Source organism: Capsicum annuum, chromosome 12 (assembly GCF_002878395.1).
Source record: "Capsicum annuum cultivar UCD-10X-F1 chromosome 12, UCD10Xv1.1, whole genome shotgun sequence".
Taxonomy (NCBI): Eukaryota; Viridiplantae; Streptophyta; class Magnoliopsida; order Solanales; family Solanaceae; genus Capsicum; species Capsicum annuum.
Genome location: NC_061122.1, coordinates 230,360,524 through 230,421,509, shown reverse-complemented (window position 1 = coordinate 230,421,509; position 60,986 = coordinate 230,360,524). Strand labels below are relative to the sequence as shown.

The 60,986-nt window shown below is 34.0% G+C and overlaps 8 protein-coding genes and 1 non-coding gene across 12 annotated transcripts; 3 read left to right on the top strand and 6 right to left on the bottom strand.

Annotated features, from left to right (window-relative positions):
• Window positions 1-2,656: 2,656 nt before the first annotated feature.
• On the top strand, window positions 2,657-7,218 carry LOC124889776 (the record flags this gene model as incomplete). The annotated part of the gene is made up of 4 exons (XM_047401763.1): window positions 2,657-2,747; window positions 4,590-4,648; window positions 4,808-4,957; window positions 5,084-7,218. Coding segments are annotated over 4 exons (354 nt in total), but the record flags the coding sequence as incomplete, so codon positions are not given.
• LOC107850942 (F-box/kelch-repeat protein SKIP6) lies at window positions 6,555-10,515 on the bottom strand. Of its 2 annotated transcripts, XM_016695803.2 has the most exons (3): window positions 10,113-10,515; window positions 9,276-9,956; window positions 6,555-7,044 (listed from the first exon to the last, which is right to left on the bottom strand). In XM_016695803.2, the coding sequence occupies exons 1-2, from the start codon at window positions 10,340-10,342 to the stop codon at window positions 9,293-9,295; spliced, it is 894 nt and encodes a 297-aa protein (XP_016551289.2). In that variant the 5' UTR covers window positions 10,343-10,515; the 3' UTR covers window positions 6,555-7,044; window positions 9,276-9,292. The 2 variants fall into 2 exon arrangements, with proteins under 2 accessions (XP_016551289.2, XP_016551288.2); XM_016695802.2 differs by having other exon boundaries at window positions 9,276-10,515.
• Window positions 10,516-13,773: 3,258 nt separating this feature from the next.
• LOC107850771 (actin-related protein 2/3 complex subunit 4) lies at window positions 13,774-21,282 on the bottom strand. The gene is made up of 8 exons (XM_016695518.2): window positions 21,043-21,282; window positions 19,466-19,531; window positions 18,636-18,688; window positions 17,974-18,001; window positions 16,798-16,872; window positions 16,192-16,296; window positions 14,887-14,976; window positions 13,774-14,075 (listed from the first exon to the last, which is right to left on the bottom strand). The coding sequence occupies exons 1-8, from the start codon at window positions 21,043-21,045 to the stop codon at window positions 13,986-13,988; spliced, it is 510 nt and encodes a 169-aa protein (XP_016551004.1). The 5' UTR covers window positions 21,046-21,282; the 3' UTR covers window positions 13,774-13,985.
• On the bottom strand, window positions 21,183-21,266 carry TRNAY-GUA. The gene is given in 2 exon segments: window positions 21,183-21,218; window positions 21,230-21,266. It is a non-coding gene; the product is annotated as a tRNA-Tyr (tRNA).
• Window positions 21,283-23,693: 2,411 nt separating the features above from the next.
• LOC107850770 (UBX domain-containing protein 1) lies at window positions 23,694-33,464 on the bottom strand. Of its 2 annotated transcripts, none has more exons than XM_016695516.2 (11): window positions 33,064-33,464; window positions 28,704-28,860; window positions 28,181-28,276; window positions 27,623-27,699; window positions 26,786-26,929; window positions 26,532-26,599; window positions 26,382-26,463; window positions 25,277-25,363; window positions 25,106-25,186; window positions 24,624-24,743; window positions 23,694-24,018 (listed from the first exon to the last, which is right to left on the bottom strand). In XM_016695516.2, the coding sequence occupies exons 1-11, from the start codon at window positions 33,229-33,231 to the stop codon at window positions 23,842-23,844; spliced, it is 1,257 nt and encodes a 418-aa protein (XP_016551002.1). In that variant the 5' UTR covers window positions 33,232-33,464; the 3' UTR covers window positions 23,694-23,841. The 2 variants fall into 2 exon arrangements, with proteins under 2 accessions (XP_016551002.1, XP_016551003.1); XM_016695517.2 differs by lacking the exon at window positions 33,064-33,464 and adding an exon at window positions 32,529-32,692.
• Window positions 33,465-34,607: 1,143 nt separating this feature from the next.
• Window positions 34,608-38,156, bottom strand: LOC107851677 (histidine biosynthesis bifunctional protein hisIE, chloroplastic). Its single transcript, XM_016696758.2, has 6 exons — window positions 37,887-38,156; window positions 36,264-36,509; window positions 36,074-36,169; window positions 35,755-35,906; window positions 35,405-35,611; window positions 34,608-34,848 (listed from the first exon to the last, which is right to left on the bottom strand). Exons 1-5 carry the CDS (start codon window positions 38,037-38,039, stop codon window positions 35,413-35,415), a joined length of 846 nt encoding a protein of 281 aa, XP_016552244.2. The 5' UTR covers window positions 38,040-38,156; the 3' UTR covers window positions 34,608-34,848; window positions 35,405-35,412.
• A 1,367-nt stretch (window positions 38,157-39,523) lies between these two features.
• On the bottom strand, window positions 39,524-42,946 carry LOC107849716 (PLASMODESMATA CALLOSE-BINDING PROTEIN 3). The gene is made up of 3 exons (XM_016694279.2): window positions 42,410-42,946; window positions 40,982-41,015; window positions 39,524-39,922 (listed from the first exon to the last, which is right to left on the bottom strand). Exons 1-3 carry the CDS (start codon window positions 42,699-42,701, stop codon window positions 39,661-39,663), a joined length of 588 nt encoding a protein of 195 aa, XP_016549765.1. The 5' UTR covers window positions 42,702-42,946; the 3' UTR covers window positions 39,524-39,660.
• A 2,256-nt stretch (window positions 42,947-45,202) lies between these two features.
• Window positions 45,203-51,317, top strand: LOC107849806 (rho GDP-dissociation inhibitor 1-like). Of its 2 annotated transcripts, none has more exons than XM_016694362.2 (5): window positions 45,203-45,575; window positions 45,912-45,972; window positions 46,911-47,135; window positions 49,141-49,265; window positions 51,039-51,317. In XM_016694362.2, exons 1-5 carry the CDS (start codon window positions 45,480-45,482, stop codon window positions 51,120-51,122), a joined length of 591 nt encoding a protein of 196 aa, XP_016549848.2. In that variant the 5' UTR covers window positions 45,203-45,479; the 3' UTR covers window positions 51,123-51,317. The 2 variants fall into 2 exon arrangements, with proteins under 2 accessions (XP_016549848.2, XP_016549850.1); XM_016694364.2 differs by lacking the exon at window positions 51,039-51,317 and adding an exon at window positions 49,751-50,022.
• Window positions 51,318-53,659: 2,342 nt separating this feature from the next.
• LOC107851719 (uncharacterized hydrolase YugF) lies at window positions 53,660-59,393 on the top strand. Its single transcript, XM_016696802.2, has 8 exons — window positions 53,660-54,091; window positions 55,733-55,825; window positions 57,043-57,254; window positions 57,630-57,774; window positions 57,859-57,931; window positions 58,275-58,421; window positions 58,517-58,642; window positions 59,043-59,393. Exons 1-8 carry the CDS (start codon window positions 53,829-53,831, stop codon window positions 59,103-59,105), a joined length of 1,122 nt encoding a protein of 373 aa, XP_016552288.2. The 5' UTR covers window positions 53,660-53,828; the 3' UTR covers window positions 59,106-59,393.
• Window positions 59,394-60,986: the final 1,593 nt, after the last annotated feature.

Sequence of the window (60,986 nt, the reverse complement as noted above, 5' to 3'; positions counted from 1 at the left end):
TATTCACTAATTTAATTCACTCTTTAATTGTTAGTGTGATAATGAATTATCATTATATTAATTTGAGATTGTTGTAGGGACCTGCAGATTTCAAATTCTGCTCTCTATGTCTATACAAACATATCCATGTTTATATATTTTCTTTTCTCTTTTTTTGCGTGTGAAATTACTCTTGTTCTTTAGTCATTTAATTTATTGTGACATATTATAGAGGCATCAAATCTCAAAGTATAATGTTAATCGATGAAAAGACTTCACAAAGAAGGGACATAAAACGTTCCCCTTAAGGTAGACATAAATTCATCATAGTTAAGCATTCAAAAAATAATTCAACCTTTACCAATATAATAACATTCATTCTCATTATTTAAACAAATATAGAATTTCGTGTAATGTTAATAGCTTTTTCTAAATAAGATGTTGTTTTTATCATTTTATACTTCCTTCGTCTCAAATCATTCGTCCCAAATTTAAATAACACGTTGATTAATAAAAATAATTAATAACATACTTAGTTTATCATAGTATTCCTATTAAATAATGTTTATATTTTAATTTTATAAAAAAAGTAATTAATGCAAAGGATAAAACAAGAAATTTTTTTTATCTCTTTTTGATTAATGAAAAAGATAAGTAAAATAAAATAATAAATTAAAAAATTTAAATCAAATAATTTAGAATGGAGAAAATATTAATTAGCACAATATATACGTGCTTTTGCACGTACAGTAGACTAGTATTTGTCTAATTAGTATTTGTACAAATATTAAAAAGTGTCCTTTTTTTAGCATTAAATAACTGATAGGAGTTCAAATATGAGGTCTAATATATGGTGATAGCAATGATAACAGAAAAATTTTAATTTGTGTGAGATACAGTTTGATATGATTGGAAAATATTTTCTATGCAAAAATATTCCTAGAAAATAAGTTGGTTTTCTATTTATATTCTCATGTTTGGTTGGTGAGTAAAAAATATTTTATGGTATTTGATTGGTGGATAGAGATTATTTTTTAGAAAAATATTTTCTAGTGTTTGATTGGTGAGTGAAAAAATATTTTTTTTAGAAAATATTATTAATTGTTAACTAGTATATCAGTGTCTCTATCAACTCAATAATTTATAAGAAATAATTTAAGCATAAAAAATAATATCAATATTAAATATTAAAATATTATAATCACTAAATTTAAGTAATTATTAATTAACAAATATAACAGACACTTTTTAATATTTTATCACCACAATCTCAAGATACTACAATCAAAATTTCAACTACCAAAAAGAAGAGAGAGAACACACAATTTTGAGCAAAATTTAAAGTAAATTGTGGGACCCACTATATAATATCAATTCTCCAACTCACTTTTTTTTTTTCTCATTTTCTTCTTTCATCAACACTATAATCCTGTAATTTATTTAATAGTTTCACATTTCAATTTTTAATTTCCTTGTAATTTGATTAAAAATTAAACTGAACAAAAAGTTAATAAATGAAATAAATTGCTATATATTTAGTTTAATTTAATTTAATATTAATATTTTATGAAATAATAATATCTAAGTTCACTGATTTGGTAATTATTGTATGAATAGAAAATGTATCAATCATTATAAATTATTTTAAAATATTTTACATAATAGTTCATCAGAATTTTAGTACTTTCTCACGGACTAAGTTTATTAAAAAAAAAAACATGAATACATATATATACAGTGGGTCCCACAATTTAGAAAATATAGATATATATAATCATGAGATTTTTACCTTGATATCTTTATATATTTTTTTATAAACTTTATCCACCTAATGAAAGTTTATAGATCTTAAGACATTAATCATAATTCAAAAAAATTATAGTCATCATAATAAAAACAGACAGTCCATGATTATAAGTTAGCAACTAATGAAATTTCATTTCTAATGACAGGAGAAAAGAAGATAAATATCCGTAATAAAAAACTAAAAAAATAAATTAAAGTAACAATCCATCTGATAATGTATAAAATATTTTTTGATTTGATTTAAATAATTAAAATTGATTAAATTCATTTGATTTAAAAAAATATTTGATTTAAATAATTAAAATTGACTAAATTCATTTGATTTTAACGAAAATCAATTCAAACCAAAGCATAAATAATTCTATTTAACTTTTTTCGCAAAAAAGAATAATTGATACCGGTCACAAAAAAATCGATCAAAACTACCTGAACGAAAAAAAACCTTTAAATAATTAGGTTTGCTTACAAAAAATTTCAAAAAGCATTTTTCAAATTTAAACTTTTGAATCCAAAAATATTTTAAATTATGTCACAAAAATGATACATAAATACATTCTGTAAAATCTCTTTAAAAACATACAATAAAATAGAAAAATAAAATATCATGGAAGAGGATTGAAAAAAAAGGAAAAAAGGAGGTAAATGAGAATAGAAAAAAGAGATGACTTTTTGGGTGGTAAGTAGAACCCACTAGAGTCCATTTGTCAATTAGCTTGGACCCTTGAATGCTATGATCATGTAAAATCTGTGCTATTTAAGGATCCTTGAAGATTGGTGACATATAAAAGTTTCTTGTTCAACTCTCTTTCTACATTTTTTCTTGTGGTGTTGGTGGAGTAGAGACTATGGGGGTTAGATTTTCATTTATTAACCCCTTAATGAATATTCTGATTCCGTTACTAATTATGAATTTTCTGAGAGAGTACAGTCGAAAGTTTCTTGTTCTTCTCACAATGTGCAAGGTATTTTTTATTTACTCCCTTTCTATAAAAATGAATGATCTACTTTAACTTGACATAAAGTTTAAGAAAATAGAAAAGATTTTTGAACTTTGTGGTCTTAAATTAAAATTATGTCAAATGTATCAAAATGTCATTTAATTTTATGGTCCTAAATATACCATGTAGAAAGTTGAAATTAAAGTATTGACAAAAAAGAATAATCAGAGGTGGAGTCAGAATTTCAAGTAAAGAATTCAATATTCAAAGAAAATTAAGTTAAAAGTGATTCAACACGTATTATAACCACGCAAAAAATAATTTTAATCATATATGAATAAAAAAAAAATTCGGTTGAAGGGGCTTCGTTCGAAGCCTCTAATGAGGGCTGGCTCCGCCTCTGTGCATAATTTAATTCAGTATATGAAAATGTAGTTGTGCATAATTTTACCCGTGTGATGCGCGGTAAATATAAATAAATATATTGGGAAAATTTTTATATACCAAAGTATTAATCAAGGGTGTGTTTGGTATGATGAAAAATATTTTTCATAAAAAATGTTTTCCTGGAAAAAGTTTTTCTGGAAAATAAGTTGGTTTTCTACTTATTTTCTCATATTTGGTTGGTGACTAGAAAAATATTTTCTAGTGTTTAATTGGTAAGTGAAAAAATATTTTTTAGAAAATATTACTAACTGTTAACTAGTATATTAGTGCCTCTAACAACTCAACAATTTGTAAGAACTAATTTAAGTATATCAAATAATATCAGTATCGAATACTAAAATATTACAATCACTAAATTTAATTAACTACTAATTAGCAAATATAGGAAATATTTTTCAATATTTTGTTAGGACAATCTAGTGATACTACAATCAATAGAAATACAACGGAACGACAAGCTTATTCTGAAATAAGCTACATCGATGATAAAATAAAATATGCAATTAGCAAAAAACTTTCCATTAATTATAACCATTAATCTTTCCATTAATTCAGAAAGATTCCGAGTTCCATACATGAAAATTTTTTTTCATGATTTTTCGAGTTCCATTAAGAAGAAAGAATGAAAAAATAAATAAAAATATAAAACTTTAAATAATTATAAAATTAAGGGGTTGTTTGGTAAAAAAAAAAAGTTTTAAAACGTTTTTAACACTGTTCACGTGCTCAGTGAGCGTGAATCACACGCAGTGTGTCAAGTGGCAGATATATGCCATTAAAATATGAAAAAAAAGTCTGAGGAGGGAGTAATAGGACCCCCCACAAAGTTCAGTATGCTCAACTGGTAATCCGGTCAAACTTTAGGTATTTTCGTGGTTATTATCTCTAAAATCTAGCAATATTTAAATAATTATTATATTTTTATTATATATTGCAACAAATAATGAAGGTTTCATACTCTTTATTTTATAAAATTTAATTTCAGTTATCAAATTTTATTCTGTAACTATTACTTAAAAAAACACTTAAAAAGAGTTATACAAAAGTGTCGAAATATTATTGAATAAATTTTTCTGTGAAGAAAATTATTTTTCTCAAGTAAATGCTTTCTTTCTTTTTTGTTTGATAATCGATAAATGCTTTGTTTCTTTTATAATTGTCCTCCGAAAGATGTTATGTCTCTTGAATGTGTACATAATTATAAAGGTGTACAAACCATAAGGGTTGGTATGGTGGCATGGGCATTTTCTGGAAGCACCTAAAACTATATATATCCACCTAATAGCTGACAAGTGGACGTTATGATTCTGTAATATGGCCACAACATATACACATTTTTACTAACAATGTGCATGGTATGGTTAAATTTAATATGCTAATCCATTTCTTATTGAACTGTATGTGATGTTTGTTTTGTAGCTTCAGTTTTGGAGTCTGAATGTCTTTCTGCATCAATTGAAGAAATCGAGACATTGAAGGTATAGTAATAATTTGCCTCCTTACCTTTTCATTCAGCTAACCTAACACTGTATCTGTTCATGTATTTTTCATGTTGCCTATCTGTTCAGTATCCGTTTGTTCCATTGATGTGAGTAATAGACTGGCTTCTGATAGCTTCACTTTCCTTTTAATTCCAGAATAAAGCAGAGGAGGTTGAAGAATATCTAGATGGACAATGTGTATACCTTGTCGGTCAGTTTACTGATGTCTCTCATGCAAATCCTCGTTTTATCCACTTCTGGTATCCGAATTTTGGCAGAAACACTGGGATATTCCTTTTTCGACTGGTAACCTTAAATAACATATACTCCGTATATATCTTTTTGGATTCTGTTCTCTGTATATCTTATTCTAATAAGTGTGAGCCGTTGCTCTTTTTTTTTTCCATCCTTCTGTTGGTGGAACTACTGTAGCTGAAATCTTTGAGCTTCGTGGATAATGAGGTCAGGAGCTGCACAACTCTTTAAGTTTCTTTTGCTGCCACATATTGAAACGACGACAATTCGTCTGTGTTAGACCAAGTGCTTGAGCTTGACTAATGAAACGAGGTACTGCAAAATTGTGTTAGTAAGTTGGAGGGGGGGAGTCTTTTTATAGCCATTATCTGCAGTCTAGTTTTGAATAAGGAAGGAATTTGAAGTGAAAATTTAACCAGATTGAACTTTAGTTTCCATCTTTGACATGTCAGGTTGAATTAAACTTGCATATATAGTAGTAGCTAGCTTCTTGCCATTTGTTTGATTGTGTTTCTTTCCATTTAATTCTTGATATTAAATGATTTTTCGTTCTGTATGTTGTATTTAGACGGAGGTATTGCAGAAGCTATCTTTGATGCATCGGCTTATTGCACAAGGAACTAAATCTCGTCCCCTTTTACATGAAGAATCAGGAGGAGACGCGGTCGGCATTTCCTGTTTTGATTTGTATGTTCTTCCTGTTGATACGTCTTTTGTCTTTGAAGCGGCTAACTACTTTAATGGACAAGAGGGGTGAACATTATGCCAATGCATTGGCTTGTATTGTATGCTGGCTGAATTATATAGTATAATACCTGTTTCCTTTTTGTAGATATTGCAGTGAAAAGGGAGAAAGATGTCTGCAATATTACACCTACTGAAATTACCTTCCATCTTTTGGCTCTTGGCTTATTATACAAATCCATCTCAAGCGTCAGCCAAATTCAATAATACTTGTCGCTAAACTACATCCATTGTATGCATGCATGTGTGCAGGTTCTTATACAAATTGACAACTTGTTAAAGCACCACCAATCGTACCAATCGTGTGCAAGTGTAACTGGTAAAGTTGCTGCCACGTGACCAGGAGGTCACCGGTTCAAAACAGCCTCTGGCAGAAATGCAAGGTAAAGCTGCGTACGATACACCCTTGTGGTGGTACAGCCCCTTTATTTAGATCTGCAGATAGCTGTTTTAAAACTTTATTTCTTTTGTTTGAATTAGCAACATTACCGTTGACTGATGATGGGATACTATCCAAACAAATCGATTTCACCAACTAAAAATTGTGGTTTATTTTGTATTGTTCTAAATCTGAACTAAAATAGAATTGAGTTATGCTACTTAGTACTGCTTTAATATTATTATTTATCTGACGAAACAAGAATACTTGGAAGCTATTTCATTTCTAGACAACAATAAAAACCACATGATAAGAATATTGGGAAAGGGCAAGGTGTAATTGGCGTACCAAATTATAAAAGCTATGCATTTTTGAAAGATCCAACACACATTCAACCGTGGGTATTTTTTAAGTGTCCTAGAGATATAGCTGTTTAATGCCCTAGTTTAGGATGATAAAGCAAATAAGTAAAAGAGCAGTCCGATGTATCAAAGCTCTTTCCATGCATAGGATCCGGGAAAGGACTTGACCAAAGGAAAGGGTCTATTGCATGCGGCCTTGCATTGCATTTTTGCCAGAGATTGTTTCATTTATCTCACAAGAAAATATGCATGTAAGCAATGAAAAACTCCATGTCAGAATTACAATGTCAAAGTGAAACTACCAAAGCAAACCTGTGAAGTGTCTGCATTAATCCGAGGCAATCCTGCTTTTAAAAAGTTTTGTTCCTTGACATTATGATGCAGGAGATTTTGTACACTGAGATTCTGTAGTAGTATTTTCCCATTTTGAACACAAGAGACTATTTTTGGACAGTGAAGAATCATACAGCCAACGAGGTCTGCTAGTAGTTGTTCGAAGACAACTGAGTATTTCAAACATGTCTGACCGAATGCATTGTTTTGTCAGTAGGGAAATGAATGGATCTTGGTGCTAGGAAGTCCACAATATTCAACATATTGTCGTTACAAACTGTGAAGTTGAGAGAAATGCATTTGAGTCTCTGGCTGGAATCCTGACGAGCAGACAAGCTAGGTTTGTTTAAAACCTCAGCAGAATTGTTAAGATATTTGAAACTCAAAATCAAATCAATCAGCAACAGTAAATTCAAGAATCGCATTCCTCATCCATTATATTGTAAAAGCATTAGATGGGACATGGATCAATGAATTTTCTTAAAAGTTTATACATTACTCCCACCATTTCAATCTTTTGAATCTTGTGGTCTTAAACTAAAGATATAGATATATACAATGTAACAAAATGTCCTGCAATCTTGTAGTATTAAACATGTCATGTGGAAAGTATAAATTAAAGAGTTGCCTAAAAAAGGAAAGTGACATTCTTTTTAAAATAAACTAAAAAAGAACGTATGACAAACAAATTGAAACGGAAGTGAGTACTAAACTAAGCGTAAATTATAAATGAGCATTATGAAATAATATATTAAGATGAATAAATCCTGAAATTACTTTTGAAACGTATTGTTTAAACAAGCCATAAAACATTTTTTTCAGGACATACAAAAAAAAAGGTGACCACGTGAGAGGGGAGTAATACTTTATGAAGCCGTAAGTTATGATTTCTAACTTATGGCTTCTGGCTTATTTTTGTTATTTTGGCTTAAAAAGAAGTGGTTAAAAGCACCTTTAAATTTTACCCAAACACTACAAAAGTGCTTAAAAATTATTTTAGCTTAAAAACACCTAAATTAAGCCAATTCAAATGGACTCTAAGTCAACCCCATAAAAATACTTAACGCATACATCTAAACATTATACGTGTTCCTTAAAGCTAAAAACATAAAGCTAATACTTGTGAGAAAGCAATCAAGTGGAGCATATATAAGCGTTTTGAGTACCTAACTCTGAGATTATGTCTAGTAAAAACAGAAAAAAAAAAAAAGATCTTTGCTAATTATTTAATATTTATAAATTGTTATGGAATGCACCCAAGGGTGTGGCATAGTGGTTCAGTGAAGTTGAGTTGAGCACCATGAGGTCTCACGTTCAATTCCCAACAGAGACAAACACTAGGTGATTTTTTCCTATCTGTTCTTGCCTTGGTGGACAGAGTTACCTGATACTTGTTGATGGTGGGAGATGGCAGATATCTCGTGGAATTAGTCAAGCTGCACACAAGCTGGCGCGGACACCACAATTATAAATAAAAAAAAGTTGTTCCGGTGGACAGAGTTACCTGATACTTGTTGATGGTGGGAGATGGCAGATATCTCGTGGAATTAGTCAAGCTGCACACAAGCTGGCGTGGACACCACAATTATAAATAAAAAAAAGTTGTTCCGGAATCTCCTTCGAAGTTTGTTTTCCCGTTTAGTATGAGATTAACATCTATTTTAATGACTTCGACATTATTAGTAGATAAGTAACGTATTTTAATATAAACCTAAACAATACTAAGTTTTTGACGAAATGAGTGAATAAAGGCAGGCAAGGACAAAATGAAGTTTAAAGCCAAAAGTAGTGGATTGAAAATAGAAAGGCAGAGTGAATAAAAAGACGAAACGAGTGAGTGTCAAACAAAAATTTGCACTATGGAGAATCACCTTAGAGTGGTGTAAGGATTTTAGAATAAGTAGAACTAGAAGTAGGACTCAATACATGCACTGCAATTTTAGTCTGTATGAGAAGACTGAAGTTGAGGTGAGATGTCAAATGCAAACAATTCAAATTTTAGACTTGTTGTTTCAAGAGATTGGAATGATATGAAGATGTTATACATAGGATTGAAATAGAGAAGTTCTCGGGATGTTATGTGATACAAGGATGCCTACCAAAGTGAAAAGTAAGCCCTATAAAACAACTACAGAAGTGTTGTGGATTTCTAGGGGAAGGATCGATTCACAAATCCAGTTATTTTCAATCCACTATCCATTCAAGAAATTCCCCCTACTTTTGCTACCAACACCATAACCACATCTAACACATTAGACAGCCACAGTCCACATACTACATATAGTAAATGAATTGTGGACGCCATCAAATATATATTATTTTCAAACTGAATACACGTATAGAAAATGCCACAGGATAAACAATACACCCAATTATTCACAACATTGTGAATTAACAATGACAAGTATACCTGGCCCAAGTCAAATTCAAGCAATAACTTTAAAAAGCACCAAATACTGAAAAAGCTAAAGGAAATAATGAAGCGACAACAACAAACAGTCAGATTATTAATTCAATAAAATGCTTAACGAAAGCTTGACAATAACCGCACCTTATTTATAGTAATCATCACAAATCAACTGCCAAGCATTGCACAATTGAGGCACCATTAGGAACAACAAGAATCATATCCGACCACAAAATGTTCCCACTCAACCCTCCATCCTCATCCCTCTGCACTTGAATCTCCGCACACATAATATCAACTTCCTTGCCGCTCCCTTTTCCTTCCCACACAACACATAACCTATCATCGAAATTCACCATCGTAGCACCACAAAAAAACTTTGGCAACCCCTTATCCACCCCTCTCAACTCTTTCCATACATCTTCCTTCACATCATACCCTATAATCTTACCCAAATAATCGTAACAATACAGCACCCCTCCCACCACCACAGCCCGTCCTCTCCAACCCAAATCAAGCCTTTTCGACACAGTCCCCCATTGACACCCTTCAACATCATACACCACTACTCCCCTATCCGTCATCGCATAAACCCTGGCCCCCACAACCGCAGTAGCATGCATCCACTTATCCCTAACTTCAATCGGACTCGGTAACGCAGTCCATAACCCCGTTGCGGGATCAAAAACCTCAGCCCAATTCATCGACTTCGCCCAATTATCAACCACACACCCACCCATCACATAAATCTTCCCATTCACAACACCAGCCGCAGCAAACTCTCTACCAATCCTCATCCTCGGTCCCATTTCCCAACAATTAAACCTACAATCAAAAACCCACACATTATTCGACGGTATTTCACCAATAGATCCACCAATCACATATATCTTGGATCCCAATACAGCAAAAGCCGGTCCAATCGGCTTAACGGGCATTGAACAAACTGGAAACAACAATTTGTGGGAGACGAGAGTGTACCAGTGGAAAGTGGAGTTAATACGGAGGCTTAAGTAGAGGAAAGTTTCGGTAGTACGGATGAGTGATCGGGTGTTGTAGAGTGTAGGGGAAGAAGTTAAGGTGGACCGCCAAGATTTGGAGACGAGAGACAGTGTAGGGTGATGGGAACGGGGGATTCTTGCTAGACACTGTAAGGCTATGTCGTCTGGGAGATTAGGGATCAGCTGAGATTGTGCACCAACATCCGCCATTTGTATCAAACAAAACGAAATGGTCCAGTTGTGGATTTAGGATTCTTGTATGGAGGTAAATCTCAATTTGGAAAGCCTTTTGTTCATGAGGATGGAGGAGGAGAAATGTACAAGCACCCAACCAAAGATACAACAATACTCTACTATTCCCTCGTTAAGGTAGTAAGCCATGATACCTCTCAATAAAATTAATAATATATAGATATACGTACAAAAATATTATTTGATATAATATTTTTAAATGATATATAACCTTTAATTTCACATATTAATATGTATGTTTATTAATAAAAGTAAATATTAATTTTAGTTAATAAGATGTTATGTTGTTGTTAAAATTTTATTTATTAATATAAAGTTTTAGTTGTTTGGTTTAAAGTTTTAAAATATTTTTTGTAAAAATGAGAACTTTTTTCTCTTTCTTTTTTTTTTTTTTAAATTAGTTTTAGATAATTTTTAAAAATGTATTTCATAATTTCATTATTATTTCAAGTGAAGTTGAAATCACAGAGTTTATTATTAAAATTTTTGAGGCTCCCAAACTTTGGGGGTCTAAAGCAATTGCTTTACTAGCTTTATCTTTGAGTCACCCCTGATATGTTATGTCTTTTTAATCATATTAATGAAAATAATTACGTACTATAGTTTATAATATTCTTTGTATGTTTTTTTTAAAAAATATTTTTAATTTTACTATTAAATCAAACTAATCTAATGTAATTTAACTTGAAAATTATTTAAATTGATTATCAAAAAAGCGAAAAATGACGATCATTTTACAACAAAGAGAGTGCTAATAACCCTTGTTGTAATTTTTCTTTTTCTTTGCATTTAGATTATTTTGTCCCATTTCCATAATTGTTTTATGTCTGCAGGTGTGGGACATGATTTTCAGGTGACTGGATGAGAATTAAGCAATTTTTTTTTTATTTTTAAAGACTTGAAATCCAATGTGATTGACCAAAGTCAGTATTTAGTGATATCAAGGTTGAAATGAAAATTTTAAAGTTTCGTTGGCTTTGAAATATGATTTTTGTGTTCATAGGATATTTGGTTCTAGTCCTGAAGCGTTTCGATAGATTTTGATTAGTCGATTTAAAAGTAGAAAGTTTAAGATCAACAGAGAGAGAGAATGTTCACAAGCTGTAGTATTCCCGATTAGATTGTTTAATTGATTATCGATCAACTTTTATCATGAAGAGAAAAAAGTATATGATACTCATCACTTTATGTAATAAAAAGTCTTATGAGAAGTAATTTTTTTTAAAAGTTGCTCCATTAGCTAAATTATAGTATTTTTAAGAAAACGGTGATTTATTCTGGAAGCATGATGTTGGACATTCAATTACTTTATCTGCCTACGTTTGATGAACACTTGTTGTTGGCATGTATTGATTCTTCTGTTTCTAAGGTGATTTAATGCATATTAATCATGCCATGAATTATTTCGATTTTTATGGATATATAGTAAGTCAATAAGAAACTTAATCCATGTGTGTAATGTCTTTGTCAGGTCGGTCATGTATATTTTTAAAAAAATTGAATGAAATTCTTTTGAAAGCAATATCTGAACACAGCAAAAGTCGTATATAATAAAAGAACAATTAACATTTTGATGTATAATTACCTTAAGAAGCAATTAGGATTACGGTTGGAAAATATAAAAGTAAAGTTAATCAAAATAAAGATATTTTTATTATGAAAATTGTAATATTATTTAGATATAATTTAATTTTTTTAATAACCGTGCAAAGTACGGACATATTCACTAGTTGATTATAATCTGAAAGGATAATGACGTGGTTCAAGACTTCACCACTCGTGTATACCTAGACTAATTCAATGGTGCACTTGCTACCTCCTCACAACACGAGTATCGAGTAACTCTAACTATCGATACTTGAGCAAATAAAAAAAAATTGTCTCACTTCGTTTGACTATCAAGTATCAGGTCGTCTGATTCTATCTGTTTATGTAGTTTCTTGTAGTCTCTTGTTCGTGATGGTTTGGTGATGTCTATGACTTTGAATAACTAGTTTATAATATTACTTTGCGGGTGTCATGTTTCCTTTATTATCTAGCTTTGTGATATTCCTTTTTGTTGTTGCTTTTATGTTTTTTTTGGTTTTTTATATTGTTATTTATCCCGAGCTAAGAGTCTATCGGAAACAACTTCTCTACTTCATCTGACGTAGTGGTATGGCTGATACGGAAAAAAGAAGAGAAACACAAAACATCTCCAAAACAGTCCACTAATCTTAAGGATTTGAGGACCCTTTTGAAGATCACTCTCGGATTCGCTATCAACAACACAATAACAAGATAAAGAGGTGTGTTTTTCAACACCAAAACAGCCACAATATAAGATGAGCAAGATGAACACAATGGTTACAAAATTCGGATTCAAAAAGACACAAAAACAGTCCACTATGAATCTACAAAGTGCAATAAGATAAAGATAGGTAGATAGACCAAATGAAGGAATAATATTAACAATTCAAGACTTGTTACATTCTTGAACCTTTAATACTACACACAACACAAACCTATCTCTTACGTTGGTACAAGAGTGACCTCGATCTCCCAAGCATCCAACATTTCCAAGCTTGAATCCAACACGAGTGATTCCACACTCAAGTTGATTTCCCTAGTTACAAGTTTCAGATTTTTGGTCTTCTCTCCTTAGAGAGGAAATGTTTCTAAGTGTTACACAACATCCATATTCAGCAAAAGTCTCCTAACAAATGACTTAAAAGGTTCCTTATATAGTAGTTTACAAACAAGGTGTGAAATGTCCAAAATAACCCCTTAGTCTCAAGTCTTCAAGTGGGTGCCCTTGGAGAGCATTATATGGACGGTTTTGGATCCTTTTTAAGTCCTCATTTGCACTTCACTTTCACACTCCAAGTCTCGGGTTCAATACATCTCACAAACATGCATCCTTGTGGTCGTACCCGTATCAATGGCTTGCGTACACTTTATCCTCCCCAGACCCCACTTTTTGGGAATACGCAGGGTATGTTGTTGTATGATAGTTTCTCAACCAACTCGCGTACACCTGAACTAATTCAATGGTCCACTATAGTTTCTCGACCAACTCGCGTACGCCTGAACTAATTCAATGGTCCACTTGCTACCTCCTCTCAACACGAGTATCGAGTAACTCCATCCACCGGGACTTGAACAAATAATAAGAACTTTTTCGTCTCACTTCGTTGACTATTAGGCCACATTATGCAAACCTAATGCTGAAATAACAACATATCAGAGACTTGGTACTTTGGTATCATACAAAAGAAAAAAAAGACAGTCCGATGCACTAAAGCTCCCGATATGCGCAGGGTCCGGGGAGGGGCCCCCACCACAAGGGTGTATTGTACGCAGTCTTGCCTTGCATTTCTACCGGAGACTGTTTCCAAGAAATCAACAAATTCAAATATCAACTGAAAGTCTTTATACATCATAACCAAAGGTTAACCTTAGGACTACAAGGTCTTAATATAATGTAATTGAAAAACTTACATAAGTGAAGAAAACGGGAGATCTCATTGATGCAATAACAATAAGAAAATTTCTGTAATATATAGCTTCAAGCAGAGGAATAAAAATGAATATATATTCTAGTTACGACGAAAAGGAAGCATCAGATGAATTGCTTTAGAAACTCTGTAGCGACAAGCCTCCCTCGCGTATTCACTGACAGTTTCAGTTCGCTGATCTCCTTATCGATGTCCTGCAATTTCATAAAAGAAGCGGAATGGTTCAGATTTTCAAGCTAGATTGTCGATTGAAGTATATGAAGTACATCGATCCATCTTTACTGGATTTTGTGCTATCGACTACTGCACATCACTTATGTGATACTCAGCTCATTGGTTTAATTACTCAAACACGACGTACAGCAAATTTGTTTTTTTTAAACCTTTTCCACGTTCTTATGCCATATTTTCATCATTCCAAATCGGAAACAACCTCTCTACCTCATAAACGTAGGGCTAAGGTCTGCATACACCTCACCCTCCGCAGACCCCATTTGTGGACTATATTAAGTAAGTTGTTGTTTGTTTTCATCGTTCCAATGACAGACCACTAACCACCACACCTGCTCTCCACCCAACCCCCCGAGTTAAGCAAAAACGAATAGACAAACGGAAGCCCCGTGCACAAAGCATTTGTGTTCACGTAGAGTTCGGGAAAGGGCCAAACACCCCAGGGGGTGTAATCTAGGCAGCCTACCCTAACGCAAGCATTAGTGGTTGAATCCACTGCTCAAACCCGTGACCTATAGGTCATACGAAAGACACTCCCTATCAACTAATAATAGAGGTAGATTACCTTTAGCAAAGCATTTTTACTAACTTTCACCAATCCTTTTCATCTGAAGAAAAGCTTTGGTCCAATTTCATTTTCTTTTTTCATGGCATCTAGAGACTCATACAACTCGTTGAAATTTCAAACAGTTTCATAAGCGACGGATCCAGACGTTTCACTGTTACGTCGTCCTTGGTCCTAAAGGGGTGGGGATGGGGGGTTAATAATTGTACCTCCATGAATTGCACGATGAAATCAATAAGCTTCTGCTTCTGCATGTCTTCACAATGATAATTTGTGATGAGAAAACTAATGTCGTAGCCCTGAAATATAACGCACAGCAAAATTCAGATGATTAAAAGCAAGTTATTCAACAAGTAATTTACATTTACAAACAAATCATTTACCTAAGACCGGGTGATCAACCATTAAGCATGTCAAATATTCTCAATTTACGTCTTAATTCACACATGTGATTCAGTGTCAGCTAATAAACTCACAGGCGAAAAACTTGGTAGACTCCAAACATTGCTACACTCCATCTAGGGCTAATACATAACTACACATCAATAGTAAACAATTTTTTATGTTCTCAACCAAGCTGCGGAAGCAATCACATGGAGGTTGGAAGCAAATAAAGCTCGGAAGCATCCACACAGCTGAATGTGTCAACATCTCTTACAAGTGTAATCAAAAGCAAAATGCGCACAAAAGTTCATAAGGTAAGTTGGGCCTTTAAGCGCAATAAAATGTGGTTTAATAAAAAAAGGTGCAACGGGTTGCTTCAGGGCTTAAGTGCGCTTTAAGCGTGCCTTTGACTACGCTGATCTCAGTATAGTACTTAACGAACATCTTCCACCTTTTTTTTGCGGGTAGAGCAACTGAAACTTTTCAAATGGTTCCATAAAGCTTCACCTTAGGTCCCCATAAGAAGATGACAAAATAAGGGTATTAGCCATCTTTGTCGAGCGGACCCCCCCCCCCCCACCCCCCCCCCCCCCAACCACACACAAAAAAAAAAAAAAAAAAAAAAAAAAAAAAGAGGTCCCTGTCAACTTGCAAAGAATAAGAGATAAAAATCAAAACTGTTTTACATAATCCCAAATCATATCACTTGACGCAAGTCCAAAAGCTCAACTATGATTTCAGACATTACAAGAGCCACCTTTTTTATTTAGTAAAAATAAATCAATAGTTTTTACACATAAAATTGGTTTAACTAGAGGTATTCCGATTACGAAAAAATGGTAAGTAGAAGCAGAAAGAGAGAGAGAGAGATAAGCAAAAAGGGATGGGAAGTAAATTGGTCATTCAAGTTCTGTCAAACATGACTGCATAATTTAGTACACAGAATTATAGAACATGCCAACCAAGTTGCTTGGACTCTCCAAAAATGTTGCTCCACCTGTGTCGGATCCTTCAAAAATACACTATTTTTGGAGGATCCGACATGCATCTGTCGACATTTTTGAAGAGTCCGAGCAACATAGCATGCCAAAGCATGGAATCAGTTATAAGGAGTTGAAAGAAATACAAACCTCAACAGGCTTTCTCCTCAACACCTGAAATGCTTCTGCTCTCATCGACAAAAATCTAAGAAACTTCTTCGTTAGTATATTTTCAAGTTCATCTGTCTGTTTCACCTGCACAGCCACAATCGCACGTGAGGAGCTTAAGCTTTCTTTTTTCTTTTTTTTTTTTCCGGTGATTTTCAAAATCCAGAATCTTATAGTTCATTGCAAATTCTATTTTTCTGGGACTAATATTAGTTTCTAACTGATCTGAGTTTCTACATGATCTAGCAATTAACTTATTGGCAAATCCCAAGTTTTGTTTTACCATGCTAAATACAACACATTAGTGTTACTACAATTTGATGCATCTACCAGTCGGTAGCATATGGTACTACAATGTGACTGCTATTGAACACCTAGCCAATGGCATTTAGCATAGAGAAGAAGATATATAACTAGAGAAATATAGTTTTAAGGTACCGTAATCTACTCTACCCTATAAGAAGGAAAGCAGAAACGGCAAAAAATTATGCGCATATTTTTTGCCAACATGCACCATCATTTGTAGCTGAGTAACTCGTTACATAGGAATATGAGAATCAATGTATGTGAAGAGCTAAGCAAACCTACCTTTAGACTTATTCTTAGGGAATTTATAGATGTCTCAATCAAACACTTTTCAGCCTCATTTCTACAAATCGTAACCTGTGGATTGGCACATGGGAAAGATTGAATAGATCGACGTAAGACATACAACTAATAAAAATTTTGGCATGTGAATTCCAAGATAAAGTACCAGTAAGAACATTAGAAGTTTAATTCAGAAGTTTTACTTCTAAGATTGGAAGCAAATGAATAACAATTAATCAGAAACTTACAAGTTACACTAAATCTAAAATTATCATGGTAGAAACTGGTAATATATTATAAGGAAGTTTACAGACTAACCATTGAGGGTGTGCAAGCAGAAAAAAAAATAAAAATTCATCTCTATACACCTAAAGCAGGCAGATAACTATATTCTTTGGCACCTTGCATTATTGAATATTTCATCCTACGTAGCTATTGAGAACATGCTCACCATCAAGATCAAAAAAGAAACTTGACTTTTTCTAATGGCAAATATCATGAAGTAAAGCTGCATCAGAAGGGGCGGAGCCAGCCCTTTAGCAGGGGGTTCATCCGAACCCCTTTTGACGGAAAAATATACCATTTATATTTGATTACAATTATTTTTTATGTATCTATAGTAGGCGTTGCACCCCCTTCGACTAGGTTTTCTTCAGATATTGAACCCCCTGAATTGAAATCCTGGCTCCACCTCTCGGCATCAGTGACGCTAGATGGCCAAATGTAAGACTAGCTATAGTTCCCAACCAACTAGAACAACTTGTTACGTCATTCAAGAAACTCATAGCTAGCGTCCCCAAACAGTTTGGACAACTTGTTACATAATTAAAGTAACTCATCGACAATTTGTTGGCCGCTAAAAGAAACAACTCGTGAGCAGGTTTTTAACAAATAGTTAATCGGGAGAGAGAAAAATTATATTATTGTAAAAGCAAGAACTCTCTAAACACTTCAAACATATTATGAACAGGGTAAAAGCAAGAACTCTCTAAACACTTCAAACATATTATGAACAGAATAACACCCAATCACTAATTTAAATGCATCTATTAGCGATTCATAGTAACATGTAATTTAGTCCGCCCAGCGGAGCTCTTCAAAATAAAGATCAAAGTTAAGAATATAAAAAAGTAGTTTCAAAAAAAAAAAAAGTTTAGAATATAAAAAAGTTCTTACAGGATTGAGAAGAAGTTCTGGGCTTGTCCTGAAGAACATACAAAATAAGAAAAACATTACTATTCTGATATACACGCTTTGCAGGTAACAAATAACATTTAAAAGAGACAAGTAACGTCACATTCTCTTAGAAGTTCATTACGAAACAGCAGTTCAGAAAATATGAGTTGCTACCAAGAGTATGAACACATCCGCTATTAATTATATTTGCCTCAAATTTAGCAGCTTCAAATATATATTTTCGCAATGACATCCAAAAGTTAAATCATTAACAGCCCATTTCGCCTTGTGATGAGGTAGACTGCATTTGATATGAAAAACAAGTTATTGAATCCAACAGAACTTGTCTCAAAAAATTGTTTTAAAAGCGTAGTTAGGAAGCGTATAAGTTTCTCCCTAAAGACCTGAGAACTCAGCAACAGCATTTTAGTAAAATATCAAATTCTGCTGTCCAAGTGATTTGTTCATGCAAGTCGAAGTTTTTGTTTCAGAATCCAACTATACTATATTTGATAAGAATACACATGAAATTTTTCTGGATTAAAGGAATTCGCATGCTGTAAAGTGTAAAGCCATTTGATAAACTACAGAAGAGATAATTATGGAATATTAACCGGCATCATTAACTTTGAGTAAAATGAGACTGCAGCATGAAGTCATACTTTAGTTCAACCTCCGGTTTGTTATGCCTCTCTACTTCTTGGCATGGGAAATTCTGCAACCAGCGAACCACCATGACAAAACGAGAGATTAAGATGGGTATAGAGTAACTAAGTCATCATATTTACTGAATAAATTGTTGAAGGAGCTTAAAAGTAAAACCTGATACCTCATCGCACGACTAGCAACTTCGCAATTTTATATTCAAACCATGACAATAAACCAGATTATTTTTTCAGAAATATCAAGATATGTCAAATGCAACAAATTAATTTGCAGAACATATAACATATGTTGGCAGAAATAACATACAACAATAACTAATACTACTCAATTCCGAGCTAGTTGGCTGAACAAATAACACATGTTTAAAGAACCATAACAATATGTAGCGAAGGTGATGAAGAAAATAATTATAATAATAGTACAAAGCAGATGCAGAATTCAGATTTTTTTTTGTTGGGGGTGGAGTGGGTGGGAAGGAGTGTTTGGTAGCATGCAGCATATGGACTCCCTCATACAAGCATATATGACTACCGAGAAACTAAAACTCCTACATGTAAATGGAATGGGAACTCAACTCGGCTCAAATCACCCAAAACGTCATAGCATTATGCTAGGAAATGTCTCAAACTACCAACTTTCATTTATGTCTCGGCATATAAACCTCAAACTTTATATCTCAGGCCAACGACAATGCAAGTCAAACACAACAATTAAAAGGACTCATCTAAGTATTTAGTGTTCTTACATTGGAACTTTTTGAAAAAAAAATTCCATTACATAACCGCAAAAATTTCTAATGATGTTTAACAGGTGGAATGTTACATACCTGAAGACACATTGCTGCTTCGAGCGTGTTTCTTATGCATGTCAGATACAATCGCAATGGATTTGCCTAGAAATTTATCAAAACAATAACTGCTCAGCATTTTTCAGCATGTAACCCCACCCCACCCCACCCAAACACACACACACTCAAGAAAAACAACAACATACTCGGCATAGACAGTGGCGGAGCCAGAATTTTCACAAAAGGAGTTCAAAATATGAAGAAGTAAACATACGAAGTAGTCGAAGGAGGTTCAACATCTACTACATACGTAAAAAATAATTTTAACCATACATAAACAATGTAATTTCTGCCAAAGAGGAATCCCCAGCCCTACTTGCTCTGCCCCTGAGTGTAGTACCATAAAGTGGAGTTTGAGGAGGTCAAAGTGTACGCAGACCTTACACACACGTAAGAAAGATTACATTTTTAAATAACCAAACCCCTACAGAAATCACTCCATCTAAAATTTCACTTCATAGCTCTTAAGACGCTCCACTATCCAGACTTTTAAGACGCTCCACTATCCAGACTTGAACCACATACATAGTAATAAGTGCACTAATATATTCTACAACAATACCCAATGTAATCCCATAAGTGGGGTCTAGGAAAGGTAGTATGTACGCGAATCTTACCCCTACCTTGGGAAGTTAAGAGGTTGTTTCCGATAGACCCTCAGCTCAAGAATGCACTAATGTATTCTACAACATACCTAGTGTAATCCCACAAAGCGGGGTCTAAGGAGGCTAATGTGTACGCAGACCTTACCTCTATGAGGTACAGAGGTTATCTCTGATAGACTCTCAGCTCAAGAATGCACTAATATATCTGATCTTATCAAAACAGCAACTGCTCAGCATTTTGCAGTATGTAACCCCCCCACCCCCACCCCACCCACCTCCCAACACACACACATTTAAAAAAACAGCATATCTAGTGTAGTCTGACAAAGTGGGGTCTAGGGAGTGTAAAGTGTACATAGACCTTACACACACATAAAAAAGATCACATTTTTAAACAACTAAACCCACATAATGCCTTACTCCTACCTCGTACGGATAAAGAGGAGGTTTCCGACAGACCCTCAAATCAAGAAAGAACTAATACATTCTAAAACAACCAAATTTAAAATCTGATCTTATCAAAACAACAACTGCTCAGCATTTTGCCGTATGTAACCCCCCCTACCTCCCAACACACACACACACATTAGGAAAAACTGTCTAGTGTAGTCCGACAAAGTGGGGTCTAGGGAATGTAAAGTGTACACAGACCTTACACACACATAAAAAAGATTACATTTTTAAACAACTAAACCCACATAATGCTACCTTACCCCTACCTCGTTCAGATAAAAAGATTGTTTTCGATAGACCCTCAAATCAAGAATGCACTAAATACATTCTAAAACTACTAAATTCAAAATCTTGGATCTTGATCCATTAAGCTCATAAATAACATGAATAAATTCAAACACAGCTCAACTCTATATACAATTACAATCAAATCCCTTTAAATTAAACACAAGAAAAAAAGAACTCTTTTTACTCAAAATTAAATTGATAAATACTTACCATTAAGCAAATTTTCGCTTGGAATTGAATACAGTAGCTGAATTTTGGTAAGTCTTATAGTTAATTTTTTTCCGGTACACGTTAAGCTAAGGAATGCTAAAATGCGCTGAGGTGAAGGATAACAAAATTGAAAAAAGTACTCCGACCTGCCGGATTCGAACCAGCGACCTAAGGATTTCAGCAACAACTACAGTCCTCCGCTCTACCAACTGAGCTAAGGTCGGTTTGTTAGACAACTCTGTATTGTTTCGATGAATACAACGTTTGATTAGATTGTATTGTTTTTTGTTATTACATTTTATGTGTCGTCTTTTGATTGGACACGGAGTTAAGAAATAGACGATGGATTTGTGAAGTTTACGACTTTTTAGTTGTCTTTTCTTATTAAGTGGAATTCAGTAAAGGATAAAATAGGGATGATGTCATTGAATAACTGCTGAATAAGGAAACATGACGTTCTTTTGGGAACGGACGAAAAAGAAAAGTATGTCACATAAATTGAGACGGGAGAGTAAAAGATTTATAAGAATCATAGGTTATAGAACAGGGTTGTATTTACATTGCGAAGGTTAAATGATCGAAAATTTGTTTATTATTTGATTGAACACGATGTAACCTTCTAATTGAGAGTTGGATTCGAAATAACATTGTGTTTTTGTTTGAAGGTTTCATCTAATCGGGCTCTTCGGAGTGACCACCTATCGATTTTAATTTCCCTCCTCGATCGAAGGTATATATAATAGGTCATTTACATTAATGTCCCCCCTTGAAATCAGTTTAAATAATAAAAAAGTGGTTGAAAATTTTTCGAAATTGAAAATCAAAATTTAAAGTTATTAGGCAAAGTTTATATTTACTTATCATAATATAATATAAGTTACGGTACTAACATTACTCGTATGTTAAAACACACCTCAAAGCTGATTAGACCAATTGTTAGTCGTTCATTTGCCCTATTTGAATTGTTGTCATCATCTCAAGGAAGTGTTTTTCGATACTTAGATGATGATAGTTCAACTAGAATAGTTGAGTAGATGGTGATCAAGGGCAGAGCTAGCCTTTGACAAGCAGCTCCGAACAGTGGCGGACCTACACTATGGTTAGGGGGTTCATCCGAACCTCCTTCGACAGAAAATTATTTTATATATACATAGTTAAAATTATTTTTTATGTATACATATTAGATGTTGAACCCCCTTTGATTATTTTTTATATTCACTTATGAAACCCTTAACGAAAATCTTGGCTCCGCCACTGGCTCCGAACCACCCTTCAACTGAAATTTATACTATTTATGCATGACTAAAATTACTTTCGATGTATATATATTAGATGTTGAACCCCGTCGGTTAGTTTTTCTTCAAACTTTAGATCCCCTAATTGAAATCCTGACTCGCCTCTGATGGTGATAGGTCAAATATGTAAAGGAAACATGTGATAGTTAAAAGGATAGAACCGACGAAAAAATAATAGTTTAGATGTGTTTTGACCATTTATCTCATTACGAACACAAAATTTATAATCGACCAATATTGCCCATCACTACTTAGCTATTGCATTTAGAGTTTTCCCCTTTAAAGGGCCTTCCATGGCGCAACTCCATATTAGCTGGGTTCTAATCCGTGTGGGAAACAACATACACGGGATACCATGGGTGGCATCCGGAAATAGTAGAATGCACGCGACTTTACCCGTACCTTTGTGAAGTAGAGAGGTTGTTTCTAGTAGAGCATTTCAAAAGCTTTACACGGGGCAACTCCATATTAGCCGGGAACAACATACACGGGATATACCACAGGTGGCGTCTGGAAAGAGTAGAATGCATTCGGCCTTACCCCTACCTTTGTGAAGTTGAGAGGTTGTCTCCAGTAGTGCGTTTCCCCCTTTAAAAAGCCTTACACGGCACAACTCCATATTAGCTGGGTTCTAATCCATGTGGGAAACTACAACATACACGGGATACCACAGGTGGAGTCTACAAAGAGTAGAATGCACGCGACCTTACCCCTACCTTTGTGAAGTAGAGAGGTTGTTTCTAGTAGAGCGTTTCCCCCTTTACAAAGCCTTACACGACGCAACTCCATATTAGCCAGGTTCTAATCCGTGTGGGAAACAACATACACAGGATACCATGTGTGGCATCCAGAAAGAGTAGAATGCACGCGACCTTACCCCTACCTTTGTGAAGTAGAGAGGTTTGTCTCCAGTAGAGCGTTGCCCCCTTTAAAAAGCCTTACACGACACAACTCCACATTAGCCGGGTTCTAATCCATGTGGGAAACAACAACATAAACAAGATACCACAGGTGGCGTTTGCAAAGAGTAGAATGCACGCGACCTTATCCCTACCTTTGTGAAGTAGAGAGGTTGTTTCCAGTAGAGCGTTTCCCCCTTTACAAAGCCTTACACGGCGCAACTCCATATTAGCCGGGTTCTAATCCGTGTGGGAAACAACATACACAGGATACCATGGGTGGCATCCGGAAAGAGTAGAATGCACGCGCCGGGTTCTAATCCGTGGGAAACAACATACACAGGGATACCACGGGTGGTGTCTGCAAAGAGTAGAATACACGCGACCTTACCCCTACCTTAGTGAAGTAGAGAGGCTGTTTCCGGTAAACCCGGAGTGGGAAAGTGAAAAAGATAAGTTTCAACATCAACTTAATCCCTTCAACTAGTAATAAAAAATGGTTCAAAAGGAACATGAGTCCATCAAAACCTTAATAGCTTTTACAGTTTCAGTTTATATTAACTCAAGTAACCTTCAATCAAGTTGTCTGAAGCAATGTATAAGATTTAGAGGACTCCAAAGAAGGGATTTTTAATGGCATTGTTCAACTCAGTTCCAGCAGTATTAAGTACTGCCATGTCCACTTTTTCTCTTGGCAGGTACAAGAATTCACCCCCTTCAATTTTCTCGAATCCACAGTGCTCAAGAAACTCGATGCCTCCTTGCAGTTTGCCAATTCTATCCTGTAAAATAATTGTCAAAAGAGGCGGGCGTGTTAGTTCTCTGAGTCTATGAATCTACTTGGTCAAGCTGATCAAGAATTCTGAATATTTTGTTACAAGAATCATAAGCTTAATATGAATCAACTTGGCTGAGACAATCTAACACACCCAACGTCACAAGTTTACAGGCGTGTTTAGTTCACAAGTTTAGTATCTGACTAAAAAAATTTGAATATTGGCTATTGCTGCAACGGTCAACAGCTTTACGAGCGCTAGACCACCTTCTTCAGCCGGGGACCAAGAACTAGGTGGGGTGGCAAAAGGTATACGACCTTACCACCCACCGCAAACCAGAAACTAAACAATGAAAGAAATATGGGAGAGGGTCCTAAATTATCCAGCAGTTTGGCATGCCAAAGTAATCGACTAAGCAAATAATCAAGTACATAAACCTCACCCCACTCCCTATTTTTCAGAAATTGAATGACGGTAACCAACTAACAAGGTTATAAAAGCAAGGATTAAATGAGGTTTCTCTTATAGAATTTCGAAGAGTGAAGGAGTCGTTTCAGAAGTGTAACTAAAGAACAAAATAGAGGCACAGCTATTTCTTGATGACATCTCACCTGAAAAGCAGCATTACTAAGTCTAATCTTGCGAAATTTCTCCTCATTGGGATTTGTAGCGACATTCTTTGCATAAGTTAGCAGCGTGTTGAAAGCAGTCTTGACTTTGGCATCATCATCCTGGATCGCAAGAGGAAAATGAAGTTAGAATGACATCTCGTTCATATCAAAAAGCCACCGAAGGAATGTAGAATGTCATTCATAGGTTACTCAGTTCCTTGGGAGTATTTATTGATTACTTTTCAAAAGAAAAAGCTTCCTAATGCAATACACTAATCCATTCTATCCTTGTATTTAAAATTCATTATATTTTGTATCGATGAACTCTTTTGAGTTTGGAAACCGAGGGTGGACGAGCAAGTAAGCTTCACTTTGTTATTAAAAATAAAGATAAGCTGGTGCACCTTGAACCACCTCTCACTTCCAAAGCTCAAACCTGCAAGAAAGTACTCTAGGTATCCGAAAAACAACTGAATGATTACCTTGTGGGCCTGCTTAAGAGTTCGCAGGCACTCTCTCATCCGCTCTGCCTTTGTAGCTGGTCTGACAGGCAAAAACGAGCTCTAACAAAAATACATACAAAAAGTTTGAGTCGGAGGATATATGTTTATATGGGACAAAACTATAAACACAGTTTTTGAATAAATACACACCTTTTTTTCCTCCACAACAGGTGCAGTAGACGGTTTGGGGGAAGCGGGATCTTCTGGTGGCAAACCGAGCTTCCTTCTTCTTTCTGCCTGTGAAAGTACACACAATTGTTTCAACATGACAGAAGTGACAGAGTTTGTTACTTTTAGCGGTTGACTTCTCTTAAATATCACTAATTAAAATGATCTTTAAAGTGCAATCCTCACAACAATGCAGCAAAAGAGATAACAAGAAATAATTCATTTTCTTATTGTAAGGCAACAGACTCGATACTACGATGCAGCAACCTCCACAGAGATAATCTATTTTCCTATGTAAAAGTCACATCAGGAAAACCTCAATAGCCCAAACCCACACCATTTAGAGGTAAAAAGGAATTGATAATGCTTTCAGAAAAGAGATAACTTCTTGCCTAATAGATGATAATTCAAAACCACCAAGTCAGTAAAGGTTGTAGATTTGGTTAGACGTGTATCTTGTCTGTAGAAATGCCAGGACCTTATGATTTCAGATTATATTTCAATAGCACTTAACCTGGTCAAACCATAATCACAGGTTGCAGTAGTATTATTAAGAGGCAACATGATGCACGTCTCTTACAGAGTACACAATAAGAAACTGACATCAAATTATTAACACAAGCTTTTTTGTTTTTTATTGTTAAACAGGCAAATAAATTGTCCCCTGGAGAATCAAACGCGGGCATCGTCTAAGGTGCAAATTATCAACATAAGTTACACGTTCACCTTCCTGAATGCATGCTAGTCGAATAAATGGGATACTTGGTTGGTGGCAGAAAAAGCTCTCTACAGTGAAGAATGTTCATAGAAATATCAACAGGAGGAGAACAGACAAGCCCATCCCCTAGAATCACCACCACTAGGAGTTTAGTCAAACCATATGACTCTAATCAGTCTAACTTCTAAACGCTCTAGGCTGCCCAGCAAAGAGCAGGTGACAAGATGGCTGGTAACAAATACTGTTTTTAAGTGAAAACAAATATATTTACAAAGACACATTTTAGACATTAGTAAATTGACAAGTTCCATCAAGCAAGCTAGATATAGAAGGGATGAAGAAATTTCATGATAGACTGGAGTTTCTGACCTTATCTTCTTCCAGCTTCTGACGAATCTTCTCCCTAGCTCGTTGTTCTTCCGCTTTTTCGGCCTTGCGCAATGCTATTATACTATACAGAAAAGCGGAAAATATCGCTGAGAGTGAAAACAGAAAAGAGTAGCAGAGCTCAAGGCTTACCGTTTTCTTTCATTATCTTCCTCAATCCGTTTTGCTTCCAGGAGTTCCTTACCAATTCTAATTCTTTCCTGAAGCAGAAGGCAGAACGATTTTACTAACATATTCAACTAAATTGATTACAAATCAAAACATAAAATGTAGTTAACTAATAATGCATCCGATCAACCACCACCAGTTTCAGAATGTAATTCAATAAATAATATTCAACTGACTTCCATTAAAGCATACTAACTCAAAATCTAAATCAAGACTACCTTTTCTCTCTCTCTTTCTCTTTGTCTGTCTTCCTCTTCTTTCTTTTTACGAGCACGCTCCTTCAACTCTTGTTGTTTCATCTTTATTTCCTCTGGAGTAAGAGAAGGCTTTGAAGCCTCAGCTTTCTTGGCACTGGCAGGTACCTAGCAAAGTTCAATAATCATTGCATTATCTAAGCAGGGTGAGTTGGAAGTTACTGGATAAAACATATGGTCCACCATTACATATGAAAAAAAAAATCTAAATGACTTCATTGACGAACTTAATATATTCCTCTGTAGAAATGCTTACAGGTTCGTGCAAAGATGCAACAACATTTCTTCACTGGACCACTGAGAAAAGAATTGCCTTCTCATAATAAGGTGCATCTTATTGCACCAAACAGTGTGGCCTAATGGTCAATGAAGTGGTTGCGCAACCTTGAGGTTTCATGTTCAATTCTCAACGGAGGCAAAAACACTAGGTGATTTCCTCCCATTTGTCAAACCCTGGTAAACATAGTTACCTAACAATCAGCAAAGTGCAAACTACTCTTTTAATTTTTCCTAGACCTGGTTGAGCATGTATTGGACGTCTCCAATCATCCTTCAATCTGTAGTGTCCTAGCTGGTCTCATACCCTTATAATGCTAAGAACTAAGTTCTCTTCTAAACAGGTTAAACGATGCATTCAACCACAGCATTCACATAAATGAGTACAACTTTCTTCTAATATAGATCATAAATAATGACACAAAAAGGAACGTCTTTATGAATCTCATAAGGAAGCAGTAACCACAACATATAAATTAGTTAGTGAACTAAGCAATTAAACGTAGAAATCTGAAATTTCCATACCATCGGTGTTTCATCAATGTCTGGGTCACTTTCATGCTCTACAACCCAATTTACAGCAGCCTCCAAGCTGGCATTGCCTGCATCCAAATTCACAGGCATGAACAATCAGATGCCTTGACTTTTATAGATGAAACAAAGAGGAACCTCATACAGACAACAAGGAGGTCAAGAGAAAACATACGAATTTGGGAGATCGACATCCTATTAGATTGATCAAAGTAACGAGGAAATGCTGAAAAAGTTAGCTGCTGGAGGGCATTCAGATTCCTCCCTCCCCCTTTCCCCCCGGTCTTGGGTACTAACAGGCTAAGATTCTCAACTCAGTCCAGTACCACAAAACAGTAGTTGGGTTTGGCTGAGAATGGACCGCTTCGGAGCTGTATCTCTATTTGTATTCAAGAGTCTCGACTTAAAAAAACGCATTACATAAGTGCACCTGAATGCGTCAATCGTCATACATGGATTTCCTTTTTTTTTTTTGGATATGTGATGTTTTCAAGTCTCCAATAGATGTTGACAATGATAACAATGAAAATTCTCATCTACAGAAGTACTCACCAGAAAAGTGGAGTGCCCGGATAGCCCTAGCTTTCGGAAATCCCATTGTCTCGAGTTCCGAGAGCAGGTTTTGGTCAACTTCAGGAACAACCATTTCTAGCAAGAAAAGGTATATTAGTACCAATATATTCATGTATAAACAACAAAAATAAAGGACTTCTCAGATGCTTATGCCTCATATGACCACCTATTTAGCTGCCATTTTGGGTCTCATAGTTCTTATTAGGGTTGGATGATAAGCACCTTACATTTGCAAATTCTAGATCTACAGGAAGAGCTTGCTCGATGAATAAAAGCGTTAAACAAATGAAAACATCCCTCCATCCTGACTTGTTTAGATGTTGTAACTTCTCTCAAATGTTCATCGTACTATTTGAAGCACATTATCTAAGTCCTACTACAAATAGCTTTCAGAAAGAAAAATTAAAGAGGGAAAGAAACATCTTTCCTGTGCTCATAGCACTAAATGACAACTATATTGTCACTTAAAAGGCCAAAATCTGCAACACTAATGAATTACTACCTTCATGCTGGCCAGTACCACCATCACCACCCTCTGCCATGTCTTCATCATCGTTGGGCTTTGGCTTTGGCACCTCCAAGCTGATTGGCTTCACTGCCTCTGCTGTCTTGTCAGTAAATTCCGTGTGCCCAGTTCTCTTGGTGTGTAAATCACTCTCCTTCATATATCAAATACAACCGAAATTCACAAAAAGCTACATTGTCAAGCTACATCAACAGTTTAATCATCATTACAGCGGAAATAAAAGTTCACATAACGATCAGAAGAGTTTACTGTATTAGTGTAAGCATTTTGATTTACGACAAACTATCTCCACCCAAATTCACATGAATAGCAATATAATATACTACACCAAGAAACTGGGCAGATCCAACCTTTTATTCTTTTCTTTTTATATATATAAATGGGAATTCCACTATTTTCAGCTTCAAAACTTGATGGATAATGAATCTGCCACTCTACCTTTCACATTTAACTACCAGACTTGGTTCGACGATGTGGTACTACCCAGAGGAGGACGTAGTTCTTTAGTCAACTACAGGGTCAACCAAATCTGGTTACCTTCACTCAGACCCTCTATATGTGTTAAAAGTTAAAAAGGGCAGCCCGGTGCACTAAAGCTACCGCTATGCACGGTGTCCGGGGAAGGTCCCCACCACAAAGGTGTATTGTACGCAGCCTTACCTTGCATTTCTACCAGAGGCTGTTAGGCTGTTTCCAAGGCAGCAACCCGTGACCTCCTGGTCATATGTGTTAAAGTTATGCTAAATAATTACATATAATTAACAGATTTTGAACTAGGTAAATCAAATGGGCTGTGATAGAATGCCGAAGTTGAACCCATAATATTCAATTCCTGAATCCACCTCTACGACCTTTATCGTTGAATCAAAGCCTAGGGTGCCATGCGGGGATCCAATCTTACCACAGCTACGAGTCAATAGCTTCTGACTAGAACTGTATACAAATAAATTATTTGAGAAGTATATAAAGTATATTAAGCATGCATCCATGTCACAGTGGAGGAGTGGTACTTCTAGAGGCAGATTTAACAAAGTAAGGTATGATCTCGGCCCAATTCAATAGCTTCAGTTCAAACCCGTGCTGAAAATCTATTCACAAGCATCAAATTTCAAGCCCAGTTACTCAAACAATCAGTAGTTTCCTAGAACCCATAAAGTTCAAATCTTAAATCCGCCTCAGGTTCTTTTTCATTGGGGGGAGGGGAAGGGGAAATAGGTAAGGAAATTACAAAGCAGGGAAATCAAACCCTCACTGACAAGATGAAAGTTCAGGTAACCAGCCAACCAACTAAGCTACTTAGATTGCCTATCTCGGGTTACTTCAGACCTATAACAACTACTCCTCAATGAAACTAGATAGGATCCAGCGATTGGCTATATAAATCATCAAAGTCCTATAACTCAAATCGTCAGCGGTTTCAGTGACATTCCAAAACCATAAAGTTCAAATTTTAGATCGACCTCTGGGTACTTCACACCAACAAAAACTACTACTCAATCTCAAAACTAGATAGGATCCAGCAATTGTCTAAACAAATCATTAAAACCCTGTTCATCCCAATTCAGTAGCTTTGGTTCAAACCCGTGCTGAAAATCTATTCACAAACACCAAATTTCAAACCCAATTAGTCAAATAATCAGTAGTTCCTCAACTCATATAAAGTTTAAATCTTGAACCTGCCGCTGGGTACTTCAAACCTACAACAACTACTTCTCAATCTCAAACTACATACAATCCAACAATTGACTTTACACATCATTAAAACCCTATTCTTAGCTACCAACAATCGTTAAAGCAAATTATCAGCAGTTTCATGACACCCCAAATTCATAAAGTTCAAATCTTGAATTTGCCTCCGCATACTTCACACCTACAATAACTACTCCTCCATCTCAAACTACATAGAATTCATCAATTGTCTATCTAAATCATTAAAAGGGTATTCTTAGCAACAGATAATCAATAAAAGGGGCAAAATCCATGTTAAAAATCTATTCACAAACACCAAATTTTGAACCCAATTTCCTAAAACTCATATGAAGTTCAAATCTTGAATCCGTCTCCGTGTACTTTACACCTACAACAACTACTCCTCAATCTCAAACTAGATAACTAAAACTCTTTTCTTAGCTACATTTAATCATTAAAACGAACCCAATCACTCAAATACATGATCACTAGCTTCCTAAAAGCTATAAAGTTCAAATCTTAAATCCGCCTCGGGATACTTCACACCTACAGCAACTACTCCTCAATCTCAAACTAGATAATTAAAACCCTATTGTTAGCTACATATAATCATTAAAACATCATATATCAAACCCAATCACTCAAACACATAACCAATAGTTCCCTAAAACTCATAAAGTTCAAATCTTGAATCCGTCAACGCGCACATCACACATACAACAACTAGATAGAATCCAACAATTCTAACAACAAATCATTGGAACGATATTCATACCTACACATAATCAACAAAAGGGACAAATTATCAGTGGTTTCAATGACACCCCAAACCCATAAAGTTCAAATCTTGAATCCGCCTAGAGGTACTTCACACCTACAACAACTACTACTCCATCTCAAATTGGAACAACTAATCATTAAAACCTTATCCGTAGACACATAAAATCAATAAAAGGGGCTTCACAAACATCAAATTTCAAACCCAATTTCCTAAAACTCATATAAAGTTCAAATCTTGAATCCACCTCAAGGTACTTCACATCTACAACAACTACTCCTCCAACTCAAACTAGAACAACAACAACAAATCATTAAACCCCTTTTCATAGCTAAACATAATCAATAGAAGGGGCTTCAAAACATCAAATTTCAAACCCAATTTCCTAAAACTCATATAAAGTTCAAATCTTGAATCCACCTCGAGGTACTTCACATCTACAACAACTACTCCTCCAACTCAAACTAGACCAACAACAACAAATCATTAAACCCCTTTTCATAGCTAAAAATAATCAATAAAAGGAGCAAAAGGGGCAAATTATCATTGGTTTCAATGACACCCCAAACCCACAAAGTTCAAATCTTGAATCCGTCTCGAGGTACTTAACACCTACAACCACTACCCCTCAATCTCAAACTACATAAAATCCAACAATTTTCTATATAATCATTAAACCCCTTTTCATAGCTACATATAATCAATAAATGGGGCTTCAAGACATCAAATTTCAAACCCAATTTCCTAAAACTCATATAAAGTTCAAATCTTGAATCCGCCTCGAGGTACTTCACACCTACAACAACTACTCCTCCATCTCAAATTGGAAATACTAATCAATAAAACCCTATCCATAGCTACATATAATCAATAAAAGGGGCATCACAAACATCGAATTTCAAACCCACTTTGCAAAAACTCATATAAAGTTCAATACAAAAGTTACTCTTCAATCTCAAACTAGATAAAAGTCCAACAATCTCTATACAAATCATTAAAAACCCATTCACAAACATCAAACTTCAAACCCAATTTGTTAAAACTCATATAAAGTTCAAATCTTGAATCCACCTCGGGGTACTTCACACCTACAACTACTCCAACATTTTTTTTATACAAATCATTACAAACCTATTCACAAACATCAAGTTTCAAACCCAATGTCCCAAAACTCGTATAAAGTTCAAATCTTGAATCCGCCTCGAGGTACTTCACATCTACAACAACTACTCCTCCAACTCAAACTAGAACAACAACAGCAACAAATCATTAAACCCCTTTACATAACTAAACATAATCAATAAAAGAAGCAAAAGGGGTCAATTTTTTTTTACCGTTTTGGAACAACAAGGCTTGCCACAAGAAGTACAAACAAGATTTAGAACAGCTTCAGTTGATTCAGAAAAATTAGCATGTGACGTAAGTTCAGCATGTTCTTGTGCTTCTTCTACAGATTTAAAAAGTGTTCCACAATCACCACACTTCAATGATACACCCAATTACTCAATAGTCTCTTGAAACCCATAGAGTTCAAATCTTGAATCCGCCTCGAGGTACTTAAACATCTACAAAAACTACACTTCAATCTCAAACTACATAAAATCCAACAATTTTCTATACAAATAATTAAAATCCTCTTCATAACTACACACAATCAACAAAAGGGACAAATTATCAATGGTTTCAATGACACCCCAAACCCATAAAGTTCAAATCTTGAATCCTCCTCGAGGTACTTCACACCTACAACAACTACCCCTCAATCTCAAACTACATAAAATCCAACAAGTTTCTATACAAATCATTAAAACCCTTTTCATAGCTAAACATAATCAATAAAAGAAGCAAAAGGGGTCAATTTTTTTTTACCGTTTTGGAACGACAAGGCTTGCCACAAGAAGTACAAACAAGATTAAGAACAGCTTCAGTTGATTCAGAGAAATTAGCATGTGAAGTAAGTTCAGCATGTTCTTGTGCTTCTTCCACAGATTTAAAAAGTGTTCCACAATCACCACACTTCAATGATACACCTGACATTCCTACTCAATAATTCAACTGCAATTTGATTAAAACACACGAAAAAAAAAAGAGTAGAGAGATCTCTTGTGTGTATGTATATATATATCAATTTCGTTTTGTCAATGGGGATTTTGGTTCATTATATTTTTGTTGTTATTGGATTTTTGTTAGGAGATGAAAAGGTTTTTACTATTTATATATATATTAAAAAAATTATAGATTTTGGTAATAAAGTAAATTTGTGTTGTGATGGGAGAGAGTAGAAATCATCGTAACATTTATATTTGTTACTCCCTTCCTTCCAAAATTACCGTCCCAAATTTTCTAATTTGATTTTTCATTTTACTTATTCTTTTTCATTAATCAAGAAGAGATAATTTTTTTTTCATGTTTTACCCTTTGTATTAATTACTTTTTTTTTTTCAAAGTAATAAGTAAACATTATTTAATAAATGTATTATGATAAAGTAGCCATATTATTAATTATTTTTTCTTAATCAATGTGTCATTTCAATTTGGGACGGAGAGAGTATGTTTTTGTTTATAATAATTTTGTACTATCGTTTTAATTGTATTTTTTATCATATTAATATTATGAATTTACTTGCTAATAATAATTCAATTGTTTTTAAAAATAAAAATAAAAATAAAAAAAAGATTAGATCTATATATATTTTTCTGATGTTTGGTTCCTTGGATTGTCATTGGGGATTTTGGTTCATTGTTTTTGTTTGTTTGTTTTTAAAATTATTTTGGTTGGATTTTGTTTAGGAGAGGAAAACGTTTTTACTTGTATTTATTATTGGTTTTATTATGTAGGGTGAAGAAAAGGATTTGGAGTAAATTTGCATTGTTATGGGAGAAAGTAGGAAGGTAAAAAGCTTACACGCACTTGATGTATATGTTAAATTAATATTTTTAATCATGACTGTAGATTTAAAATGTTAAAATTAATTTATTTTTTAATAAAAAAGTTGACAAGCTATTTTTCCATTTAAATTATTTTAATATTTAGAAAAGATTATCAAAATCTATAAATTTTAAAATATTTTTCTTAAAAGAAAAAGAGGAGAAATATTGGAGATGGAAGTAACAACTTGTATTCCAAGAAAGGTATTTTATAAAGTAGGAATGATCAAACTGTTTTTTTGACTCATAGCCAATAATATCATGACAGTGGAGTTGATTGGAGAACCATTAAAGTTATTTCCACCAAAATTTCATTATTTAAATGTTTGTTACTTTTCAAAAATAGATCACCAATAGTTAAGCAGGGTCTCAAGCAAATTGAAATCGACTATATGATACCGCACTGATCGTGCTACTCATATTACGAGGAATCATCATGAAATTAGCTAGTTTTACGATGACTCACAAGCCTACAACAACCCTCATTACAAAAATAAAGAGAATTTTAACAATAGGAAAACCATTCATCTCACATCAAACTACAAAAATGATGAGAATCAAAAATACATATATGTTACCATAGTTTAGCAAAATTACATCAATATAATCTATATTGACATAGGGAGGAGCTTTCAATGCTTTTGCATGCTCCCTCTCTCTCAAACTCTTTTGTAGAAAGCAAAGAACAATCGTCGATAATAATGAGGCCTTCTTCAACTGTATACCCTGCACGAACGTGTTGAAAAACAAGTTATTAGTCGTGAATAAGGATGGCGTGAATGCAAAAGTTGCACCAAGTCAGTGATCAAACGAAACACTCTCCTACTCCAGGCACAGTTGAGGCAAAATCTCCGATATAGAAAGAACATGAGAGATCATCGTAGGCACCCCATACGAAGGAAAGGAAGGAGGACGGTCATTGTATCAAAGGAAGTCATGGAACTGAGCTCAATAACTGCTATAGCATACGAGATCGGATAGAGAAGTTGAAAGGAAACAGTAATCACATACGAGAGCTAACAAGCTATAACATTTGCAGAAAGGGAGTTTGAAGGCATGACAAAGAAAGGAAAGAGGTAGCTAGTTACCTAAGATTGTAAATTAACTATACCTAACCAAAGTCACATGTTACAGAAGTGGGACATTGGCATCATTGCTTTACACTAGAGTTTCGCATGATGTTAAAGCCAGATGAACCTATTTTGGCATTCCTCGTAAAGACAAATTCATTTGTATTGAGGTGAATTCAATCAGGTCATAGAGGAAAAGGTTTTTACTATACCATATGTTTTAGGATTTCCGGCTATTTTTTTCTTCAATGCCTGACTTTGAAAACCTTTGTCTTAGGACTTGCATAACTTCCTCGAGTTTTACTCCTCTAAGAGAAAGCAAAACCATGGCATGATACAAGACATCTGCCATCTCTGAGGCAGTCCGTCCATTATCCTCGTTTTGCTCCAAAGTTCGGCATAACTCGTCAGCCTCCTCTCTGCAAGATGTGAAGAAAAAATTTCAGAAGAAAATTGTAAAATACCCATCAAGCCCAATTTAATATCCAAATAAGTATGTGAGTAGGGAACTACTTTTCTGAATATCAATCAATGATAAGATCAAGTATGTCAAGCAAGATACCGAATTTTGGAGCAAAGCAACTTGTCATCAAGCAACAATCGCTTTGTCCACGAGGGTTTTCCATTTGAAGAGCTGGACGTTTCTGCCTTCCTTTGGTTGATTGTAGATTCTAATGCGTATAGAGTTGTCAAAGCCAGCTCGTTTTTCTCAACCTAGCGCAGCTACAACATATTAGACAGGTTCATATAGACCATTTTCCAATAGAAATGACAAGCAAATTATCATTGAATTCATGTGATGATTAAAAACTTATTTTTAGAAAGGTAATATTAAGATGATGAAAAAAAAAACTTAAAACACATGACAGAATGCGACTAACCTCTGGATTTTTCAGAAGTTCATCAACTGGTGTGTAATAACATGTCTCTGACCCCGTGTGGCATGTTGGGCCATCAGGCTTCCCCAGATATATAATCTGATAAGTAGTTTTGATATCTTTTTCAGTAAAAAAGCACATGAAATCAAAGGCAACCCAATTTCACTGTCAAAAGGGGATTCTAAAAACTTACAGAATCACGATCACAATCAAGAAAGACATCAAAAACATTGATAAAATTATTGGAGGTCTCTCCTTTTGTCCATAAAGATGACCGTGACCGGCTATAAAATGTTGCTTTACGTGATGAGATTGTTGTTGACAGAGCCTCTCTGTTTGCAAATCCTTGCATTAAGACCGCTCCTGTATCAACATTTTGGGCTATTGCAACTGCCAGTCCTTTGTCATCCCATTTGACACGATCTAGTAAGAAATCAACCTGAAGTACTGTTATCAGATAAGAGAAAACAAAAGGCAAAGGAAAGGCGATACAATATGTTCATCCTTCCAGGACAGTAAACAGAAGATGTTTCAACTAGCCTTTTCAGAGAAGGTGTTGTTGCATAGTCTAAAGAGCAAGGCACCGCACGTCACCCGAAGTGTAGCAATAATTCATCAGTTGCAAAGTGAAACAGAGAAAAACAACACACTTCAAGAGAAATCAAAATGACAGATGAGAAGCCCTTCGATCTTTTCAACTTGCTAGCTTTTCTTTTCCAGACATGTAACATAAAGGCATAATGCACCACTTCACATAGTAGAAACCTAACTGTGTTGATATCTAATAACTTGTCATGCCCTATAAAGAAGAATTTATTGTCTAATGTTCTAGCTAAATAAAACAACAACAACATACCCAGTATAATCCCACAAGTGGTTTGGGGAGGGTAGAGTGTACGCAGACCTTATTCCTACCTTGGGAGGTAGAAAGGTTGTTTCCGATAGACTCTCGGCTCAAAAAAAAAAAAAAAGATTAACGAGAGTAAAGAAGTCATGTCATAATAAGCATGCTGAAAAAAGAAAGGTAACTACAACAAAATAACACGATAATCAAAGTGCAAGAAAAAACAAGTAATAACAGACATCAAAGGACAAGAAAGGGAATACAGAGTAATTTGAACCATCAAGTCTTGAGTTTTCATATTCTAAATTTGGGAATTTAGTCCTAAGGTTTTAAAAAAAAGGGAAAATTGAGCAATTGAACTAAATATATACATCAAAATTGGATCTTGATTATTGATTTGGATTCCTTACCTAAAGTGTTCTATCGGAAACAATCTCTCTACCTCCCACAGTAGAGGTAAGTTCTTTATACACTCCCCCGACCTCACTTGTGGATTACAGTGGGTATGTTATTGTTGATCTTGTTGTCCTTAGCTAATGTGAAACCGATTATGATGATGCTAAGTTGCGCGGACTTTTCACTTTCAATGTCGCACCTGTGTCAGATTCTCCAAAATTACACTACATTTGGAGAATCCAACACGCACCCATTGACATTTTTGAAGAGTCCAAGCAACATAGTGATGATATACAAGGAACTCAGCTATCATTTTTACTACCTTACCCTTACATGGACGTAGCACACACATGGACATGTAACAAATATCCACCATAATGGGCACATTACGCACCTGATTACATCTCTGATGTATTAATAAGCTACAAATTCATTCACAGACAAGCTAAATACATAACAGCAAACTCCAAAGCCAAAAGAAAAAAAAAATGGATTTTATATCAATTGAATATATCAAAATAAATGCGAAAAAAGGAACTTTGATGAACAACATTTAAGGCGCTATTGAGGCGATACCTTTGCTTCGAGTGAGCAATCTTCACGTGGTTTTTTCATACATCCAATTAAAGTACATCGTTTCAACGTTGAATTGCCGATTTTTGAATGAATATGACTGTTTTTAGGGAAAACTTTGAGTGGCTGGAAACAAGGAGAGTAAGAAATTGACATTTTAGGGTAATCGGAAGACGGCGGCGGCAGGTGGCGGCGCAGGGTAGTGGAGTTTAGTGGAGAGATTAGGAAACGAATATGGATTAGGATACTTAGTATTTGGGCTTGGGCTTGTGGGTCACATATTTGGGCCTGTAACATTATTTGGATAATTGGGCTTGTATCTAGTGCAACCAACATAAATCCCGATAGTTTGGAACTTAATTACATAAAATCTCGATTTTAGATCAGTCGAGATACATAATTAACTCTTGATACATCCAACGAACTAATTCGACTCTTGTTTTCGATCCTCTTGATTTGGTGTTTGGTTTAAGGGTCGTGGTTCTTCGATGTTCGGTGCACATTTTTTCATTTCATAACTGAAGTTTGGCAAAATCGAAATGAACGTCCATCCGTAGAGGAGATAGATATTTGAGTGTTGTCTCTTCAGCTTGGTGGCAGTTTAGAGCACCATATTGGTCATGGTAGTAGCTTATTCATGTAGTCTTTGACTTTTGGTATCTGATGAATTATCCAACTCAATTAGATAGGAGGATGTGGAGGTTGCAGATAAGGGTATAAAGTTATGAGGCGATTGAGCATTGTCTCGCGATTAGGCTATTTATGCAGTCTTCAAGTTGGTAGTAGTTTAGAGCAATGTGTCGGTTATGGTAGTTGTCTGCCTATTCATATTTGGTTTTTAGTATCTGATATCATCTGTCATTTACTATGTTTAGGTGCTTGTATTGTTGTTATATTTCTTTGCATACGCGCTTAGTACTGCTTTGCTATTAGTTGTCATGTTTTTCTTCATACTATCACTTCTTTTTTTCTTATAGTTACTCATTTGCTTTGCTTTGCTCGAGCTGAGAGTCACTTTCAAAAACTATCTCTGTATCTCTGTTTGGTAGAGTGTATATGAATAATGCAAAATGTGGGTTATTATGTCTAGATTTTTCATTCTCCAAATTTTCGACATCAATATTGAGCGTTTTGTCATTTTTTTCACTAATGTCAACACTCTATTATGATCACCACACCAATTATTGCTATATTACATAATTACTATTTCATTCATTTCAATTTGTTTGACCTATTTTGACTTAACATAGAGTTTAAGAAAGTAAAAGAAGATTGTTGAATTTTACGGTCGTAAATTAAGTATATGTCAAATATACCAAAATTTCCTTTAATCTTATAATATTAAATATGTCATGTAAAAAATTAGTAGAAAAGAGTTGCTAAAAAAGAAAAAGGTAACTCACTTCCGACGCAGACCTTACGATTGCCTCATGAAGGTAAAGAGACTATTTTTGAAAGACTCTCGGCTTAAGACTTAAGTGCAACAAATCAAGGTGCAAAGGAGAAGGAAACAGTAAAGAAAATATAGCGACTATCAAGGAAACAGCGTGAAGACTACAAGACAAAAATAAGAATAACAAAATAGTGTGATAATCGAAACACAATCCACAACAGACTATAACAAATATCACAAACAGGGATTACAATACTACGGCAAAGCTTCATTGATCTTCAGTTCTTCACAATAGCAAAATAAAGTTTACATTTGTTACAAAATTGCACTTAATCAAGTTTTCGTATACTAACACAAACATTTTGTATACTCTTTCAACAATACCTACAAAAGTTGAAAATCATGAATCATGTGGAGAGACATCAAACATGTTGGAACTAAGGTTGCCATTGTCCAAAACTTAGGACAAGTTGCTTTAGAATCTTGAGAGTCGGGATCAGTTGATTCTGTAATTGGTGTCGTTCTGTTCGCATATACAGGGTTTATAATCGCTCGTGGTGGTGAATATAGTATTGGGGTGGTCGTGATCCCTCCACTCGTGTTGTTGTGGCCTCCAATTCCCGGAGGAATCGGCCCTCCAGCAGCTCTAGTCAAAATTCAAAATTCAAAATTCAAAATTCAAAACATTGAACTTGAAAATTTATTTGTTTATATACAAATCTAAATATAAATGTCAACTTTACAATATCAATAATATACATACTTAATTCAACTTCTTTACACTAAAAATTGATGTCTAACTATATGTAATAATTACTTGTCACGTTTTCCTTTTCCAAGAAAATCAAACTACAAAAATTTTGACCACGTTTTAATATGTACTTTTTATTAAATTGATATGAAAAAATCACACCTTTTGTATTTCTCGTCTAATTTTCGATACCTAAATTTTAATCTTAAAATATCAAATTAACTTTCAAAAAATAAAACATATAAAATATTTTAAAACGCATGAAACAATAATTATCTAACACATCCTACGTAATAAAGCACTATGGACATATATACACAAAAGCAATACTCTCGAACCCCAAAAAAACATTATCTCCACATACCCAAAAAAAGAAAAAAAAAAAAAAACTTTTATGATAAGTGTGTTTCCACTTTACAGCTAAATATGTTCTTTTTCAAGAAAATAAAAAAAAAGGGTACTATCATTATTTTGGATAGCTAATAAAGTTGAAGAAAGAACATTATTATCAAGAAGAAAAGCTATAGAAAATGATCTAAAAATGAGAAAAAAAAAACAAGAGTAAGGTATCTAGAACCTCTAAACTATGCTAAAATTTGTTACGACACACTTCAATTTCATCGGAGTTCTAGTATCCTTTCGAACTAAATTTTAGCGTATTTTTGTCATTTTTTTTAATTGACGTGGCATCTTTTGTCGGTCGTTTTAGCTGACATGACACCTTTGATGTGAGTGTCATTTTATGTAATAAAGGTATCATATCAGCACAAAAGGATGATAAAAATACGTTAAAATTTAGTTCAGAGGTAATAGAACTTCGGTGAAGTTGTAGTGCATGTAACAAATTTGATCATAGTTCGAGAATACTGAATGCTTATTTAAAAAAAAAAAAACATAGAATAAGAATGGGAAACAAATAAGTAATTGAACAAGTTGAAGTTTAAAAGAATATACCTTGGGGAAGCCGGGTAGACACAAGATCCATAACCTAAGACAATACAAAAAATAATTTAAAAAAAGAAGGTAAAATTAAATAAGGTAAATAATTAATCAGCTATTACATGTCAAACTACACTAGAAGTTCAAAATATTATTGATTTTGTGTGTGTCAGTGTATGTAAATTAAACAGTTTAAATGTGTAAATTAAAGAGTTTAAATTATATACGTCGTCACTGTTCTAAATATATTTTTACACTATTAGTAGATTTTACATGTTGTAGCAGGTATGTAGCTTGTTTTATTTTTAACACTTCAAATTTTAATCTTTAGATATCTTTTGAGTGAACTGATAGTGTAAAAATCATTTACATTGATCTTGACCGTATATATAACATATTGCATAATATATATATATATATATATATATATATATATTTATATATATGGAACAAGATTGTGGTGAAACAGTAAGTATTCCTTCTCCCTTAACTAGAAAGGTTCCGAATTCGAACGGTGAATCGAATTGAAAGTGAAAGCTGTCAAAATATGACGAAATGCTCTCAAAATCAATTCACTTGAGTGAGACAGAGGAGAGTAAAATTTCGTGTGTAGGGTGAAATCTGACTACGAAATGACACTTAGGTACAAAGTCATCTTTGTTATTTACAGCGTCGTACCTAGGTTCAAATTGGTGGTATCCCAGCACCCATTAAACTCGACGCAGAATAAATATAATTATATAAAAAAATATATAAGAATTTGTATAGGATGAAAAAAGCACCCTCGAAGGCAAAAAGATAACTAAGTGCTTCGGTTTCCATGCATAATTAGCTTTAGGTGTCAACACATGTCTTCCAACCTCCTCAACACCCAGACACCTAAATCCTGGATCCGCTACTAATTATTCAGAAAGCCCTTTATCTCCTAATATGAGATTTTTCGAACAAATCTGAATTTAATCAGTTTTAAAACGATACCGAACAACGAGTGAGAAAACAAGCAGTAAAAAATAGATGAGTGCTTTGGTTTCCATGAGAATTAGCTTTGGGTGTCAAATATGTCTTCCAACCTCCCGAACACCCACGGCGCCTAAATTTTGAATCCGCTACTGGTTATTCAGGAAGCCCTTTATCTCCTAATATGAGATTTTTCGACGCAAATCTGAATTTAATCCGTACTAAAACGATATCAAACACCGAGTGAGAAAACAAGCAGTAAAAAGTAGTTGAGCGCTTTGGTTTTCATGCAAAATTAGCTTAGCATGTTAAGACATGAGTTCCAACCTCCCGAGCATCCACGACGCCTAAATCCTGAATACAGTTCTGAATAATCAGGAACCCTTTATCTCCTAATATGAGATTTTTCGATGCAAATTCGAATTTAATTAGTACTAAAACGGTACCGAACAACGAGTGAGAAAACCAGTAGTAAAACTCACTTACTTGGATCAGTTTTGGCAAAAGTAGCAGTCCCAGAAAAGTGACAAGAACCAGGAGCCATGTTGTTCCTTTGATAGTAACTATTGTATGCATAAGCAGCATGATTTTGAATAGTATTTGGAAGATAACAAAGTCCAGTAGATTGAATTGGTGCACAATCAGCACCATTACCACAAGCATAATCTAAACCTCTTTGTAATGCTTGATGACTTGCATCACTTCTTACTACACACCACATAGCCTTTGTTCTAACAATAATACTTAACATCGCTACAAAAACTATCAACACTTCCATGAACAATATAATATATTCAGTGGCGGATTCAGAAACTAAATTATATCCTCTGAGGGCTATATAATGTGTGTTCGATGTTGACAGGTCAAGAAAATTAACAATTTGAGTTTAAACACGGATATATAAAAAAAAAATAAAGGATATTCAAATTTTGAATCTGTCTCTATAATTGTATGAGTTTGAGAATAAGAGAGGGAAAAGAAAGTAGTGGAATGATGTGTAAGTGAGGACAAAAGAGATGGGCTAAGGAATATCAAGTGGAATGATTGATGTATATATATAAAAATTTCTTTTTGAGTAAAATATTTGGTACCTTTTTGACCGTTGATTAAATTTTCTACGATACACTTCAATTTTACGAGATTTTATCACTCTTTTGAACTAAATTTTAGTATATTTTTGTCATTTTTTTTAGTTGACGTGATATTTTTTGTTAATTTTTTTAGCTGGCATGAGCCTCATTTTATATAATAAAGGTGTTACGCCAGCACAAAAGGCTGATAAAAATATACTAAAATTGAGTTCAAAGAGATAGTATGATCCTGTGAAATTAAAGTGCATCGTAGTAACTTTAACCACGGAGGTAATGGACGCTTATCTTTTGTTTTCCTCATTTGCTATTATGGGTGTGTGTGCTCATATATATCATCATATTCTCTTTTTTAACTTTTCAAATTTATATTTATTTTTTGATTTGGGAGCTTGATTCTTCCTTTTGCTTTTGTGTTTTAGAATCAATTAGTATATTTGCCTTTCCAACTTTTATCATATGATATATTTGAACTCATTAATTATTATAATATCTAGAATATTCATCCTCTTCGAAATATACTAATTGATATGCCCTAGGTATCATCGTATGTATGATGATTCAGACATATTTTTGAGAGCATTATTTGATAAAAAATATTGTAGCTAATATTCTTTTATCATAGTTATTATTAAATTATTTGATTAATGATTCAATTTTGAGATTTGACATCATGATGGAGATCATGACAATAAACGAGACATGTTTTGTATATTTACTTTAAAAATATTATTAATCGTAGGATCAATAATTAGAACATTTGTGATCCCATTAGATCAATAATTTTTTATAAGATAAAGATTAGTTGATATATATCATTAACTAAATCATATATATAGATGATGCATATAGAGATGTTATATATCATTGAATTATGAATAGACTTATCGAATAATTTCAAATGGTTAAAATTAGCATAAGCTGTCACTAGAATATTATCTTGAAGAATGTGATGTAAGAATTTTCTTTGACCTGAGATCATGATAGTAATTAGCAAGTTATTTCTCACACTTTGATATCGAACATCCATGCAGTGGCGGAGTCAGACTTTTGATTAAGGGTGTTCATATTTTTTTTTGGTAAAAAACTATTTAAAAAACAAAGAAAATAAAGCACTGCTACACCTGCCAAGGTTCGAACCCGAGTTGTTGATGCGGAAATGCACACTCTTGACCACTGGACTATGCTTTTCTAGCTTGTCAAGGGTGTGCAACAACATATATATAACCATAAATATCTATATTTAACCTATATACTCAAAAAAAAATTCCAACGAAGGGTGGTCAGATGAACACCCTTCGTTGGTTGTGGCTCCGCCACTGCACCCATGTCCATATGAAAATGGTTGAAAGGATATTGAGTATGATTAAATGCTCGTAGAATTAATAATTGATACAAGATGGAATCTGTCAACGCTTGATACTGAGTTTAAGCTTATAAATACAAAAGAAAATACCTATATTATTCTTCTACGGATTCTTTAGAGTAAATTGTGTACTTCATGTTTTCCAATCGTTGACTTAATGAAATAGTAAATTAGTTTATAAGTGATTTTATATAAAAGGGCGATGAGCAAATTAAGTTTAATACTTTATTGAAAGTGTGTGAATACTATACTAAGTCAGAAGAGTAATTATATATTATTGACAAGGAATTGTTTTCTTAATGTTCCATCTATTCTATGTTGAAATATATGAGAAAATTCCAATTAATGTAATATTCATAATTTATTTTGTTCTCGAGTTTCGTCGATGAAGGAGTTGATAGCTAAGATCCTCTTTCGTACTATCGAAGAATTATGAATTGTGAATAAATTTTAAACATAAGTAGATTCGTATAGGATTGTTGTTTGTCTTTTGCTCCATGGACATTTTACAATCCTACCTACACATTCACCGTTAATTAGAGGTCTTGGATTCGAACTCTGAGAATGGATAAAATTCCCCGTCTTCAGAAATGGACCGTTCAATGTTCGATTACGAATTAATCAGGCTTCAATACAAATACCAAATACCCGATAGAAAAACAAAAAGAAAAAAAACTCTAGAACACAAAGAAGAAAAATTCTAGAACATTCAAATAATAAAACAGAATTCTGTTATTAACCTCATATTCACCTTTCAACATGAATGAACACAATTAAACTCCCCTTAATTCTTGTACTCCCCCATAATTAACAAATTAAGTTATTATTAATTAATACCATAAAACATTAATCACTTTCTTGAAAATACTTCTAATTTTTCTTCTTGACTTAAGTGCAAACTCCTCCTCCTTGTTTCACATTTTTTTCTTGAAATAATTAGGTGGTTTTGTATTTAAGTGAAGAAGGATAGAGGGGGCGAGTTCATTGTTATTTACTAAATTTACAATTGTGTAAAATCGATTATAAAAGAATATTTATATCATTCATTACTGGCCCTTCAAGATTTCTCGATTATCAAAAAAAATATAATCAGGTGGTCAAAATGTCAGCTATTGTTGAACCAATGTCACCAAAGAAGGCCTTAATTATGGAGACAATGATGGATGAAAATGATCAACAAGACAAAATGAAAATTCAGGTAATTTATCATGTTATATATTTGCGACAGTTTATGCGCACCTCAATTAATATTGAAAATATTTGTTATCATCCAGTATAAATATCGAGTAACAAGACCAGATGAAAATTCAGGTAATTTATCATGTTATATATTTGCGACAGTTTGTGTGCACCTAAATTAATATTGAAAATATTTGTTATCATCCATTATAAATATCAAGTAACTCTATTCATCAGAACTTTTCATAATTGTAATATCATCATGTCTTCTTTTTTCTTTTATAATTGAACATAATTACATGTGTAATTAATTATGCATTTGTTTTTTTTTTTTTTTAAATTTTTTACTTGAAAGGATGATGAAAGTTTGAGGGAGGAACAACTTCTTGAGAGTAATCTTGGCTCTTCAGAGGGAGGTATATTTCTTTATGTCCAAATTAACTCATATGCACTAATAACAAATATTATTATTTTATGTTAAATGTGAAAAACTACCCTGAATCAAAAATTTTATAACCATTTTCTAAAATTCCCAACTATCATTCAACAAACAAACAAAAAAAAAAAAAAAAAAACCGGTGTACTAAACTCCTACGTCTCACTCTGCATGGGTCTAAGAAGGGCTAGACCATGATGATTTAATCCATGCATGCAATTTTATTCTTTATTTTTGATATGGTGTGAGCTTGCTCGTACTTTTATTATTTCATCAAGCAGATGTTTTACTTAAGCAAACTCATATTCAAGATTTAAATTTTGATGATTTCAACCGTTATGTTGTCACGATTGTACACCTTTTTACAATTACGTATTCAAAACTTAATATTTATTAAAGCTTTCGTGATTTTCCGCATACATATCTATAAGTACTTTCATTTAGAAAATATTGAATTCAGCTGAATTAAACTACGTTATATCCGATTTCGCCTATAAGTACATGAATCCAATATCTCTGTTCATCAAGAATTAGCTATGCAGATGAAAATAAATTACCTAACGTTTTTCTTATTATTTCAAGATTTAAACTTGATGATTTCAACCATTATGTTGTCACAATTGAACACATTTTTACAGTTACGTAGTCAAAACATAATATTTATTAAAGCTTTCGCGATTTTCCACATACATATCTATAAGTACTTCCATTAGAAAATACTGAATTCAGCTGAATTAAACTACGTTATATCCGATTTCGCCTATAAGTACATGAATCCAATAGCTAGGCAATGAAAATAAATCACCTAAACGTTTTCTTTTCTTAGTCTCTACACAAAATTCCATTTCTTTTTTCTTATGTTATTAACAAGAATTTTTTCTTTATCTTATATCTTTTTTATTTTTTTAATAATTGAAGGAGAGAATGAATTAGAACCAGTGTTACAAGAACCAAAATTGTACATAATTTGTCCAGGCAGATCAGATTTAGTGCTATGTGAGCCATTCATTTCTACACCTAAAGATTGCCTGTTCACTCTCAAGGAAGCAAGTAAATACAAGCTCAAATTTTCATTTATTGTCTCCAACAATGGTGTTTCTGGTCTCAAATACATCAACACCACCTGGAAATCTGGTGTAAGAGGTAGGACTACTTTTGTTTTGTTATCATGCTAGTAGTCGTAGTGCTACACTTGTACTGTCTTGTTCTTAGAGTTCTGGTGAGGTTTGTTGTTTTGAGTAGATCGGTTGTGGTATTATTTTGTAGTAGTCTTGTTCTTGTTATTATATGTTGTTGTGTTACTACCCATTGTGTCTTGTTCTTATATTATGTCTTTCTCTAGTATGTTGTTGTTGCGGGGGAGTATTTTGTTTTGTTATCCGTGCTAATAGTCGTAGTGCTATGCTTGTAATGTTTTGTTCTTTGAATTCTGGTGAAGTTTCCAGGAGATCGACTGTAGTATTAATTTGTGGTAGTCTTTTTCTTGTTACTGTATGGTGTTGTGTCACTACCTATTGTGTCTTGTTCTAATATTATGTCTTTGTGTCACGTTATTATATTATGTCTTTCTCTAGTATGTTTTTGTTGTTGTAGGAGTGTTTTATTTTGTTATACGTACTAGTAGTCGTAGTACCACGCTTGTATGTAGTGTCTTGTTTTTGGAGTTCTGGTGATGTTTGTTGTTTCAAGTAGATCGATTGTAGTATTATTTTGTGGTAGTCTTGTTCTTGTTACTATATGTTGTTGTGTTACTACCTATTGCGTCTTGTTCTTATTTTATGTCTTTCTCTAGTATGTTGTTGTTGTAGGAGTGTTTTGTTTTGTTATCTGTGCTAGTAGTCATAGTGCTACGCTTGTGTCTTGTTCTTGGAGTTCTGGTGATGTTTGTTGTTTCGAATAGATCAATTGTAGTATTATTTTGCGGTAATCTCGTTCTTGCTACTATATGTTATTATGTTACTACCTATTGTGTCTTGTTCTTATGTTATTGTTGTATGTCTGCACTAATGTATTCATGTTTTTGAGTTTCAAATCTGAACTATCAGATATGAATGAGTACGTCCATGGTAGGAGTCTTTGTTTGTTATCCGTGTTAGTAGTCGTAGTACAAACTTGTATTATTTTGTTCTTGGAGTTCTTGTGATGTTTATTATTTTGAGTAGATTGATTGTAGTATTATTTGTGGTAGTCTTGTTCTTGTTACTATATGTTGTTGTGTTACTACCTATTGTGTCTTGTTCTTATATTATGTCTTTTTCTAGTATGTTATTGTTGTTGTTGTTGTATGTCTGAACTAAAGTATTCATGTTTTTTGAGTTTCAAATCGAAACTATCATATGAAGGAGTGCGTCCATGTTAATAGGTAGGACTGTTTTGTTTTGTTATCACTACTAGTAGTCGTAGTGCTACTCTTGTACTGTCTTGTTCTTGGAGTTCTGGTGATGTTTGTTGTTTTGAGTAGGTCCATTGTAGTGTTATTTTCTGGTAGTCTTGTTCTTGTTACTATCTGTTGTTGTGTTACAACCTATTGTGTATATGTTGTTGTTGTAGTTGTATGTCTGCACTAAGGTATTCATGTTTTTTGAGTTTCAAATCTGAATTATTAGATATGAAGGAGTGCGTCCATGTTAGTAAGTAGGAGTGCTTTGTTTTGTTATCCATACTAGTAGTCGTAAAGCTACACTTGCACTGTCTTGTTCTTGGGGTTTTTGTGATGTTTGTTGTTTCGGATAGATCGATTGTAGTATTATCTGTTGTTGTGTTATTACCTAGTGTTTCTTGTTTTTATATTATATCCTTTTCAAGTATGTTGTTGTTGTTGTATATCTGAACTATTCAGGCATGAGAGTTTCCTATGTGAATATCACCAACTATTTATTAATTATTCATTTTTTCTACATGAACGATGGTGATAGTTCAGGTAGAATACTCGTACATCTCAGTGAAAGAGATGTATCCAGACAACACCCGAATAACAGTATCAACACATATTGTATCAACTGGAAACTCGTTTGCTACAGAACCTAAAATGTAGCTCCGTTCCAAAATTTTTGAAATTGTAGCTATGTATCGTAAATTATAATCTAAATATTTGTCATATCGCCTAATTTTTTATTTATTTTGTTGATAATTTTCATTGTTATGGCAGTTGATAAAACTCAAGTGATGCTAGGAAATTTTGAACCTAGAAAAGATCCATATGTATATGAATTAGAAGAAGATGTCACACCTTCTGGTGTTTTTGCAAGGGGTGTATATACTACAAGAACACAGGTATATTTATGTCCAATATAACTATCACATTTATTTAAAAATAATATTATATAGAGATAAAATATCTAATATCCTCTCGAACTATGATTAAAGTTGCTATGACACACTTCAACTTTACAGAGGTCCTATTATCCCCTAAACTTAATTTTAACGTATTTTTATCATCTTTTTGTGTTGACATGGAACCTTTATTACATAAAATGGGGTCCACGTCAATGGTGCCACATCAGCTAAAAAGGTTGATAAAAGGTTCCATGTCAGTAAAAAAGGTTGACAAAAAATACGCTGAAATTTAGTTCAGGATGATATAGGACCCCGTGAAATTGGAGTGTGTCGTAGAAAATTTGATCATAGTGCAAGAGGTACTAGATAGTTGCTTTACTCTACTATATATGATGTTTTTAAATGAATAAACATGTATATATGTCAATGATTTCACTGGACCTGCTTGTGAGGTTATACCGGACATGTTGTTATTGTTGTAGGTCGAGTGAAGCCACATTCGCCTAAGGATGATCAATTGAGTCTACTTCGCCAGAAAATTATGCCGTCATACTATTATTTTTTGACAAAAGTAATAGTATTTTTGTCACCATTTTGTGCTGATGTGACACCTTTACTACGTAAAATGAGGTCCTTGTTGTCAAAGGTGCCACGCCAACAAAAAAGGTTAACAAAAGGTGTCACCTCAGCTAAAAAGGTTGACAAAAATACATTGAAATTTAGTTCAGGGGTACCCGTGAAATTGGAGTGTGTCGTAGCAAATTTGGTCATAGTTCAGGAATACTAGATGCTTTATTCTATTATATATGATATTTTTTAAATGAATAAACATGTGTATATGTCGATAATTTCGTCACCCTGCTTGTGAGGTTATACTGGGCATGTTGTTATTGTTGAATGTCGAGTGAAGTTACGTTCGCCTAAGGGTGATCAATTGAGTCTACTTCGCCAGAAAATTTTGCCGTCGTACTATTTTTTTTTACAAAAGTAATAGTATTTTTGTCACCCCTTTGTGATGATGTGACACCTTTATTACATAAAATGGGGCCCATGTCAAAGGCCCGCATCAGCTAAAAAAATTAACAAAAAGTGTCACGTCAGCTAAAAAGGTTGACAAAAGGTGTCACGTTAGCTAAAAAGGTTGACAAAAATACGTTGAAATTTAGTTCAGGGGTACCTGTGAAATTGGAGTGTGTTGTAGCAAATTTGGTCATAGTTCAAGGGGTATTAATTGCTTTACTCTATTATATATGATGTTTTTAAATGAATAAACATGTATATATGTCGATAATTTCATCACACCCTGCTTGTGAGGTTATATCGGACATGCTGTTATTATTGTATATCGAGTGAAGCCACATTCGCCTAAGAATGATCAATTGAGTCTGCTTCGCCAGAAAATTATGCATTCATACTATTATTTTTCGATACATGTAAAGCTTCAGAAAAGTTGTGAAGGTCGTTCTAGCTATGTAAGAAATTCTTCATTAATAATAAGATTTAAAAAATAAAATTCTACTACTTCCCACCCCACTTTATGTGCGAATAAAGTGCGGAAGGAAAAGTCGTTATAAGTCAAAAAGAATTAATAGAAGAATATTATGCCAGGTTTAAGACGATAAATTTCAGAAGTTTTACAGTACAACACATATTATGACATATTTTAGATTATAATATTTTTTTAAAAAAATATTTCTCCTTTTTTTTATTTTGTGTCAATTTAAATTGAGATATTGATATTTATATTTTATTTTTTTGTTGATATTTCAGGTTATAGATGAAAAAGAAAGAAGCTATATGGATATCAAGTACTACTTTGACATTCAAAAGCAATGGCCTAATCAAATCTCCTAGTTTTGTAGTTTTCAATTATTTTAATTTTCGAGAGGTTAATCACTAATGTAAAAAGTTGAGGATTTTTTTTTAAATTCAACTTTTTTTTTTAGTCAATGGAGAAGTATTATTTTTCCATTCGAATTGTGAAAATGAAGAACTTCTTACATAGAATTTTTTATTTTTCTTTAAATATAAATATGACATTTATCACCACCTATTGTATTTGTATGACAGTGTCATTGTCAACTAGAGCTGTCAATACGGGTTAACCTAATCTATACGGACTAATTTATACGGGCTTTAAATTTGACGGATTAGGTCGGATTGGCCCATCAAAATAATGTGGCAAAAAATATCAAGCCCACACTATTACTCTGTGGGCTGCGGGCCTCACGGGCCAGTCCATTTTTTTAAAAATAACATTTTATAATTTAATTTTAGAATGTTAATAAACATAAATATTATCGACAATATTTTATTGTATTAATACTTATTAATCTAGTCTTCAACACCCCAAAAAATACTTCTAATAGCGAAATTAAATAACTTTTGACATGATATCCTTCTAAACAAATAAAAATACTAACAAGCAATCTAAATAGTTGCATGTATTCGACTTAGGAAAAAATACATAAAGTAACATACTTAAGTATTAAATTACAAAAAATAACAACACTTTTATCAAATTACATTTTGTAGCATATGTATTTGTATGTATTTATATTTTTGTAGCAACAGTTTGCAAAAATACAAAATACGTATCGATCGTAAGGACAATAAAAATCATACGTATTTGTATTTTTGTAGCAACAGTTTGTAAAAATACAAAATCCAACTTGTTATATTATGTAATTATGAAATTGTTGCAATGACACTCATAATTAAGGGGATAAGTATGTTATTTTTGAATTTTACCCGATAACTTATGGGCTTGGCCCACGGGCTAACCCAACCCACATTGCTCAAGCCTCATGGGCCATGGGCTTATACAGGTCGGGCTAAAAAGTCATGTTCTTAACTGGGCAGCAAAAACTAAAAGCCCAAATCCATCAAATTACAGGTCCTGATCCATATTAACGGCTCTACTGTTAACGTGCAGTTATTACTGCTAATCATTACTGTCAATCACCTTCATTATCCACCATCAACCATAGTGGCGGAGTTAGAATTTTCATCAAAGGAGTTCACAAGTGAACATACGAACTAACCGAAAGGTATTCGACATCTATTATATATACGTAAAAAATAATTTTAACTATATATATATAATATAATTTTTTGTCGAAAGTGATTCGTATGAATCCGTATCCAAAGTGTAGCTCCGCCCCTGATCAACCATCATCGTGTAACGACCACGTATCGACAAATCATTGATTGTTGTAGTTATCACTGTTCTTAATAGTTGTTTGTACAAACAATTTTTACGATATGTAATTTATTTTTTAACAAGTGAATAAAAAATTATAATTAATAGAAGTATTGTCTTTAAAACTTATATTTATTTAATTAATTGAAAATAAATTAGATACATATTTTAATATTGAAAGATTTATGAGTTTAATTATTTAGTATATAGACTTACATAAAATACTCTAAAATAGTAATAGTTAAAAGAGTATAAATAGATATTTAAACTTGTCCTTATCGTCAAGTAGGTACTCAAACCTTAAAGTGCACTGTTATTGAACGGACAGGAATAAACAATATCACAAATAAAAGAAATAAGAAGAACACACAAATTTTATGTGAAAATCCTTGACGGGAAAAAATTACGATCAGAGGAGGAGGAAATTTACCATAATGGAGAGAAATATAAAGAGGAGACGAAAGTCTCAATGACGTATATTAAAACCACCAAAAACAACTCATTAGATCGCACTTATATAATACGTGCGTACAAATAAATTATAAGCCCAAAATCTAAAACATGGGTCGCACCATGATTTTTTTAGAGCTGAATCAACAAAATTCGGGTTACAAACTCTAACATGTACGTTTAGACATTTTAAGTTAGTCTCAACTATTAACTAAGCACTCTAACTCGTCTCCATTGTATCTTATAGACACATAGTACTAACGTGATACATAAATTTTAGAGTAATTTAGATGATCATTTTTTAAGTTGGTGTGTTCAATTGATCTAGCGAAGGTGAGTTAAAGATGTTTAGATGTGTGTACTCACAGTTGAAACATTTACTTATCAATTCCATTAAATGGAGCTTAGATTCGCGGAGGATTAGTCTTTGGCCTGTTGGGCTGGGATACCTTGGACAATCAAAAAAAATTGTGGAGTACAAAATCAAAACACACTTTTTCAACTCAATACCCCAAATTACCAACATGAGTTGTAGTGCAGTAAATGCGGCTATTCCACCCTCAATCATATTGAGTGTTCGATCCTGAATATAGAGAAAACTCTATTGGGAGCGCTGTCACTTTAGTGGGCCTGCAACGCACAATCCAAATTAAGTGAGGCTCCAATACGAACACGAAACATCAAATGAAAAACCAAAAAAAAAAAAGCTTAATACCCCAAATTAAAATTAGAAAGAATTATACAAACGCTCGACTATCTGCTGACGTTCAACAAACAAACAAAGTGCTAATTTCAAGAAAATATAGGGATGTGGCTGTATATATGTGGCTTCATGTTGTCCAAACATTTTTGGAACTTACAGATTTTTGTACTTACTGTATTTGCAACTTAGCTTCAAACACTCTGTTATGATAATGGCAATAACAAGTTGTTCACCAATTGCTATATCCAAATTATATTTCCCTTTTTCATTTTCACAAACCATAAACAAGAAAATCTCAATTAATTCAATTCCTTTTTGTAGCAAAAAATATGTTACTAAAAAGTTGTTCTTTTCTATCAAGAATCCAAAATCTTGTGTGTATGTATCAAATTCACTTGTAAATGATTGTTCAATTGATGAAACATCTAAAGAAAACAACTCCCAAGTTTCATTAAATGTCAGTACCAGGTAAAAATTGTATCTTGTTCATACCCCCCCCCCCTCCCCCCAAAGTTTCTACTCCCTCCGTCTTACTTTATGTGATGCTATGTGATCGAACATGGAGTTTAAAAAATAAATAATAACTTTGTAAAGTTTACAAATTACCCTCTTTAAGTCATTTTAATGTTTATTTTTTAGTTGGCTTTTCCCTCCGTCTTACTTTATGTGACTCTATTTGATCGAACATGGAGTTTAAGAAATAAATACAATAATTTTGTAAAGTTTACTAATTGCCCTCTTAAAGTTATTGTAATGTTTATTTTTTAGTTGTCTTTTTCTTATTAAGTGAGTCTAGCAAATATAAAATAATGATGATGCAATTGCCCGCGACACATAAAAAAAGACGGAGGGAGTATGTTTTTAAAATTTGTGGTCTAGAATGAAAGATATTTGTGTGATCGTAAATTATTTCATTAAGGTTAAAAGTAGAATTTCAAGCTTAAATTGTTAGTGATTATAGTAAGGTGATGTTCTTCGGAACAAACTAAAAAGGAAAACGTGTCACATTTGACGGAGGGAGTATCTTTTATGTATTCTTGCTCATTAAGACTGTAGCTTTTGGTAGTTGTAATGTGGGGAGTTTGAGAGTAGATACTTTTATCTTTGGTATGAAATGAGCCTCTAATGCGGAGTTAGGATTTTGAGTTTACGATTTCTGGATTCGAGAAATGAGAGCTTACGCGATTTTTGATAAATTATTTAAATATATTTAGGGGATGTTATTCTTGAGTAGAGGGTGTATTGGGAATCGATGTTGCTTGGACTCTTCAAAAATCAAAAATATCGATGGATGTATGTCGGATACTCCAAAACTAGTGTATTTTTGAAGGATCCGACATGTGTGCGGCAACATTTGTGGAGAGTCCGAGCTACTTTGTTGGGAATAGGCTCTCTACCTTCAAAGGTAGGGTAAGGTGTGTGTATACACACGCTATCATCCCCAAACCTCACTTGTGGGATTACACTGGGTGTGGTGTAGTTATCGTATTAAGTGGATATTTGAATACAGATACATGATTTCAGCCAAAGTTACTGAGTTTTGCCAAACACCTAAACAGGCTTGTAGCTCCACCCTTGCCCCTATAAAGGGTTTATATGCTCCGTCTGCCTCTACATATAGCAGACTCCAACTAGTTTGGGATTTAGACGTAGTTGATTGATTGATCGAACCAAGTACTTCTCCTTACTAAGAGTGGAGCGGGATTAATGATCGATTGAAAATATAGTAATGCTTCAAAAGATAGACTAAATGCCTAACATGTAGACGGGAAAGACAACAAATTGTGCTACTTGGACTAGCGATGAGTCAAATTAGTAGACGAAAAAGCAATTATAGTTTCATCATAAAGCTATCACCTTTCTACATTGCGATCACATTTGCTTCGGCACAAAATTTACATTCCTACTTTGCTTGGAATGTACTTCCAGAAGAAGCTGTCGATATAACCATTTGGTGTATTACCTGATTTTGCTAGTGTAAAGATTGAGAATGTTACTAGGACTATCACTGTTTTGTTAGTTAAGATTTCTCAATGGTATCGTTTGGTGTATTGCTTGACTATGTACGTTCCATGTTAAGCTCTTTATCCGTTTGTTTTGTTCTTGTAGTACGTGGAACTGGAGGGGCTATTCCATCCGATACCAGTATTGTGGCAACAGTGGCCCTGCGCTCGTTTTAGTCCATGGTTTTGGAGCAAACAGGTCAACATCAATCACATTTTGCTTATAGGTATTAATTTGCAAAACTACATCGCGAATAGAATGTTCGTTTTATCCTTCCGTTTATGAATCACTTCCACTTTTGGATCTTGAAGTTTTAATCACACTCGCTCCTTCCCAATTTAAGTGTCTTACTTTCCTTTTTGGTCTGTCCTAAAAAGAGTGTCTTTTTCTATATTTAGTAAGTTTTCTAATTCCAACATTCTACATGACAAGTTTAAGACCACAAGATTTAAATGACTACACACATCTTTAAGTTAAGACTACAATATTCAAAAATCTCTCTTTATTTCTTAAATTCCATGCCTTGTCAAACTAAGACACTTGAATTGGGACGGAGGGAGTAATAGATTACAAAATTTGAGTTTTAAAATGGAGGTTATTTATCGATCTATATACTAAAACCAAAATCTGTAAGCTAAGTTCCTTCGAAGATACTTGAATGGAAACAATAGAATAATACTGAGACCTTCGCAAACAATCTTGTTTTCTGTACTTAGAGAAGATCTTGCATCACTTAAGCCAATTTGTGCATGTAAAACTTTCAAAGTATGGGACTTCATCTCAACATATTGCAACCACAGGCTAACAATGGAATAGGCATAGATGTTATTCCCTCCGTTTCAATTTGTTTGCTCTGGATTTGACTTGACATGGAGTTTAAGAAAGTAAAGGAGAATTTTGAATCTTGTGGTCTTAAACTAAATCCTGAGCCGGGGGTCTATCGGAAACAATCTCTCTACTTCATCTGAGGTAGTAGTATGGACTGCGTACGCTTTACCCTCCCCAGACACCACTTTGTGGGAATACGCTGGTTATATTGTTGTTGTGGTGGTGGTCTTAAACTAAAGATCTGTTGAATGTACCATAATACCGTTTAATCTTATGGTCTTATGCCATGTGGAAAGTTAGAACTAAAGATTTGCAGAAAAAAAAAAAAGTAAAGAAGCATTCTTTTTGAAACAAAGTAAAAAGGAATAAAGAGAAACGAATTGAAACGGAGGGAGTAAACATTTCCTTATAGTTGCAAACCAGAACACTGCATTCACGTGTAGTTTACTTTGCTGGCTGTGGATTGATTTGGTTTCATTTAAATGCAAGTTTCAACTTATCGGTTCCCCGCACATAGATCATGTTTGACATTTTATTTCTATTTCATTCTCTTTGTACCATCATTTGGAATGATTCTTATCCCACAGCGACCACTGGAGAAAAAATCTGCCCGTTCTTGCACAGTCACATCGGGTGTTCTCTATTGACCTTATTGGTTATGGATATTCAGACAAACCGAATCCTCGTGAGCTTGGTGTAGACAACTTTTATACATTTGAAACATGGGGCTGCCAGCTAAACGATTTTTGTAAGGATGTCGTCAGAGATAAAGCCTTCTTCATTTGCAATTCCATTGGAGGTGACCTCTTCTCCTTGTGTTTTGTATTATGAGCTTAAAGTTAATGTACTTATATCTTTGCAATAGATTCGTTTCATATACTCGTGAAATGTTCCGATTGATTCTCAAAAAAATTACAAGACTTTGTCCTTTATATCAACGTGCGTAGCCGTATAGAGTTTTTCTCGGGTTTCAACATTGATTACAACATGTTTGATGTGTATCTTGGTACATTACCTTTTTCATAGGTTCTATGTTGGACACAGTGGCAAAGCAGTTTCACGATGGGCGTCATTTTCTCTAGTTCTTTGCATTTATGTGCTTCTTTCATGTTGTTGTTCTTTAAGTTAATGTAAATCTTCGTAACCATAAAGAATTTTATGGCTTCCTCTTCAGGACTTGTTGGTCTTCAGGCTGCAGTTTTGGAACCACAACTCTGTCGAGGCATTCTTCTTTTAAATATCTCTCTCCGAATGCTGCATATAACGAAGCAGCCTTGGTTTGCTAAATCACTGATTAAAGCATTTCAGAATTTATTGAGGTGAACTTTTTTCATTATGGTATATCTCGAACACTCGACCTTTTGCTATCTGCACTCGACTCATATTAAGTGTTTTCGCCTCAGAAATACTGCCCTCGGGAAATTCTTTTTCAAAAGTGTCGCTACTCCAGAATCAGTGAAGAACATTCTGCGTCAGGTAAACAACATGTAGCACCCCAGCATCTATAAAACTTATTTTCGCTGAAGAATTTCAATGCTCGACTGCAAGAAATGTTGTGCCTCAATTGCAATTCTGGACAATATAAAGTAGACAGAATGTGACAGTAACTTCACCGGTTGCTTGTAACTTTAATTTTGCTGTGGAGACAATACCAGTAAAAGACAATGATTTAGTTGTCATTTCGAGGGAAAAGTGTGTAGATGTTAAAACTTTTTGTAGGATTTTGACATTTTAGATTAAAAAAAAAGTTCGTTGCTTTCTTACCGTTATGCTGTCTGATGATTTTCGCTGTAGCTACATCTGACAAATTTCTTTGTAGTGCTATTATGACACATCCCAAGTGACGGACGAGTTAGTTCAGTCCATTCTTCTTCCAGGGCTTGAGCCGGGAGCTGTCGATGTGTTTCTCGAGTTCATTTGCTACTCAGCGGGGCCTCTACCCGAGGAACTACTACCTCAAGTGAAGGTGATTCTCGAAATATTACTTTTACTTACCATGCAACGTTGTCTAATATTCTCCGGCCAAAATCAATGTTCTTCGACAAAATGTACATTTTGCAGTGTCCTGTTCTGGTGGCATGGGGTGACAAAGATCCTTGGGAGCCAATAGAGCTTGGTAGAGCCTATGGCAAATTTGATACAGTTGAAGATTTCGTCGTCCTCCCTGACGTTGGCCATTGTCCTCAGGTACTTCCTCCCTCTTTCAAATGCAATCACTATTGTCAAATGACTATGAATGTTTAGTTCATTATTACATGCTTTCATACTCGGAGACAGATTCAAGATTTAGATTCGATAGGTCCAAGATTTAAGGTTCTTAGCACTATACATTGAAACTTCAGTGGTTCTAAACTCCGTGTAGAAAATACTGACTCAGTTCAGTTGAACCTATTACATAAAGGCTCCACCGGCCTCTGCATACTCGAAAGCAGTTCGCATAAATAGCAATAACGTCAATTTAAGACGCTTCTTCAAAGTCTGCGTTTCATCTAGTGCCAAACATAACTGTTTGTCTTCTTAAACATCAACCGAAGAGAGAAGAAAAACTTGACAACGCTCAACTGACATTTTATTGATTTTCTTGTAGGACGAGGCGCCTCATCTTGTGAACCCACTCGTGGAATCATTTGTTGCCCGGCATGCCAACTGAGTCGCGGTGAGCATGCCGTCTTGTTGTTTTCGCGTCCAACGAAAGTTGCTAGCTAGTTGAGAAGGACTGAAAAAAAGTATATGGGAGAACAAGAAGGAAATATGCAATTTGATTACTTTTGACTCTTATTTGAAGAGACTATCATTCTTTATACCACCCCTTCTTTGTAGTAACGTCGCTACATAGATTGAAAGGCGGTTTGAACATCGGTTTGAACATCCGTCATCGGAAAAATTATATGTATACAAAAAACAGTACTATTTCGTATATAGGTACAAATTACTTCTATATTTGGTCACTTGACACTTATTTGAAGAGACTATCATTCTTTATACCACCCTTCTTCATAGTGATGTGGCTACATAAATCGAAAGGCGGTCAATTTGAATATCCTTCATCAAAAAACTATGTGTCTACAAAAACAGTTAATTTCGTACATAGGTAAAAAGTTACTTCTATACTTGGTAACTCGACTCTTATTTGAAGAGACTATCATTCTTTATACTACACCTTCTTTGTAGTAACCTCGCTACATAGATCGAAAGGTGGTCGGTTTGAACATTCTTCATTAAAAAACTATGTGTATAAAGAAAATAGTATTATTTCGTATATAGGTAAAAAGTTATATCTGTACTTGGTTACTTGACTCTTATTTGAAGAGACTATCTTTCTTTATATCACCCCTTCTTTGTAGTGACGTCACTACATAGATCGAAAGGCGGTTATTTTGAACATCATCAAAAAAAAATTATATGTATACAAAAAATAGTACTATTTCGTATATCGATAAAAAGTTACTTCTATATTTGGTTACTCAACTCTTATCTGAAGAGATTATCATTCTTTATACCGCCCCTTCTTTGTAGTGACGTCGCTACGTACATAGATCGAAAGGCGGTTAGTTTGAACATCCTTAATCAAAAAAATTTATATGTATACAAAAAACACTACTTTTTCGTCGATAGGTAAAAAGTTACTTCTATATTTGGTTACTCGACTCTTATTTTATGAGACTCTTACTCTTTATACCGCCCCTTCTTTGTACTGAGGTAGCTACATAGGTGATCATTTTGAACACCTTTCGTGGAAAAATTATTATTTGTATATATAGAAAACAATACTAATTCGTATATAGGTAAAAAGTTTTCACTTTTTTTATATATGCTAAATCTTGAACACTCTTCTCGAAGGACACCTTTTTTCTGCTAAAATAATTTAGCCAAAAAAAAAGTGTATTTTAAAAGTGATTAAACCGCAGTTAAATTCTCTTATATCTGAAGGAGTCGTTTAACCGCGCTAAATGCACCTAAACCATCACTTAATTCTTTAATATTTGGAAAAATTACATATATATACACAAGTTAACTATTAATTATTACATAAAATTGCTATTTTGAAAAGCAATTACAAATATTCCATATTAATTACATAAAATTCCTTCCTTTTACTCTTTTTCTCTCATCTGCTTCATACATACCAAAATACAATATTTTACTCTATATTTTGTGCACCATTTTTTACTCTATATCTGTACTTCTTAGTTTATGCCTACAATCAAGCTAATGTGATCTGGGGAATCAATTCCTCATCATTCCTCACAGCAAGTTGTGTATGCCGTGGAACGATTCCAACAATTCAGCAGCGAGATACTCTAGAACCGCAGAGAGATAAACGGATGAATAAAAAAAAAGGGAAAAGGCTCAAACTGAACTATTACAAATGACTCATTTATGTCATCCGTTAAAAGTTGGGCTCATTCATGTCATCGCCGTTACAAAACTAGCTCATCCATGCCATTACTTTTAACAACTGATTTTTAGAAAACAGTTTTGCCACGTGGCGGCATATTAGAGGTTACGTCATTTTAATTTTTTTTTATTT

Coding starts and splice junctions, on each gene's coding strand:
- LOC107850942 (XM_016695802.2), bottom strand. CDS start 10,342: ATGGCGGATGTTGGTGCACAATCTCAGCTGATCCCTAATCTCCCAGAC.
- LOC107850771 (XM_016695518.2), bottom strand. Junction 16,297..16,797: donor CCCTAAGAATAAGTCTAAAG/GTAGGTTTGCTT, acceptor GTGGCTGTGCAG/GTGAAACAGACAGATGAACT. Junction 14,076..14,886: donor TCATCGTGCAATTCATGGAG/GTACAATTATTA, acceptor ATGAAATTGCAG/GACATCGATAAGGAGATCAG.
- LOC107850770 (XM_016695516.2), bottom strand. CDS start 33,231: ATGTCAGGTGTATCATTGAAGTGTGGTGATTGTGGAACACTTTTTAAA. Junction 28,277..28,703: donor TGGTACTGGCCAGCATGAAG/GTAGTAATTCAT, acceptor TTTTCTTGCTAG/AAATGGTTGTTCCTGAAGTT. Junction 26,930..27,622: donor ACATTGATGAAACACCGATG/GTATGGAAATTT, acceptor GAACTTTGCTAG/GTACCTGCCAGTGCCAAGAA.
- LOC107851677 (XM_016696758.2), bottom strand. CDS start 38,039: ATGTCAATTTCTTACTCTCCTTGTTTCCAGCCACTCAAAGTTTTCCCT. Junction 36,510..37,886: donor ATTGCTCACTCGAAGCAAAG/GTATCGCCTCAA, acceptor ACAGTACTTCAG/GTTGATTTCTTACTAGATCG. Junction 35,612..35,754: donor TTGCTTTGCTCCAAAATTCG/GTATCTTGCTTG, acceptor CACATCTTGCAG/AGAGGAGGCTGACGAGTTAT.
- LOC107849716 (XM_016694279.2), bottom strand. CDS start 42,701: ATGGAAGTGTTGATAGTTTTTGTAGCGATGTTAAGTATTATTGTTAGA. Junction 41,016..42,409: donor TTTTGCCAAAACTGATCCAA/GTAAGTGAGTTT, acceptor GTATTGTCTTAG/GTTATGGATCTTGTGTCTAC. Junction 39,923..40,981: donor GTCTACCCGGCTTCCCCAAG/GTATATTCTTTT, acceptor AATTTTGACTAG/AGCTGCTGGAGGGCCGATTC.
- LOC107849806 (XM_016694362.2), top strand. CDS start 45,480: ATGTCAGCTATTGTTGAACCAATGTCACCAAAGAAGGCCTTAATTATG. Junction 45,576..45,911: donor AAGACAAAATGAAAATTCAG/GTAATTTATCAT, acceptor TTTACTTGAAAG/GATGATGAAAGTTTGAGGGA. Junction 49,266..51,038: donor TATATACTACAAGAACACAG/GTATATTTATGT, acceptor TTGATATTTCAG/GTTATAGATGAAAAAGAAAG.
- LOC107851719 (XM_016696802.2), top strand. CDS start 53,829: ATGATAATGGCAATAACAAGTTGTTCACCAATTGCTATATCCAAATTA. Junction 55,826..57,042: donor CATGGTTTTGGAGCAAACAG/GTCAACATCAAT, acceptor CTTATCCCACAG/CGACCACTGGAGAAAAAATC. Junction 57,932..58,274: donor TGAAGAACATTCTGCGTCAG/GTAAACAACATG, acceptor ATTTCTTTGTAG/TGCTATTATGACACATCCCA.